Source organism: Temnothorax nylanderi, unplaced genomic scaffold (assembly GCF_030848795.1).
Source record: "Temnothorax nylanderi isolate EJ_2023f unplaced genomic scaffold, tnyl_v1.0 TNYL_tig0795_pilon, whole genome shotgun sequence".
NCBI lineage: Eukaryota > Metazoa > Arthropoda > Insecta > Hymenoptera > Formicidae > Temnothorax > Temnothorax nylanderi.
Window position 1 is genome coordinate 1 of NW_027249857.1, and position 66,690 is coordinate 66,690.

General features: G+C 43.7%; 5 protein-coding genes and 1 pseudogene across 5 annotated transcripts; 5 read left to right on the top strand and 1 right to left on the bottom strand.

The window, feature by feature from the left end:
• The first annotated feature begins 26,780 nt into the window (after positions 1-26,780).
• On the top strand, positions 26,781-28,334 carry LOC139785409 (piggyBac transposable element-derived protein 4-like). The gene has a single exon (XM_071724574.1). It carries the CDS (start codon positions 26,781-26,783, stop codon positions 28,332-28,334), a length of 1,554 nt encoding a protein of 517 aa, XP_071580675.1.
• Positions 28,335-29,175: 841 nt separating this feature from the next.
• Positions 29,176-30,883, bottom strand: LOC139785410 (ATP-binding cassette sub-family B member 10, mitochondrial pseudogene; annotated as a pseudogene).
• A 3,146-nt stretch (positions 30,884-34,029) lies between these two features.
• Positions 34,030-36,825, top strand: LOC139785413 (putative nuclease HARBI1). Its single transcript, XM_071724577.1, has 7 exons — positions 34,030-34,252; positions 34,336-34,429; positions 34,521-34,719; positions 35,072-35,207; positions 35,303-35,447; positions 35,679-35,873; positions 36,455-36,825. The coding sequence occupies exons 3-7, from the start codon at positions 34,601-34,603 to the stop codon at positions 36,631-36,633; spliced, it is 774 nt and encodes a 257-aa protein (XP_071580678.1). The 5' UTR covers positions 34,030-34,252; positions 34,336-34,429; positions 34,521-34,600; the 3' UTR covers positions 36,634-36,825.
• Positions 36,826-40,370: 3,545 nt separating this feature from the next.
• On the top strand, positions 40,371-42,776 carry LOC139785408 (uncharacterized). Its single transcript, XM_071724573.1, has 2 exons — positions 40,371-40,796; positions 41,243-42,776. The coding sequence occupies exon 2, from the start codon at positions 41,278-41,280 to the stop codon at positions 42,640-42,642; it is 1,365 nt and encodes a 454-aa protein (XP_071580674.1). The 5' UTR covers positions 40,371-40,796; positions 41,243-41,277; the 3' UTR covers positions 42,643-42,776.
• Positions 42,777-43,127: 351 nt separating this feature from the next.
• LOC139785411 (uncharacterized) lies at positions 43,128-43,661 on the top strand. The gene has a single exon (XM_071724575.1). The coding sequence runs from the start codon at positions 43,128-43,130 to the stop codon at positions 43,659-43,661; it is 534 nt and encodes a 177-aa protein (XP_071580676.1).
• Positions 43,662-43,726: 65 nt separating this feature from the next.
• LOC139785412 (uncharacterized) lies at positions 43,727-47,496 on the top strand. The gene is made up of 2 exons (XM_071724576.1): positions 43,727-46,465; positions 47,143-47,496. Exons 1-2 carry the CDS (start codon positions 43,727-43,729, stop codon positions 47,494-47,496), a joined length of 3,093 nt encoding a protein of 1,030 aa, XP_071580677.1.
• Positions 47,497-66,690: the final 19,194 nt, after the last annotated feature.

Here is a 66,690-nt window from a genome sequence, read left to right on the forward strand (position 1 = left end):
AGTAAACCAAGTAAACAAGGCAGAAGAAACAGTGCCGCGTAGCGAAAGAGTCGAAAAATTGATACGCACGCAACACTTAAATGAGAAGAAAAGAAAAGCCATTATGGAAATTTGCAGAGATTACAGCGATGTATTGCATGTGGAAGGAGAGCCACTGACATGCACTGATATCGTCGCGCATAAGATTACCACGAAGGCGGGCAGCGTACCGGTCAACGTCCGACCGTACCGCTTGCCAGAAAAGCACAAGGAAGAAGTAAATAGACAAGTGAAAGAGATGTTAAAAACGGAATAATAGACCTAGCACGAGCCCGTGGAATGCGCCGTTGCTAGTAGTACCGAAGAAAAGAGACGCATCAGGAAAATTAAAACTGAGAGTGGTAATAGATTTTCGGTTTGTAAACGATCTAACGGAGGGAGATTCCTTCCCGTTGCCAAACATAACCGATATCCTTGACCAACTGGGAAAAGCAAAATATTTTACCACGCTAGACCTCGCCTCGGGATATCATCAAATCCCGATGGAAGAAGAAGATAAAGAAAAAACAGCGTTCTCTACACAATACGGACATTACGAGCATAATCGAATGCCTTTTGGACTGAAAAATGCCCAGCGACATTTCAACGAGCAATAATAGCCGTTCTAGCAGGACTAGTAGGATTACAATGCTTAGTATATCTAGACGATATATAGTATACGGAGCAAGTTTACAAGAGCACAATAAAAGGTTAGTAGAAGTACTAAAAGACTGAGAAAGTACAATTTGAAATTACAGCCCGATAAATGCGAATTCCTTCGGAAAGAAGTGACGTATCTCGGACATGTAATAACAGAAAACGGAATCTCGCCAGATCCTTCAAAACTAGAAGCAGTAAAAAGCTTCCCGACACCAACAAAGGTAAAAGACATCCAGGCTTTCGTAGGATTAGCCGGATATTACCGAAGATTTATTAAAGATTTCTCAGCAATCGCCAAGCCACTCACAAAAATGACCAGAAAGAATATCAAATTCGAGTGGAACGCAGAACAACAAAACGCATTTAAAATACTTAAAGAAAAATTAACTACAGCACCGGTATTAAAATACCCGGACTTCTCCCAAGAATTTGTAGTGACGACCGACGCGTCAGACTACGCAATCGGAGCCATACTGTCACAGGGAAAGATAGGTCAAGATCAACCCGTGGCGTATGCGAGCAGAGTACTGTCAAAGGCCGAGCAAAATTACAACACTACTGAGAAAGAATTATTAGCGATAGTATGGGCGGTGAAACACTTCCGACCATACGTTTATGGAACAAAATTTACTATAGTGACAGACCATAAATCATTGGTTTGGCTATTTAACGTAAAAGACCCCGGATCCGATTAATCCGATGGAGGTTAAAATTAGAGGAATACGACTACACTATCGTACACAAGGCCGGTCAAGAGAATAGAAACGCCGATGCGCTGAGTCGACATGTGCCGACAGATATCAACAAGATAGAGAAGGAAGAGAACAACGAAGAGGAGAGCGAAAGAAAATACACAGAAGAAGAGAAGCAACGTATATTATACGAATACCATGACGCACCTGTAGGAGGACATCAAGGTGTGGAACGCACCATAAACCGAATAAGGTTGACGCATAATTGGAGAGGATTAACTCGAGACGTCGAAGAGTACATTAATAAATGCGAATTGTGTCAGAAGAACAAATTATCGCGGAAAAATAAAGCACCCTTAGTAATCACAGACACCGCAGACAGACCATTCGAAAATGTGCTCTAGATATAGTAGGACCACTGACGGTGACCGAAAACGGAAATAAATATATCCTCACGTTTCAGGATAATTTATCAAAATTCAGTAAAGCGATACCCGTACCTAATCAAGAAGCGAATACAATCGCGAAAGAATTTGTCACAAAGATCATCTTTGAATACGGTATCCCCGACAAAGTACTGACAGACCGAGGAACGAATTTCCTTAGCGAGATATTTAAAAGCACGTGTAATTACTGAAGATCGAAAAAATTCAAACAACGGCGTACCATCCTGAGAGCAATGGAGCATTAGAACGCTCTCATAGGACGTTAGCAGAATACTTGAGACATTATATTAACGCGGACCAGACAGACTGGGACGAATGGACGCCATACGCAATGTTCGCGTACAACACGACGCCACACACGGCGACCGGGTTTACAACCCTTTGAATTGGTATACGGGCACCGAGCGACACTACCGACGGCACTGTCGCAACCACCAAAACCAACGTACACTTATGACGATTACGCGCAAGAGCTGAAAGAAAAATTAAGAGCGACACAAGAGTTGCAAAGGAACATTTGCGGAACGAAAAATCTAAGGCCAAGGAGACGTATGATAAGAAGACAAAAGAAATCAATTTCCGAGTGGGAGACAAAGTTCTCTTGCACGACGAAACGGTGCGTAGAGGGAGATCGAAAAAATTAGAATCCCCGTGGATAGGACCGTACGAAGTAATTGAAAAACACTCAGACGTCAATTACACGATCAAAAAGGGACGGAAAACCACGCGAGTACACGTAAACCGACTAAAGCCCTTTATAGAACAGTAAAAAGCGCAAAAGAGCAAGCAATAGAAAGTAGGCGATAGAAAGTAGAAGATATTAAAAAATAAGATAAATAAGATAATAAGTACTTACCGAACATCAAGCACGGCGAACCATCCGCACCACCCGTCGACCGGTGGCCACATCCACCGAGACTTCCAAGGGCATGATGGGCACCCATGTGCCCGGAGGTGTTAATAACACTTCCGCGTAGGAGGGAGGGGGCGACGTCGGCCCCGAACCTAAATTCGCAGCCACCCGCGCACTAGGCGCACGAGGCGCGGCACTCACGCTCACGGCGCCCGCACGAGCGGCGCGTAGCCAATACGTGCGCCAACACGCATCACACGTTGATGGAGCAAAATAGAGGTCACACCGTATGCACCTCATTTTAGATGGTACCACAAATCAGCGCAACGAATAATGTGCTCAGATCTAAGCGTCAAGAGCGACTAAACGCGCAACAAAAAGAATGCAAGGAGACAGTAGAATAAAGCCAAGAGAAAATTCAGAGAAAAGTAACATGAGTCCTTATCTTACAGGACGCTGATCGTCGTCCAGCACTTCGCGAAAAAAGCGAAACCTGAGACAGCACCATCGTACGAGATACGACAATTCGAGAGAACCGGACAATTACAACAGGTAGAAGCCACCTGGAAATTAGCGATCAAAATAGACATATCAGCCCTAGGAAACAGATATCACCAACTACAAGCGTTCCTACAGCAAACCGAAGCATTGTGCGAAACGATACTCGCAATGGACACGCAGCAGAGGTGCAAAAATATTCTCCATACGATAGAGAAAGATAATGAAAAATTAACGCAATTACTAACGCGATTACAGTCAATATATAGAACAACCGATAATAAACGTGGTTTAATAGATGCGATCGGCACGATCAGCAAAACGCTGTTCGGCACTATGGATGCCGACGACGCAAAGCACATACAGGAGCAGCTTGAACTGATACAAAATCAGCAACAGACTCTACGGCACACCGCAAAAAATCAATTAAAGGTGATAAATGCCACAATAGGCCACATGGAGGCCCTAGAAAAATCGTTATATCATAACGAGCAACTGCTGACGAACGTCACGACACGGATACAGGTGGACACAGCACTGTACGCCAAAAGAGAAAAAGTAGACGAACAGTTATTAGTACTAACCACAATTACTGAAGACCTAATAGAAGACGTGAAAGACACGATAGATTACCTCACATATTCGCGAGAAGGAATCATACTCACTCGCTTGTTACCGATAGAAAAAATAATAACGGAATTAAAAGAGGCGACGTCACAATTGACGCGAGGATCTCATTTCCCATTTAAAGTTAGACTGGAGAATTGGAACGACATACAAAACTACGTAGAAATTAACGCGTATTACGATAACCCGAACATTTATACGATAATCAAATTTCCCGTGGTAGCATACCCCGTGTACGAAATAATAAAAACGACACCACTACCTATCCACAACCACGCGAATATTTTTACATTTCTAAGAATTACTCATAACATATTAGCGATAGATAGAGAGAATCATAATTATATAACGCTAGGGGAACGCGAGTTAAATGATTGTAAACGAAACGGAATGAAATATGTATGTAACCGAAACTACCCGGTATACTTCATAAAAGCCGACGCACCATGCGAGGTGCAAGTTTATGTAAAAACGCCAGGATATGTAAATACCTGCGAGAAACGTCAGATACTATCCAATGTAACCCTATGGATAACATTAAGCGAACCACAAACGTGGCTATTCTCAACGCCAAAAAAGCAAAAGCTAACGATTCAATGTAACGATCAGGCGGAACAGAAAGTAGAAATCGAACGAACAGGAAAACTAATTATAAACGAAAATTGTAAACTAACCACACCCGACATTATTATAAAAACCAAAGAGACAAACTATGAAACAAATAGAAATGCACTTAGCAGATTTTAACCTAACACTAACAAACGAAAATAAAAATACTAACGGACAAGCGAAAAAAGAAATTAGATTAGAACCTGTAATCAGAAATCCGAACGAATTAATGGAATTAAGCCTAGACATAAGCGACATAAATAAAGAGTTGGAAAAACCCCAAGACACCCTAATAAAAAATCCCTACATCATATACCCCGTAGGCTCGACACTCACGATAATAATAATACTAAGCGTAATAGGAATAAGTATCTATATAATAAAAAGAAACAAGAAACGAGCAAGAGCCCAACCGCACATACAGGGCGACCCAGCGATATTATACTAGAAAATAAGAAAAATGTAAACCATAAAGAAAATAAACCACCCTAATAGAAATAGGAGTAGGATATAAGCAACAAAACATTGTCACGAAAACTACAGACCGTAGTTTCCTTCTCTCAAAGGGGGAGGGATGTTGCGGCCCCAATTAGTATTACGAAATAGATTAAGAAATACTGTTTAAAGAAAAGAATTTAATAATAAAGAAGAAAGACCGAGAATAACAATAAGGAACGCGACCGCGAAAGTCCGACAGAATTACGCAAGCCGAATCAGAACGAGATGAGTTGCGCGATCGGCCCACATACGATCGAGCAACTCAGCGATAACGAAGGACAGGACGAGGATACAAAAGGAAGCGACAAAAGGAGACGAGAGGGCAATGTGAGTCAGGGAGCAGACCAGTAACGGGCATCAAACGCGAATAACGATTGTAACGCAGAGTGACTATTAAACGTTATCCTTTATTCAAAAAGTGCTATTTAATTCCGTCGACCCCGTACCCTCCGTGGACCAAAAGGATCCAAGTGACCCCTCGCAAAAAGGGGGCACAACAAATGAATGAAATCTATAAATTGCACCAATTACAAAATGATTATATATTTCTTCGGAAAATAACTTGTTGCACATGATTTTTACAAAATATTTTTGTATTTAAGTGTCTTCCTACACAAGTCATAGTAGCTTTATTTTTCCTTACAGAAATTATAATATAACCAAATTCCGTTACCTAACTCAACCCAAGTAATATGTATCTTTTTAAATAAATGTTTTCTTGATTGATCTTTAAATAAATCTTTAAATTGCGTTAATCAGAAAGAGAAGATACAATTATAAAATTTTTAATCCAACACAGGAATATAAGGTATTTAAATGCAAAGATTTTAATCGCAAAGATTAAAAACTGTTAAAGAAGTAACAATAAAAAATGCAAATATTTTATTGAAATAAAAAAAAATTTCGTACAAAAACTTGGCGCTGCTAGACCTCGAAATACAATAAGGTACTACAATTTCAAGTGAATAAAGAAAACAATGTATAGGTATATATATATATATATATATATATATGGGTGTTTCTACGTAAATAGCGTTTTTTACTGTCCAAGCTTGTTATATGTTCATGATTGAGAGGAGGGTAAGCAAGCGTTGTGAAAGTTCACTACTGCATCGTATTTGAAGTATCGCACAATAATCTGTTAATTGGGGAGTGGCTTATCCAATGGAAACATGCAGAAACTCCTAAAAATGTCAGTTACCTGGCCTGTCCATTGTCGAAAATTCTTTATTCCAGTTACACTTACTCCCTCCAATTGCAAACTCAATTGAAAATTCCCCATGTTCATTCAATCATAATATAGAACTAAGATTTTAACATCATTATTAAACATAAATCTCCCTTTGGAACCGAAAAAACCGGCTTCAAACTTGGTCCGGACATATGGAGTAAAATTGCACATTTTGAATTTTACCGTGGTTCCGCCATGTTGCATCGATTCAATGGGAGTCTGGTGTGGAGATTTCAAGAATTGGACATCAGGTGTGTTGTTTACATTGTTGGTGGTTGGTTGTTTTGAGCGTGATACAATCGTAATCGTGTATTTCACTTGAGAAAAGGTATGTCATAAAATTACGCGTCATTTGCCTGGCACATCTTTTTTTATTATATCGCAGTAAATTTTTCCTTCTAGTGGTAAAATTCTGATGATATTCGGTAGGCTAAACTTAATTTTTAATGGAAATTGGTTTACGTCAATTCAGGAGAAAGTGAGATTAATTCAACCATGAAATGTCAGTCTACTGGCATGTCATTCACCTGGCCATTCATGGGTTTGACGTTGAAATAAAATCAAACACGGTAAAAAACGTTGAAATAAAATCAAACACGGTAAAATACGGCGAAATAAAATCAAATACGGTAAAATACGGCGAAATAAAATCAAATACGGTAAAATACGGCGAAATAAAATCAAATACGGTAAAATACGGTGAAATAAAATCAAATACGGTAAAAAAGTAAAGTAATTTTAGGAATTTTTTTGACATTTCCTCTCAAAATCACTCATTGTTGAGGTAATTCAATATTTTACTAGACATGCAAAGTCGACTCATTACCGCACTTTACCAGATCACTGATGAATAAGCCATTACTTTCAGGTTTTTGATGTTGTAGTACGCTGGCTTTCAGGGTATGTTTCTGCTTCTATATTCACTCAAAAACAAGAAAAAAAAATTTTTTTAGGTATGTTTGAAATTGAGAGATTTGCAATCTGAAAAAACGCTATTTACGTAGAAACACCCATATATATATATGGTATAAGTAATACAGCTTACAATCAAATATAACATAAGTAACATTTCTAAGGCCTACTTTCGCAATTGTCGGTTAATTTTTAACCTTAAATTAACTTACTCTTTGTCTCTTTCGAACTATCCTCCTAGAAAGAGACAAAGAATAAGTTAATCTAAGATTAAAAGTTAAATGACGTTTATGAAAATATGTTCATGACGTGTATTTCTAAGATGTACGTTAATTTTCAAAGCGTATATAAAGGAGCTGTTGTAATCCAAAATGTAAGTGTATTTCGAGGTCTAGCAGCGCCAAGTTTTTGTACGAAATTTTTTTTTTATTTCAATAAAATATTTGCATTTTTTATTGTTACTTCTTTAACAGTTTTTAATCTTTGCGATTAAAATCTTTGCATTTAAATACCTTATATTCTTGTGTTAAATTAAAAATTTTAAAATTGTATCTTCTCTTTCTGATTAACGCAATTTAAAGATTTATTTAAGGATCAATCAAGAAAACATTTATTTAAAAAGATACATATCACTTGGGTTGAGTTAGGTAACGGAATTTGGTTATATTATAATTTCTGTAAGGAAAAATAAAGCTACTATGACTTGTGTAGGAAGACACTTAAATACAAAAATATTTTGTAAAAATAATGTGCAACAAGTTATTTTCCGAAGAAATATATAATCATTTTGTAATTGGTGCAATTTATAGATTTCATTCATTTTTGTGAAAATTATAATTTCTTTAAGGAAAAATAAAGCTACTATCGCTTGTGTAGGAAGACACTTAAATACAAAGATATTTTTTAAAAATAATGCAACAGTTATTTTCCGAAGAATATATATTCATTTTTTAATTGGCGCAATTTATAGATTTCATTCATTTTTGTGAAAATACAAACATACCACATCGGTTTTTTAGAAGTATAAAAATACCTCATCAGTTTTTTTTAGGTACAAAGATACCTCATCGGTTTTTTGAGGTACAAACATACCACATCGGTTTTTTTTAGGTTCCATTTACAGATTTATTTACAGGTACGAAAAGAAACATACGAGCGGCGAGTACGATTCTCGCGGCTGGCGGCATTAGCTATAGCTATAGCGAGAAAGAAAGAGACAGCAGATTGTATGTCTGCACTCTTCTACCGCCGAAGCTGGCCAAAGTGCCGAGCGCATACAGACACGGTCGCTCGCTTGTGTACGTCATCCCTATGCGACCATGCGACCAGAGGCCGATTACTGGCAGCACTGCCTCGGGGGCCAAGCGATGGGAGTCTTCAACGCAAGACAGATAAAACCGAACCGGAGAGCGTTATTGAAAGAAGACGAAATCCCGAATCACGGGGAGGAGGACGAAGAACCAGCCGAGGACAGGATGTCCGTGGATGACGGGGAGCCCGAGGAAAACATCGACGTAGAGGGATTCACAGAAGACGAGGAGCCCGAGGAAAACATCGACGTAGAGAGATTCATGGAAGACAAAGAGCTCGATGAAGACATCGACGTTGGAGGAGTCATGGAAGACGAGGAGCTCGAGGAGGACATCGACGTCGAGCGAGTCAAGGATGACGGGGAGCCCGCCAACCACACGCTGAAGGCACAAAAGAAGACGAGAACATGATTAGCGACGACGAAATCGACGTAGTCAATGTGATACGACGCAACGCCCGATACCGAAGCGCAATCGACTGCGAAGGAACTCGGAGCCCCGTGCAATGCGCGAGTTATAGCACGAGGCTGACGGGGAGTGTGCAGCCGCACACTTCGGAGAGACAGCCGGCGGCGGGTGAGAGGCCGCGAGGAGAGCGCCAGCGCGCTAAGACACCAACCGGGCGGGCGGAGGTAACGACCGTGCCGCCATCCGATGGCTGGAAGGGCCCAGGCTATGGCAGGGGCCTAGATATGCGCAGGTCGCAACGTATCCGGCAGCCGATAAACAGGCGGCGCGTGGGGCGCGCCCGCCTCCAATTAAAACATGCACTCGTTAGCTTTATAACAGTTTAGTCAGTAAGTTAGAATAAGGTAAAAGGCTCAGAGGGCCATCGTTGTTTTCCCAGGCCGATTCAGGTTTGATCGGTTTACGTAGATTCTGGATATATTTTACGTTAAAGAAATACACGCGAATCGGCACGTGCGAAGCGCGTGAATAATGCGTAAACCACGACAATCTCCAGGAAGAATACGCATAATGGCGCTCAGCAAGACCTAGTACACGTTCCGAGTAGGTCGGCGTTAACAAAGGATTACGCGTACGAAAACTAGTCACGTAGGGCTCATCTTCGAGACGAGTCGGCGAAAACGCCTTCGAGGAGACCTGGTACACGCTCCGAGTAGGTCGGCGTCAACAAACGATAACGCGTACGGAAATTAGTTACGTAGGGCTCATCTTCGAGACGAGTCGGCAAAAACGTCTTTGAGAAGACCTAGTACACGCTCTGAGTAGGTCGGCGTCAACGAACGATTACGTGTACAGAAACTAACGACGTAGAGCACATTTTCGAGATGAGACGACGAAAACGTCGTGGAGAGTGTGACCGCACGGAGGTGTGATGCTCTCAAGCTCTATATAACGGTCGGTGTCACCGACACGGTCGCCACTCGATTTTGCCCGACAGAAATCGAGAAAGTTCTTAATATTCGCGCTAAGATATAACGAACTTACTACCCTTTGCTGATTCCCCCTTTTCCCGCCGCCACTGGATCTCCGACTGCTGCCGCTGGACCACGAATTTCGGACCCCTTAGGACTTTCGACTGTAGCGTCGTGATTGTTTTTGGGCCGTCGCTGGACCGCTTCTCAGTCTCTCCGGACGTATTCGGACCGATCAATTGATACGAGGGCCAGGTGATTGGATATGGTAAGTGGATCTCCCGTACACGAAGTGAAATTACAAAATTTCCTTCAGGTTAATTAAATCTTTAATTATACCGTTCAATGTTCTAAAGTAGTCGTTACAGATTTCGACTCTCTATGTTACAGGATTAACGCGACTGCCGCGGGACGGTTTCCGACAAGTAATTCAGACCAAGTCTTTTCGCGATGTTATTTGCTGTTCGCTCTAAGCATCGAGAGATCTCAACTGGTTGACTCTCGGAAGACGAATCCTCGAGTCTCGCGCTGAAATTCACCTCCCAAGTTCGGTGTTGACCCCCACTTGGTTCTGGATACGCCCCTTAGTGCCAATCAGCGTGGACTCCATTGTACCTTAACGCTTCCGCATTCAGTATGCGGACATTTGTTCGCCATATGTTCGCACGCAAATAAAGTCGTAAATCAATCGTTTCCTCGGCGCAAACACTTCCCCCTCGCATTCTTCTCCGAATATTCTCTCGTTATCACGCGATATCCTGCTCATATACCATGGATATTTATACCTTATCTTAATCTACCTTTTACTTATTTAGCTTCATGGAATTGGAGTTTCGCGAATCCGTATGCCGCTTTTTCCCTTCGATGGGCACAATATAGTTGTTAATTTTACCCTTAACCCGTTGCAATTACTTTACGTTGGTTAATTTGCGCCCGCTGGGCACCGCACGATCACTCGTGGCGCCGCCTCGCCGCTCGCTTACGCTACCGGGTGTCCGCGCAATATTTATCTGATCATGGTCCCGGGTTCTCGGGGTTGGCTCGCCGGAATTTCCATTTGATCCCGGGGATGTCTCGCATGTTACCCCTCGACTCCTTTCGTATGGGTCATCGGGTGTTCGTTACGCTATTCTGCCATTAGTGCTGACCACGCACCCGTGGATCGCGATTTTCGCTATCCGCGATTTCGATTCGATTACAACTTACGCTGGTGGCTCGACTACTCTCCACTAGCCTATCTCGATTGTCATTTCGGTCATCCGCTGGTTGGTTTGTTAGATCGCCTGACCGCGCCTCCGTGGTCATTGTTCTGGGCACGCTGCCCATTTCGCCAGGGTTCTGACCTGCGCCTCGTTCATCCGACGCTTGAAAATGACCATTGGTTGTTCGCCCGCCAGTCGACCTCCTTCCATTTACCCCATGCCATGACCATCGGTCATTACCGCGCTCGCACTATGTTCCGGCCTTTACCCTCGTACGCGCGCCTTTAATTTCGCTCTGCCTAAAGGCAGTTTTCCACCGTGGCTTGTGGATCTTGATCAGTTGATGTGTTTTACACCATGTAACGAAAGAAATACTTTTAACTCAACTTTCTATGGAATTGTTCATACTGGGTTATTCCATCCTTTAATCCCTTGCAACCTTTGCACCGTGTGTGTAAAACAACGGAAATCCGACGCTTAGCTGATTGCGTTGATCCACAACCACAAAAGGAAAACCAAATTAATTTGTATACTCTGAGTATCGAAATAAATAAAAAGAACCCAAAACAATTTCCCCAGACGTGTCGTACCTATATCTGACACAGCTGGTCGCCTGAATGTATTGTGGGACTATCCCAAGTGTGACGTATGTGACCCGCGCATTTGACACTACTATATTATTCCTTAAGTTTACGGTAGACTTGTTATATACCGTTCGCGAAAACCAAACTTATTCTAAATAAACCAAAAACAAAACTTATTCTATTCTCGCCATTATACGCCTAATTATATTTCTATGTGTACATTAGTCCTTAACCTAGACGTCTTTAATTGTCGGTTGTCCCGACATCCTAATTACATCCTGGATTGCCGCCAACACGGGGCCTTGCCGCACTCGTACGTTGTCTTTGCCCTCGCCGTCGTCGATCGTATCCGGGAATTTTTGCTTTGGCTGCTTGGTCGCCTTCCTTACTGGGACCATCATTGGCTGCGTATTTTGTCTTCTACTATCGTTGCGCCCTGCTTGCGCATCGCCGGGGTGACGGCCAAAGAAGCCGTCGGCTGCAAGAGGACCTAGTAAACGAGTCGGTAAGGATCCCCGAAAGGGTGCGCAGAGGTCGACGTCAACGGCGGAGAGTGTGCAACGTCCACGAACACCTTCTCCTGGGAACTCGACCGCAAATGAGTCGTAAGCATCCCCGAAAGGGTGCGCATAGGTCGGCGTCAACGGCGGAGAGTGTGCAACGTCCACGAGCACCTTCTCCTGGGAATTCGGCCACCAATGGGTCGGGAAGCATCCCCGGAAGTGCGCGCATAGGTCGGCGTCAACGCCCGACGAAATCGGGAAAAGTGGAAACCAGGTGCAGCGGTGCCAATGGAGGAGGACCCCCACGTTGTACTACAAGTGGAAATTTCCACATGGAAGCCTCCAGAAGAAAGCCACGAGGTACGGACGTGATAATCACGCGACACAACATAGGGACGTGTGCGAAAACACGCAAAAACCGCGAGAGAAAGTTCTGACGTCACAGCGAGCGGTGAATAACAACTCGAGAGTAGGGATGGTTCGACATAGTGGGGAGCCAAAGCGAGGTACATCGTTCGAGGCAGTCTCTCAAATGTAGCGATAGCGAACGGACGTGTCTAGCGAAAGTATAATACAATCGGGAACATAGAGTTACTCGAATACGGCGATAGTGTACGGACATAGCTTTTCGGTATATAGAACAATCGGGAACTCCCGTGTAATTGCGCGTTAAATTCTTGTTCAACGATAGCGAGCGGTACATGGTTACCTTCCGAAAATCCAGTAGTTGTGAAACACTTTGTAATCGACGATCTGAAATTAAAGAATTGTTAATTCTGAAACAAAGTCTCAAGATTAATTATACAATCGTCTATACTTACCTTCTACTTACCTTGTCCATCGGCGATGATCCATCGTTGTCCAGCGGTGATCCGGGTGATCCAGTATGCGATGAAGCGAGGATCCGGTGAAGTCCAGCAGCGGCGATGGTCCATCCGGGGCAGGAACCTGAAACAGAAGAAGAGTATTAGTACATTAATAATATTAATAATCGAGACATGTGGTAATCCGGTATGCGATAAGGCGAGGATCCGGGGAACCAGAGCGGCGGTGATGATCCATCCTGGGACATCAATCTAGAACAAAAGAGATAATATTAGCGTCTGGTTATCAATCAAGGCGAACAGCAAACTTACCTTCTCGGTAGTCAGAGGTCAAACCGAGTGGCGACCGTGCGATAGGAAGCAATATCGCGTGAATCGCCGTCACAAACGGCTGCGACCGGCTACAACGGTACTGACATATATGAATATCAGAATAAGTGTCTATTCTGACCCTATTGGCTGCATGTGAAAAAGTAGTTACAATGCCAGAAGCGTCTATTTTAATCCCACATAGCAATCTCAAGAGATTTTCGGATATCCAGGGTTTATCTGCATAAAACTTGAGGATATACTTAGGATGTATTGAGGATGCCTATATGTCCGTTAATATGATATCCAACAATAAATGTCCCTAAGATGTAATTAAATAACAAAATTGGATCCCAACAATATCGACTGGATGTCTAAATATACAATAATGTTACATGGGATAATCCTACGGATGAGTCTTTAGTTTGGATCCAAATGGCATCAAATCAAATCATTCTATGGATATTTTTTTGTTATGTGGGACGGTACTGGTTTACATAAATACCAGAAGCGTCTATTTCGACGGTATTGGTTGCATGTAAAGTAGTAAATAGAAACAAATACTACACACAGAAAAATATATACTACCCGCAAGTAAATATTACTTCTTCTAAGAGTATTTGATAAGTTCATATATCCGCAAATCTACCATACAGTCATCACAAGCGTCACCTTTACTCAAAACATATTCTACATCTTAGCAAGTCTAGTACTTCAAACAAGAATATTTAATTATACAAGAATTTGGATTACTTACTATATACAGTCTACTGAAGAGAAATATATACATATACAGGGTGTCACTGAATGTTTGGTACTTTTCTCATATTTAGATAGAGCGAGCCAAACTGAGTCGAAAAGTCATGTTCCATTTTGCAATTTTCGCGATAGTTGATGAGTTATTAATGATTAAAAATCGCCGTATTGGCCCGCCCACCGCCAAATCCAAGCGCGCGGTGAGATGCGGCCGCCCCGCAATCGGCGCGCGGGCAGTTGTTTACTACAAGCGGCGATGATGACACGGCGCGACGAACGAGCGGCGCGTAACGCCGGGCCCCCGTCCTGAGCGATGATAGTTTCTCGCCTTTTTTAAACAGAAATAAAATTTTCTAACAACATAGAAAAATTTTTTGTGCGTACGTATGTACATACGTGTGTACATGCATACACACAGGAACATATCAATTGTACTGCTTAAAAAAGCGATTACTTAATTTACTTTTTTTCTTTTAGTAAGTAACGGTTGTCTTTAAGAAAGAATATTTTCTTGATGATAGTCTTAAAATGTACAAATTTTAGAAAGAGCCTTTATCATGTACTCGAAAGAAGAATTTATACTCCTTCAAAGAACATAATAAAATTTTATCAAAGAAAAGTCAAAATAATAAATAAAGTAATATGAGGACCCTCGAGATTAAAATAGGAGAAGTCAAGGCTATGAGGGTCAGACGCAGATCACAGTGCGTAATATCAGAAATAACTGATTTATTCGTCGTTTTGATACATTACATCGATCCGTACGTTTCGGCTTAGTTTTGAGCCATCTTCAGCGGTAGTTACAGAAATTAAGTTACACGTTCTCCGTACCGTATGGTGAGTATACTGATTCAAAGTATCAGAAAAATAGACCAATTGATCCATATCTGTAAATTTGTTCAATTAATGTTGAGATATTAAAAAGATCCCTTAGGAAACTCACCATTCGGTCTGAAAAACGTGGAATACAGAGCCATGTACATAATGAATACTCTCTGCGAGAAGACTTGACGATCTTATCGACACGACACATGCACAGCAATGATATGAAAGGTCTTGCAAGAAGAGGCATGTCGTAGGTCAACACACCGGCGAGGATTATAACAAAGCACGATTTGACACCGTCTCAAAATGACACGGATTTTTTGCATCATGCATATGTCACGGTTTTGAGCAAATTGTAATCCATGCTCATGAACTTTGGTCGTTGGCAAATCGGGGTTTTACTATTGATACATGTAATATTGTGACGGTGTCAAATCGTGCTTTGTTATAATCCTCGCCGGTGTTGACCTACGACATGCCTCTTCTTGCAAGACCTTTCATATCATTGTGTGTCGTGTCGACAAGATCGTCAAGTCTTCTCGCAGAGAGTATTCATTATGTAAATGGCTCTGTATTCCACGTTTTTCAGACCGAATGGTGAGTTTTCTAAGGGATCTTTTTAATATCTCAATATTAATTGAACAAATTTAAAGATATGGATCAATTGGTCAATGTTTCTGATACTTTGAATCAGTAAACTACTCACCATACGGTGCGGAGAACGTGTAACTTAACTTCTGTAACTATCGCTGAAGATGGCTCAAAGCTGAGCCGAAACGTACGGATCGATGTAATGTATCAAAACAACGAATAAATCAGTTATTTCTGATATTACGCACTGTGATCTGCGTCTGACCCTCATAGCCTTGACTTCTCCTATCAAAATAATTAGCAAATCAAATTTTTGTTTTAATTTTATATTCTTAACTGAAGAACTGAATAATTAGAATTTAGAATATTATTTATTTTAACCCTTAAATGCCACACCTCTCAAGAATCTCGTGAATGACACATGGGGTCTAAAAGACCCCAGCATGAAAAATGTCTCCTTACTTATTAATTTTTTAATATTTAGTTATGAAAATTATTTTCAATGTTGTTCAAGGCTTAGAAAAGAGAATAAAATGCTTATATTGTTAAAATTTCAATTTCAACATAGTATAAAAAATTAAGATCGCCAACAGTTAAAATATTGGCTCCAAAATCAAAAAAATAAAAAATAATGAATAAATAAATATGAGCTCCATTTTTGGCGGGAACATTTGAAAATATATCATTCTAAAGGGTCTGGGGTCCGCTGGACCCCGGGTGGCATTTAAGGGTTAAGTAGTATTATCAAGAAAACATTTTTTGTAAAGATCATCGTTACTTAAAAGAAGAGAAAACTGAGTAATTGGTTTTCTTAGCACTAGAATGATATTTTTTGCGTGTGTGTATACGGCACGACATTTTACTATTTAATACCATCATAAAAATTCTACCAAATTAAATTGATACTCAAAGAAAAGAAATTATTATTATGTCTAGACATACTTATAATTCATCGAATTATTATTAAGCTATAATTGAAAATGCAGAATTACAATTATGTCTATTAGACAAAATATTAATTCTGAATTTATTTTACGTTATGACATAAAAAATTTTCGAGAATTAAAATTATGTACATAATTGTAATTCCCAAATTTTACTTATGTACGCAATTTTAATACTTAAATTTCTATTATGTACACAATTGTAATTTTGGAATTACTTTTTTTCTTTTGGTAAGTAACGGGGTTCTTTAAGAAAGAATATTTTCTTGATAATAATTTTAAAATGTGTTCATCACAAATTTTAGAAAAAGTCTTTATCATGTACTGGAAAAAAGAATTTATACTCCTTCAAAGAACATTATAAAATTTTATCAAAGAAAAGTTAAAATAATAAGCAAATCGAATTTTTGTTTTAATTTTATATTCTTAATTGAAGAATTAAACAATTTGAATTCAGAATATTATTTGTTTTAAGTAAAGAGAGTGATGAGTGTATTTTAAGATTATTATCAAAAAAATATTCTTTGTGAAGATAACCGTTAAAAGAAGGGAAATGGAATAATTGGTTTTCTTAGCACTAGAATGATATTTTTTGCGTGTGAATTGTGCATAAATAGCAATCGCGATATAAGATCGCGAGATAAAAAAAAATTATTTTTTCTTTCTGTGGCAAGAAAATGATAGAGCGCTATCATTTCCACACACCACCTTGCGGCAGATAGCATGGCGCATTTTTTTAAGTGGTACCCCCTCCCCCCCAGTAGGTCTAATCCACTTTGCATTAAAATATTCTCATATTTTAATGCAAGAACTGTTCGAAGTGCCTTTTTCCAAATGATTAGGCCACTTCGACCCATCCATCTGTCTGGATATTGCACGTCTAAAACATTTCGCGCCTTTCGCGAAAAATCCGCAGGAGCCCCATCGTATTGGAAAATGCGCATTTTTCGCGACAGGCGCGAAATGTTTTAGACGCGCGATATCTGGACAGATGGATGGGTCGAGGTGGCACAATCATTTGGCTGGCGCGGTCGCCGGATATTAACGTGCTCGACTATTTCGTTTGGGGTTACATCAAAGATTTAGTCGAGTACACCGGCGTGGTGGTACAGAAACTGAGGTACGAGAAGAAATTCTCGCAGCTTTTATACCATCACGCCGGAAATGGCGCACAGCGCGAGGCGCAATATTAATCGAAGGGCCGAACTCTGTATACGAGAACGAGGAAGGCACTTCGAACAGTTCTTTCATTAAAATATGAGAATATTTTAATACAAAGTGGATTAGACCTACTAAGGATACCACTTAAAAAAATGCGCCATGCTATCTGCCGCAAGGTGGTGTGTGGAAATAATAGCGCTCTATCATTTTCTTGCTACAAAAAGAAAAAATAATTATTTTTTGGCTCGCGATCTTATATCGCGATTGCTATTTATGTACGCAAAATTCACACGCAAAAAATATTATTCTAGTGCTAAGAAAACCAATTTCTTTATTTTAGTTCTCTTCTTTTAAGTAACTGTTTACTCTTTTTACTTAAAACAAGTATTTTCTGAATTCAAATTGTTTAATTCTTCAACTAAGAATATAAAATTAAAACAAAAATTCGATTTGCTTATTATTTTGACTTTTCTTTGATAAAATTTTATAATGTTCTTTGAAGGAGTATAAATTCTTTTTTCCAGTACATGATAAAGACTTTTTCTAAAATTTGTGATGAACACATTTTAAAATTATTATCAAGAAAATATTCTTTCTTAAAGAACCCCGTTACTTACCAAAAGAAAAAAAGTAATTCCAGAATTACAATTGTGTAGGGGAGACCGGGGCTAAAAGGTCAACGGGGTTGAAGCGTCAAATCAAATATCTCGGAACCTGTATATTGTGTGAACTCGCTATTAACATTGTAAACGCTGCTTATGGTACCCATGTGACCAACGGAGTTTCGGCAGGTTACCTGCCGTATTATGATTTTTACGAGGACAAACGTGTTTTCGGAAGGTGAAAGTTACATTTTCTGCGCGTGGAAATTTTGTAATATCTGCAATAATATTTGCTCTCCAAATCTCGACGTACGTGATTATAAAGAGTAATGCATGCTGAACACGAATCCAGTGTAGTTTTTTCATTATCGTTGATGTCTAATATTTCGTGGGCGATCAAACCTGAAACTTGTGTTTGGGGCTAATCGGTCAGTAAGCAGTCCAGATGCATTTCCAAGGCATTTCCAGGCTCATTGCATATGGAATATGAATGAGACGGGAATTACAACCGTTCAGACACCGAATAGAGTTATCGGACGTCGAGGAGTGAAACAAGTCGGGCGAGTGACTTTTGCGGAAAGAGGAACCCTCGTAACTATTTTTTAATAATGTTTCGCATAAAAATTTTAAATAAATTTTTATATTTTTCTCTTAAAAAACAATTATTAAGATGTATCCTATCATTTTTCAGGATTAGATGAACGTATATGTATTGAAAATGCAGTGTGACGTTTAAACCCCGGCATTTTTGAGATTTCAATTTTTCCACCGTTGTCGTTTTTGCTCTATACCGGTTAAACAAAGCGACGTAGACAAAAATTTCCTATATAAATTTTGTAGCTAAAGGTTCACTCTTTACAGTGGTATACCACATTTAACTAAAATTATTTATTTTGTTGTTAAAAATCGGCACCGAAAAAAACTGACCTTTTAGCCCCGGTCTCCCCTACATAATAGAAATTCAAGTATTAAAATTGCGTACATAAGTAAAATTTGGGAATTACAATTATGTACATAATTTTAATTCTCGAAAATTTTTTATGTCATAACGTAAAATAAATTCAGAATTAATATTTTGTCTAATAGACATAATTGTAATTCTGCATTTTCAATTATAGCTTAATAATAACACAGAACCACAAAAAAATTTTTTTGAAAAGCAACTGGGATCAGAGTAGGTGTTTCTTATAGATTTTGGGTAACTGAATCCGAATTCGTAAACCGTTTTGCTTCATCACGTCTAGATTTTTAGATAATCGAGAAAAATAGCGGAAAATCTGTGAAAATGGAAATAAACATTTAAAGAAAGAGCAAAAGTATAACATCAAAGAAAGAGAAAAAGTATAACATCAAAATGCGGTCGCAGAACTGATTTAAATATATTTTGGTAAGTTAAATAAAGTGCAAAAAAGGAGGATGTTAAAAAAGGGACGAATTTCGCCCAAAAAGGTGTAAGTAAAAGAATTAGTGTTTTTTGTAGATCTTGATCTCCTAAATACGATAAAGCTAATAAAAAGTTTGTGGTGCTTGGGGAACACCTTGAAAATTGAGCATAAGCGTGGTGTATTTACAGAAATTCGGATGATATATGCTATATCATTTAATGTACTGGTGAAAGATTTGTTGGGAAGAAAAAAGGGGGAAGAAAGAGTGTTGTGTGTGTGTGTGTGTGTGTGTGTGCGGGTGTGCGCGTGTGTGCGCGTGTGTGTGCGTGTGTGCGTGCGCGGGTGCGGGTGCGTGTGCGTGTGTGTGTATGTGCGCGGGTGCGGGTGTGCGCGTGTGTGCGCGGGTGCGGGTGTATGTGTGCGCGTGTGTGTGCGCGGGTGCGTGTGTGTGTGTGTGCGTGTGTGTGCGCGTGCGTGCATGTGTGTGTGCGTGTGTGCGTGCGCGGGTGCGGGTGCGGGTGCGGGTGCGGGTGCGGGTGCGGGTGCGGGTGCGGGTGCGTGTGCGGGTACGGGTGTGTGCGCGCGTGCGCGTGTGTGCGAGTGTGCACACACCCGCACACACGCGCACACACACGCGCACACCCGCACACACCCGTACCCGCACCCGCACCCGCACTCGCGCACGCACACATTCACACACACACGCACACAAAACACTTTCTTCCCCCTTTTCCCTCTCCCCAACAAATCTTTTACCAGTACATTTTATGATATAGCATATATCTCATCCGAATTTCTGTAAATACACCACGTTTATGCTCAATTTTCAAGGTGTTCCCCAAGCACCACGAACTTTTTATTAGCTTTATCGTATTCAGGAGATCAAGATCTACAAAAAACACTATTTCTTTTACTTACACCTTTTTGGGCGAAATTCGTCCCTTTTTTAACATCCTCCTTTTTTGCACTTTATTTAACTTACTAAAATATATTTAAATCAGTTCTGCGACCGCATTTTAATGTTATACTTTTTCTCTTTCTTTGATGTTATACTTTTGCTCTTTCTTTAAATGTTTATTTCAATTTTCACAGATTTTCCGCTATTTTTCTCGATTATCTAAAAATCTAGACGTGATGGAGCAAAACGGTTTACGAATTCGGATTTAGTGACCCAAAATCTATAAGAAACACCTACTCTGATCCCAGTTGCTTTTCAAAAAAAATTTTTTGTGGTCCTGTGTAATTAGATGAATTATAAGTATGTCTAGACATAATAATAATTTCTTTTCTTTGAGTATCAATTTAATTTGGTAGAATTTTTATGATGGTATTAAATAGAAAAATGGCGTGCCGTATACGCACACGCAAAAAATATCATTCTAGTGCTAAGAAAACCAATTACTCAGTTTCTCTTTTTTTAAGTAACGATGATCTTTACAAAAAATGTTTTCTTGATAATACTACTTAAAATAAATAATATTCTAAATTCTAATTATTCAGTTCTTCAGTTAAGAATATAAAATTAAAACAAAAATTTGATTTGCTAATTATTTTGATAGGAGAAGTCAAGGCTATGAGGGTCAGACGCAGATCACAGTGCGTAATATCAGAAATAACTGATTTATTCGTTGTTTTGATACATTACATCGATCCGTACGTTTTGGCTCAGCTTTGAGCCATCTTCAGCGGTAGTTACAGAAGTTAAGTTACACATTCTCCGTACCGTATGGTGAGTTTACTGATTCAAAGTATCAGAAACATAGACCAATTGATCCATATTTGTAAATTCGTTCAATTAATGGTGAGATATTAAAAAGATACCTTAGGAAACTCACCATTCGGTCTGAAAAACGTGGAATACAGAGCCATGTACATAATGAATACTCTCTGCGAGAAGACTTGACGATCTTGTCGACACGACGCACAATGATATGAAAGGTCTTGCAAGAAGAGGCATGTCGTAGGTCAACACACCGGCGAGGATTATAACAAAGCACGATTTGACACCGTCACAATATTGCATGTATACCAATAGTAAAACCCCGATTTACCAACGACCAAAGTTCATGAGCATGGATTACAATTTGCTCAAAACCGTGACATATGCATGATGCAAAAAACCGGGTCATTTTGAGACGGTGTCAAATCGTGCTTTGTTATAATCCTTTGTTGACCTACGACATGCCTCTTCTTGCAAGACTTTCCATATCATTGCTGTGCATGTGTCGTGTCGATAAGATCGTCAAGTCTTCTCGCAGAGAGTATTCATTATGTACATGGCTCTGTATTCCACGTTATTCAGACCGAATGGTGAGTTTCCTAAAAAATCTTTTTAATATCTCAACATTAATTGAACAAATTTACAGATATGGATCAATTGGTCTATGTTTCTGATACTTTGAATCGGTAAACTCACCATACGGTACGGAGAACGTGTAACTTAATTTCTGTAACTACCGCTGAAGATGGCTCAAAACCAGGGTTGGCATGTTTTAAACAATTTGTTTAAAACTGTCTGATTAAAACTGATTTAAAACAGTGGACACTGTTTTAAACATTTTTGTTTTAAACAGTTTTAAACTACTGTTTAGAACTGTTTAAAACACTGCAATTAAAAACATGTGATTATTTAGAAAAAATTGCAAAAAAAACAAAAACTAAACTTTTATTTAGTTTTTTATCTATATTATTTATGTAGCATATAAATATAAAGATATATATACTAAAATAAAAATTAAAAATGATAAGATGGGTATTATTCTATTATTTTAGCAGAATATTTATTTTTAGATATTAAATAACAGTCATCACAATAAAGACTACTTAACTTAGTAGATATTGAATGACTTTACATTTTAGCAGTTTAAAATAATAGTACATAGCAGGTACATTTTAGCATTTTAAAGTAATAGTGTATAGCAGGTAGCAGGTCAGTAGTTCGTAGTTGTAGTTATTGATATTTAATATATTCAATTAATCTTTATTTCACTCCCCTTCCGGGGTTGGAAAGGCGTTTTTTTCAGTAAAAACGTTCCCAAAAACCTTTACAATTTCTGCTATACAAATAAAATCATATACATTATACATTCAATCATTAATCATATACATTTTATATCTATAATATAATTTTTCTTATTTCTTCTTTCCCCGACCTGGTCATTGAGCGACCTCACATCTCATTTCCCTTCCCTTCGTCTTCCATCCGGCACCCTTCTGGTCATCTCTTTCAGTTTCCTTTAATTCCGCACCCCTCTGACTTCCTCCTTTCTGTCACTGCTCTTCCCTTTTCTTTCCGGCTCTCTCCCTTCTCTTGTTCGACGCCTTCCTTCTTTCTTATTCTACGTTCACTCTGCAAATAACTGTATTAAAGATTATTCTTACATTCTTACAATCTTACCTCCTTCTCCCCTTCCTCTCCCTTAATGCTTCTCTCTTTATCTCCCTTCATCTCTCCTTTCCATCCTAAATTTCTCCTATTCTTTTTTCTTCCTATCTGCTTCGTCCTCGTCCGTATCTATAAGGAGATTCTCCTCCATCCTTTTCGCTCTTTCTTCCTCCGCGGTCCTCTTTGGCCTCCCGCTGTCCTCTCCTCTCCTCTCTTTTCTCCTTTCTTTCTCCTCTCTTTCTCTTACCCTCGTTTCCACCGACTTGTCCTCGTCCATTTTCACCCTCAATCCGCTCTCTTCCTTTCTCTTTGCATCCAATACCTTCCGCTTATCCTCTTCAACAAAAATCATCAGTATTATTCTCTAATCTTTCTGACTAACTTGCCGCTGTATTAGCCTGCCTTCTTCTTCTCTCCAGCTCTGCCATCCATTTCTCTCCCTCTCCTTTTACTATTCAGTATCTTTATGATCTTCTCGCCAATTCCTTCTGGCTTCTCCCCTCCTCTCCTCTTGTGCACCGCTCTAACACATGCTCCCATGTCTCTGGTTCTGCACCACATATTCTACAGCTTCTTTTCTCTATTGGTTCCCAATATCTTCCACCTCTCATCTCATTACCTAGCCTAAATCTCGCTATCCTGATCATGAACTTCTCTTTCCCTTTTTTCTCTAGGTATTCTGGTCTTCTGATTTCTGCTATCTCCCTGTACCACCTGTTATATCTAGACTCTCTTACTCTTTCATCTCTCTCTTGACTCTGAATGTCTTTGTCTCTTCTTGTTATCTCCTCTATACTGCTCCAGCCATTTCCTCTTTTCCTTTCTATCTCCTCAGTTGCGTATCCTCTTTTTTCATAGAAGCTCCTTCTCTCTTCTTCCCAATTTGCCTTTTCCTTCCTGACATTCCCTTTTATTTCTTTCCAGCATTCTCTTGCAATCTCATTTCCCTCTCCCCTTTCCAGTTTTTCCTCGTATTCCATCGCCCTTTTACCAGCACGTACTCTCATTCTGTCCCTCTTGGTTTCCTCCCTTATCATGTATCCGGGTGTGCTCCAATCTAGGCCCAATGTCCACCTTATATACCTTTCGTGCATTCTTTCTATTTTCTCTCTCTCTTTCCATTCCCACACTTCTGCTCCATATAAAGCTATGCTTGCTACCAGCGAATCGTATAACTTGATTCTTCTTATCCAGTCTCTTCCAAATAACCTTTTTCCTATTCCCCAAACCTGTCTCATTGCTATGGTAGCTTTCCTTACTCTTTCGTTTATATGCGCCTCCTGTCTTCCGTTCTTTTGGAATGTGTAGCCTAGATAGCAGAATTCCTTTACCTCCTCTATTTCTTCTTCCTTCCATTTCCATTCCATTTTCTTTATGTTACCTCCTCCCTTCCTGAATCTCATTACCTTTGTTTTCCCTACATTCACTCTCAGCTTTTTTCTGTCGAAATATTTCTCCAGTCTTTTCATCATCTTCTTCATCTCCTCTTCGTCCTCTGCTATAGCTACTACATCGTCTGCGTATGCTAACGTCCAAAATTTTATTCTCCCTACTACCACGCCTCCATCTTGCCCCCTCCTCATTGTTTCCTCTAAGTCTGCCAGCAGCAGTATAAAGAGCATAGCGCTCGGCGGGCATCCCTGTCTGACTCCTTTGACCGTCCAGAAGCATGATCCCTTTTCTCCTTTCACTCTTACCACGCTTCTTGTCTCTTCGTACAGATCTTCTATCCTAGTTCTCAGCTGTTCACTAATCCCTTCTCTTTTCAGTACCTCCCAAATTTTTTCTCTGTTCACAGAGTCGAATGCTGTTTTCAGATCAATAAATGCTGCCACTAGCTTCCCTCTTTTTTTTGCTAACAGCCATTCCAATTACATAATTCAGTGCGTATATATTCTCCATTGTACCCCTTCCTTTCCTGAACCCTGCCTGTGTTTATGGTAATATTCTTCTTTCTTCCGCCTCCTTCTCCAATCTTTTCGGCAAAATTGCCGCGTATATTTTATAGTTTGTGTTCATTAATGTCACCCCTCTGTAATCTTGTGCTTCTTTTCCTTCTTCTTTCTTTACTATTGGTACTATTATACCTTCTTTCCAGTCTTCTGCTATTTCTTCTGTCCTCCACGCTGTATCACATACCTCCCATATTTTTTCCTTCAATCTCTCTCCTCCATATATCCATACCTCATTTGGCAATCCATCCGTACCTGCTGCTTTCTTTTCTTTCATTTCTTTAATTACTTCTTCCACTTCCTCTCTTCTTATTCCTTCCTGCTCCTCTTTGCCACCCATTCTTTCCTCTCCTTTCCTGTCTTTTTCACGCGGTTTCACAGTTACTCCTTCCAATAGCTCCATGAAGTGTTTATTCCATTGCTCCTCCGTTATTTCTTCGCAAACCTCTTTTCTACCCTTCCTTTCTCTGTTTATAAATCTCCATACTTCCTTCTAGCTAGTTGCTTCTCTCGCCTCTTTTATAACTCTCTCCCTTTCTATCTCTTTCTTCTCTTTTATTTTCTCCTCATATTCTTTTTTCTTTAGAATGTACCTCTTTTTATCTACTTCTCCCTTCCTCCATTTAACTAGTTTCTCTCGTGCTTCTCTCCTTAGTCTTACACATTCACTATCCCACCATCTGCTTTTTTTCTTCGATCTCTGGTCTTCTCTTATTTCTTTCCAAACAGCAGCTTGTTTTATCTCTCTATACACAGAGAGGTTAGATTGACATGTAGACTGTGCGTGTGTCTTGCGTTTTGCGAACTGCGGCCTATGTAGACCGGGCTTAACGGCGCGCCTTATTTCTCACAGCCTCCGCCGTTAGCGTTTTCAATTTTTTAAATTTTGGCAACGTTATTTATATATTTACAGTTTAATGTTACGCTAGCGAAAAATTTAAATGCCTGATAGCGTTTTTCTTTGGCAGAACTGGTGCGCACTCAGTGCACATTAAAGCCGTCGTACACAAAACAATGTAAAGTGTATGTTTAATATAAACGGGTTAAGTCACGAAAGCCTCTATACTTTATTGTACTATTTGGTAAAATATGTATTGGGTATTTTATCAATCAAAATATTTGCATTTTACTTTAAATATTAAAGATTAAATCAGTGTACAACGGCTTTAATGTGCACTGAGTGCGCACTAGTTCCGCCAATAAAAAACGCTATGACATTATTATTACTTATGGATGCTCCGCACATATTTTAAATCTTCTTGCATAGATCAAAGCTATCAAGTGTTTTTTTTGCTTGTTTAAAACATATTTTTTTTGTTTAAAAGATGTTTTTTTATACCTTAGTTTAAAACACAAATAAAACAAAACATTGTTTTAAACAAAAAAAAACAATGTTTTTTGTTTAAAATAAAAAAAACATGTTTTTTGCCAACCCTGGTAAAAAAAATCCTGGAGACTGTTTGACTTTGAAAATCGTCATTTCCAGGTCAAATTCTTTTTTTCGCTATTTTAGCCTCAAAGTTGGTATATCCACATTATTTATGCGCTGAGTGCGAAAAAATAGTACTGCGTATCGCAAAACTAATCTCATTTTCAATGTGGATTCATGGTGTAAAATTGAAATCATCGAAAGTATTTACCAGCGAGTTAGCACTCGGTACTTTCTTTCTTCTAGAGGCCTAACATTTTTCACTATTGGATTGCATAAGGTAAATTTGCTGCAGATCGCTACTATTGATTCATAATCTATTACGATTAGAATTCTTGCAGTACATATTTATTTGTTACTATTATCTTTTTTTTCTGACACTATTATCTAATAGTATATTGTGCATCAAGGGGTGAAAGTAGCGTTTTTCAGACGAGTGTGAAGTTTGCCGCCCGAGCCGAAGGCGAGGTTACTTTCCGCCCGCTATGCCGCCCTGGCGTGAAATTGGTCACTCTCGCCTCTCTCTAGGCACGGAAGTCGAACTTTCCGTGGAGGTGTTGTGAAAACATTTTATCAGATTCTTATCTTTGATAAAATGACTGAAAATGAAGCTTGGAGTAGTGGCGAGTCCGAACCAGAGGTACAAGACTCAGACAATGAAGAAATTGATGACATTGATTTGGGAGATAAATATGACGGAAGTCAAATTTTTGAGGACACGTATTTTTACCCATCAATCAAAGACTTCGAAGGTAGTTCCGAAATAAATTCTAATATCTCTATATCAGGGAATAATCCAATCGATTATTTCAATTATTTTTGTGATTCTTCTCTACTTCAAAATATTATAGACGAGACGAATCGTTATGAAACTCAAAATGATGAAATAAAATCTTCACATATGCAATCTTGGAGACCTCTTACAAAACATGAGCTTGAAAATTTTCTTGGTCTTTCGATTCTAATGGGTCATGTTCGGAAAGGCAAAGTAAAAAGTTATTGGTCTACAGATCTCTTACTACACACTCCAATTTTTTTTCAAACAATGTGTCGCGATAGATATCTTCTCATTCTGCGTAATTTACATTTCCACGATAACAAAGAAATTATAAATCACCCTTTAGTGAAAATAAAGCCAATAATAGACCACCTACAAAACAAATTTTCGGCAGCTCTTATTCCAGGCAAAAATCTGTGCATAGATGAAAGTTTGTTATTATGGAAAGGTAGGCTTCGATTCAAGCAATATATTCCCTTGAAGAGAAATCGTTTTGGCATCAAGGTTTTTCTGATAGTAGACTGCAAAACTGGATTTATATTGGGCTTTATTGTTTACACTGGTGGGGACACCGATTATCAAAAGTTTGGTATGGGTATTACTGGCGATATTGTCGCTCACTTCTTACAACCTTATTTTTATAAGGGTCATGTTATGTATGTAGACAATTGGTATACATCTCCTACTTTAGCAGAATTTTTACACGATCGTGATACAGGAATATGTGGCACGGTGAAAGCAAATAGAAAGGGAATGCCAAATCTAGACAAGAAATTAGCTCGAGGTGAAGTACAAGTCGCTCATAATGATACATGGATGGCAATGAAGTGGGAAGATAAACGTAGTGTTCGCATGCTTACAAGTGTGCACGAACTTGAATTCTGCGCAACTGGAAAAAAAAATTACAAAACAGGAGAAGACATTATAAAGCCAACATGTGTTCATGAATACAATCAAAATATGGGCGGTGTAGATAATATCGATAGACAATTATCTATAACAGAATCAGTGCGAAAAACAATAAAGTGGTATCGCAAGCTCTTTTTTCACCTTCTTGATCTATGTTTATGTAATGCTCATGCTTTATATAAAATGAGAAATGAAGAGCATATATCATTTCCTTCATTTCGATTAGAGATTGTTAAATTATTATTGAAACTTGATCCTACTAAAAACTACGCTTGCAACAATGTTTCTCCCACTCGATTAGTTGGCCGACATTTTCCGAAACGTGCTACAAGTCGAAGGTGCCACTTGTGCTCTTTGCGTAAGAATAAAAGTCGAACGATGTACATGTGTCCTACTTGTGATGTTCCTCTATGCGCAGCACCATGCTTCGAAGAGTACCACACACAAGTGCAATTACCATAAAGTCAAGCACCCCGACGTGAGTGGCAAGGGGACTCACGAAAATCAAGCACCCCGACGTGAGAGGCAAGGGGACTCACGAAAATCAAGCACCCCGACGTGAGAGGCAAGGGGACTCACGAAAATCAAGCACCCCGACATGAGAGGCAAGTGGACTCACGAAAATCAAGCACCCCGACGTGAGAGGCAAGGGGACTCACGAAAATCAAGCACCCCGACGTGAGAGGCAAAGGGACTCACGAAAATCAAGCACCCCGACGTGAGAGGCAAGGGGACTCACGAAAATCAAGCACCCCGACGTGAGAGACAAGGGGACTCACGAAAATCAAGCACCCCGACGTGAGAGGCAAGGGGACTCACGAAAATCAAGCACCCCGAAGGGATCGTTTTTTCGCCACGTCCACGTCGTCGATCCTGGGTCACGCTAAGAGCGAAAGCCGAAGAATTTCTTCTATAAAATTTAATAGAGCTACTAGTTTTTTGAAAAACTCTATTTTAGGAAGGCATCGTCCACCTTCATTTTAGATAAGAGGGACTGAAGAAGCCATTGTGCATCTTCACGGATGTAGTTGGAGTTCACTGCGCTTTTGGTATAAAATAGATCGTCATTTTGAGGTCAAGGATGCTTTCAAGATTTTTTTCAATATGTTTTTCGTACTCAGAACATCAAAAAACATGAATATACCAACTTTGAGGCTGAAATAGCAAAAAAAAATTTTTTTTATATTGGCCTTTACGTTGCGGCCGGGGGTGGTCGAAATATCGACCACCTGTCAGGTTGGGAATTTAGAATGAGTAATCCGTTGAAATTATATATAAATTTTGGGTCAAATGAAAAGTCGATTTGAACCAAAATTTTCCCGGCCTCTAAAGGTTAATAACCACGATTTAAGCAACGATTTACCTTTATTAGTGCCCTGGCAATGGCGACTCTTTGACGTTGTCCGCCACTAAGGGCAAAGCCTTTTTCTCCGACCATTGTATCCAATCCGTCAGTCATTTTTTCCGCAAACTGCAACACATGCGCTTGTCTCGCGGCCTCTTCTCTTCCACATCGACGTCCGTCGCAGATTCCATTCCGTATAATATGTTGTCCCTTATCGAGCCGCTAAAGAGAATTGGCTCTTGGGATACAATACTAATTTGGGACTTAACCCACATGGGATCGAGTAGACGGAGATCGTGATTGTCAAAGAGTATTGACCCTTCGGTAGGGTCGTACAATCTCAATAAAAGTGACGCCACGGTAGATTTACCGGAACCTGAGGAACCAACGATTGCCGTCACAGAACCTTTCTCTACGTTTAAATTAAAACTTTTCAACACAAGCATCTTCTCTCGCGTTGGATACGCGAAGGAAACATCTCGGAACGTCACGTTGTCTGATAATTCTTTCCCTAAAATTTGCCCGCCCTCAATGGGAATAAGCGGCTGTCGATCGATTAACTCGAACAGACGAACATTTGCGCCTAGAGCCTTATTTAACTCACTAAACGTCCTGGACAATCCGTTCAGAGATATGCCCACGTAACCGGCGTACAACAAAAAGGCGCTTAAGCTTCCAACTGTTATGTCGGAGTTTGATACCATGATTCTTTTCAAGATACGTCCCCAAAAGACAGCAACGACCGCGACAGGCGGTACTATAGCTAAGCCGAGTAAAGCTAGCGACGGCGATACATAAAACATCATGGATACTCCTGTAATGGCTATAATAGCGGAGCGCAAACCATCTGATACATTGGACGTGACAGCGGAGCTAATAAGTTGTGTATCTCCTGGAAAAAAAGGATAATGAAATCAAAATGATAGATTTCGATGCCTTAATGATACGTTATATCTGATTAAAAGCGTGAAACGTACCGCTCAATCTCCCGACTAGTTCTCCCGTACTTTCTCTGTCAAACATTGCTGTTTCCTGTTGAAGGATAGCGGCGTACGCCTGTTTCCTAAGGGACTGCGTGATTCTGTGCCCCGCCGTCGACATTAGATAAACTCTGCCAAAGTTGCTCACACCGCCTATGAGAAATACCACAAAGAGAGCAAGCGTTAGCCGATTAAGGTTTTCTTTCATGTTCGTTTTTTACACGGTATTGACAACGTCTATCACTTTGCCAAAGCAGAACGGGACTGCCATTGTTACGCTGGACGACACGAGCAACAAGGCGACGGCCTTCAACAGGGTCCACTTCTCGGGGGCGGCCAGCAAAAGTAAAGTCTTCAATTCCGAGCGTCTCTTCGCCTTAACCGCGTGTACTACGGGCATAGATGCGTCGGACCGGATAGGGTTGGTCGTATAGTGTCCGATGAACACGCGGCCCTTCCTCGAGAATCTGACAATCCTGCTTGTGTCGGCCTTCGATTCGGGTTAACCTAAACACAAAACAGTGTCACTCAGGATTTTATTGGAACATCGTGACTACGCGTATGTACGATCGAATACGTACGATCAGCTTTGCGGGAAACTGTCCAAATTCTCCTGAGTATTCTGTTGTTTGATTAAATCGCAATAATTCGTAATTGCACGCACCTCGTATGTGCTGATTGTACATACTCCGTTTCTTCTCTTTACTCTACTGCACTACTAGTGCACTTTCTACACTCAATATGGCAAGAAGGAGGGGTCGACCCACACGTACGTTACGATGTACATGTGTGAGTGTGCGATCCGCTAAAAACAATGTTCAAAAGATTGTTGAGCGTATCGAAAACGGCGGATCGTCTGTGATTGGTCGCAGAGTTCGATACGCCCGGTACGCGCGTATCGCGATACGCGCCATGGGACGGCACCCTAATTATGAATGGGTGAAATTACGAAAGCGCACGGTATTATGTTTCCGCGGCTTGTGATTGGTCCTCCAGGACCATGTTCTCGTCGACCTCGCCGGTACCTTGTTGTTGGCTGGCAGCTATGATGTCTGCCTCGCCGTCTCCAGCGGGCTGTTCTCCCTCGGTCAGGATTATCGCTTCCGCTATTGCCTCGGGAATCTGCTCCAGAATCTGGCTTGTCGATATGCTCTCGAAACTTATGTCTTCCACCGGTTCCGCTTCCAGATTGGCCACCTCGACGGCTCCCTCGGACGGCTCCGCCATGCCCGGATCCCGAGCTGTCACCTGAGATCCTACGATTGGCTGGCAGGCTCCGCCGCTGCGCCTAGAGCTCGACGATGGAACGGAGGCTTTAACCTTCGATTACAACGTCCGTTCGCTACCGCTATATCCGAAAGACTGCCTCGAGAAACGATGTTCGCTTCGCCTCTCCACCATGCCGCGTCGCTCCCACTTTCGTACTTGTTATTCACGTCTATTGTATTCGGATCGTATTTACCCGCGCTATCTCGTGTCCGCCGCATGACTCTCACGCGTTCGCCTAGTGGATCCTTTCCAGAATATTCTACCCGCGGAAGCTTCTCGTCGTTCTTCGGTGGATTTCCATACACTGGCGCCGATTCTCCAGGTCGATAGCGTCTGGTCGAGTTGCTCGGACGTTGACGAGGACCCCTGCACACGTATTCCGGGATGCTCCCCGTTATGTTCCCGGTGTCGCTTCCTGGCGAAGTTGCTTAGTTTTACTTTGCCGCGTTCGCCGACGACGCCGACCCCTTTGTGGTGTTTTCTAGGTCGCTCCTGTGTTAATTCTATCGACTGTTCCAGGAGAAGATGTTGGTGCCGCTACTTCCCGGCACTATGATTTTTCTCGACGCCGACTTCATGGGCGTGTCCCCTGGGTCTCCCTGGTCACGTCTTCAGCGCCTGTTCCAGGAGAAGACGCTGGTGCCGCCAACTCGTAGCACCGTTGACTTCCGTCGACGCCGACCTCATAGGTGCATCTCTAGGCTCGCCCTGATCACCTCTCCGTGGTCTGTTCCAGGAGAAGACGTTGATGCCACCAACTCCTGGCACCGTCGCTTTTGGATGACGCCGACCCTATAGGCGTGTTCTTGGGATGGTCCTGAGCCTCTCCATATGCTTTGTTCCAGGAGAAGACGTTGATGCCGCCAATTCCTGGCACCGTCGCTTTTGGATAACGCCGACCCTATAGACGTGTTCCTGGGATGGTCCCGAGCCTCTCCATATGCTTTGTTCCAGGAGAAGACGTTGGTGCCGCCAACTCCTGGCTTCGTCACTTTTGGATGACGCCGACCCTATAGTCGTGTTCCTCGGATTCCTCCGAAGGTGTCTACATGTGTTATTCCAGGCGATGGTGCTGGTGCCGCAAACTCCTGGCCCCCTGGTTCGAGGATGACGCCGCCCTCGTAGGCGTGTTCCTCGGCCTCCTCTGATGACGTTTGGCACCCTTGCTCCCGAAGAAGATGTCGGTGCTGCCAACTTCTGGCACCGTTGAATTAGGATGACGCCAATCGCATAGGCGTGTATATTGGGTGTCGCGCAATGTCTTTTTAATGTTTATTCCAGGCGAGGACGTCGGTGCCTCGAACTCCTGGTACCGCAACACTACGTCGGAGCCGCTTTTACGGGCATGTGTCTCGGGTACGCCATTCAGTATTACATGATTGATTCCTGGAGATTTTCACGGTTCTTGTTTATTACGCACGCCGTTAGGGATTCGCGCGCGCGTGGGAATCGGTGCCGTCGTGCTGTTGTCCTGGTGCGGAGGGCGACCGCTGTACTCGTGTCCGTGTCTTAAGATACGATGTGTGAACCGGGTTTATGACACGCGCTGTCCGCGAATATTACGAGCATTACATCTCCTCGCGATGCATCGTGCTCGGTGCACGAATTCGCTGCGTGTGTTCAGAGACCGGTACCGTTGGGTTAAACCCCTGGCGTGCATAGTGTTCATCGCGCAAGAAATTCTAAACAACATCCGGATACTCCATGTGCGTGCTCTTCGCTTGGAGCAATATTTCCTGCGTGCGATATTGGGCAGACCTTCGTGTTCGGCGACCTGTCGTTTCTAACCTATGTTTCTGCGAAACGTGCGTGAACCGCTGTTGTAAATCTTATAAATTGATATAATATCCGCGTTCTTAGATCGAGAGCACTCCTGTTGCGCTTCGAGTATATGTGTGTTTTTTGCGCCTTGCGTTTTGTTTTATGCGATTATCTTTTACGATTACTTTCGCTTAATGTCATTTATTCTTAACTATAATGCGTGTATCTAGTTTATTATATTCAATATATATTAAATAATCTTGCGTAGATTTCTCGCGTGCGATTTCACAGCCTTATGATTATTAATTTTATGTTCTGTGAGTCTTAAGTATTGCTCCTTGGCATCGATTCTGTAACTTTTTGGTAGTGAAAATGCGACTTCGCGCGATTCAGTAATTTTCATCATGGTGGAAATGCGAGCCATCTCACGGGAGTTTATTCGGCAAGAAATTTCTTGTCGAATGGTGAGATCTGACAGAGAGAGACTGAGAATAGAGTGAGAGAGAAACTATAGGAGTGTCATGACGCACTTTTGTGATGGTTTAAGGTTAAGCGTTAGGTTTCGTCGTTTCGTGCAAATTTGCGAAAGTAAAAAGTGAAAAATGGCAATATACGTGGCTGCTATTTTACTACTTGGTGACGAAGAAGATGATGATTTGGAACCACGCAATCATGTAATGAGAATCCAACGAAAGATTCTTATAGCGTTTTTCATTGGCAGAACTAGTGCGCGCTCAGTGCACATTAAAGTCGTTGTACACTGATTTAATCTTTAATATTTAAAGTAATATGCAAATATTTTGATTGATAAAATACCCAATACATATTTTACCAAATAGTACAATAAAGAATAGAGGCTTTCGTGACTTAACCTGTTTATATTAAACATACACTTTACGCGTTGATTTGTGTACGACGGCTTTAATGTGCACTGAGTGCGCACCAGTTCTGCCAAAGAAAAACGCTATTAGAGACGTATCCGATCCATTCTCCGTCCCTGATAATGAATTTCGTAGACTGTACAGGTAAATATTTTTATATTTAAAATCCTTATTAGTGGCAAAGGGTTTACGTTGCAGTGTGATTTCATGCTTTTTATATGTTTTAGACTAACAAAGGAAACAAGTCGTATGCTAGTCGAAGAATGTGCACCATTTATGCCTCAGAAGTCACGACAAACTGCGATACCTGATGAATTGCAGGTACAATATATTTTAAATTTCTCATTTATGTAGCGTCATTAAATTATTAATGATTTCTCTAACCTTACATTCCATGTGTTATTTCATTTAGATTCTGGCATCGTTAAGCTTCTTTGCATCGGAGATTCAATTTCTCATCAAAGAAGAGTGGGCCAAGATTTTTTAACGTGCATGTCTCAAACTTCAATAAGCCGTTCTCTTCACGCAGTTGTAAATGCACTAAATGCTATGATGGACAATTGCATTCGTTTTCCAGTAACCGCTAACAAGATTCAAGAAATCAAACAAGGGTAATAATAATTTGTATGTGCGTGCGTGCGTGCGTGTGGCTTTTAGGACCATTCCAGAATAGGTTGCAAATGCCCCGTTGCCAGTTGCGAAGGATGTAATAACAATTTTCCAGTGGTAGTTGCTATCCTTCACAATTGGCAATGGGGCATTTGCAAGCTATTTTTGAATGGTCCTAAAGGATAAAAATATTCTATTAAAATAGGCCTGTTTGTTTTAGCTGAAATGTTTGTAAGTTTATCTTTTCTTTTTTTCTCTCTAACTTGAAAAAAATAAGAGGAAAGATGAACCGTGCAAGAACCGTTCAGCTAAAATAAACAGGCCTATACATATATATAATAACTTTTTTTCTAGATTTTTCGAAAAAAGTGGTTTTCCGGGGGTAATTGGAGCAATAGATGGGACACATATTGCCATTTTTCCACCCGAAGCTGAGAGGGAATATTTATTTATTAATAGAAAGTTATACCATTCATTAAATGTGTTAGCTGTAAGAAGTATATAAGTATTCTGTAATGCTAAAATATATATAGAAAATATAATATAATACATAATAAATTACTAAATAATGTGATGTGATTTCAGATTTGTGATTCCAACTGCGAAATTCTTGCTGTAAATAGTGCCCATGGTGGCCGAACACATGATGCTCGAGTGTTACGATCATCGAGAATATTTGCTCATTTAGAACGGAAACACAGAGAGGGTGAAATAGATTCATGGCTTTTAGGTAAGAAATTATATTGTCCAGTAATAATATTGATATACAAAAATAATCGTATGCATGCTTTACTGAATTTTTTAAATAGTATTTTTTATTTTCTTTATTTCCTTTTTCTTTTTCTTTTCTACATCTGTTAAAAAAGGCTGTGTTGGTTTTAAACTTACATTGTAGATTTATTATGATTATTTTAGTTTTAATAATTGTAAGAGAAAAATATTCTTTAATTGTACGTTTTAGGTGATTCTGCTTACCCTCTTTTACCATTTTTGCTGACGCCGAAGCTAAATGAAGTGAAAGGAACTCCAGGCGCTAGGTACACAGAACATCATGTCCGGACTCGTGTGTCTATAGAGCGATGTTTTGGGATTGTAAAGGGTCGTTGGTGTTGTTTACGAAAGGAAAGAGCTTTACATTATCGTCCACAATTCGCTGGTATTTTTACTTTTTAATGTCTTTTATTATTTCATAGTTTTCTTTAGTTTAACATTCGGTGTACAACAAGGATAAATGATGCATCATGCGCATCATGCGTGAATCGGAAAGTACCCTCGGTCTACAATAAATGTTTTAAGCCCTAAGCCTTAAGAAATTGATCAATCACAGTCGATTTTGAGGAGAATAATTGACTGTGATTGGTCAATTTCTTAAGGCTTGTAAGACTTAAGACATAAGACAGTATTGTGTGTTACTAAAAACAAAGATTTAAAGCATAAAATATTGTCTTGAAATTATAAAGTCAACCATTTTGCCCAGTCCCTTATTCCGAATGTAGGTTACAAGTTGCTATTTTATAATTTTACTATTTATTGCTATGTATAGAGGACAGTTCCCTATTATGAGATAGGATTCTAATATGAGATATTATGTGATATAATTTTATAATGTGTCCCATATGGGGACATATATGAGGGCCTATTAGTTTAGCAGAAACTCCGCTATCTTATAGGATCTTATCTCATAATAGGGGACTTTTCTTTATTAATTAATGAAATATTTTTTTCTCATACTTACAGCTCTCATCGTCAATGCTTGTTGCGTTCTGCATAATATGGCAATCAGATGGGGGATTCCATACGATGAAATACATCTAGATGAATTGGACATTATACCACCGATACCATATAATGGTGTTAACGAAGAAAATAGAGAACAAACACGAAATCGAGTGATCCAGTGGTATTTTTCTAATTAATCTTTCTCGATGTTGTCATCTGATTGTATCTTTTCAAATACAAATGTATTATATTGCGATATTTTCTGAGCGATTGAAACGTTTCTAATAGTTTTTAACGTTTTTGTCATTAACTTTTATATTTACTAAGAGTAATTTTAAGGTGCTTGTTAAACATTTTTTGAACAATGCTAATTTCTTGTATTTAATCAGGTTAATTGTAAGATCGATGAAATATGAAGCAGTCATAATTGTTCTTGAATTTAAATTGTAAAAGAAATAATATTTGTAAACACATTACTGTGTGATAAAATATATGTTTATATTTTCGTAACAAATAATATTTGTGAACACATAATATTACAATATTATTTGTAAACACATAAATAATATTTGCAAACACATTATTGTGTGATAAAATATATGTTTATATTTTTATAACAAATACACGTGTACTTTATTTTTTTATTCTAAATATTGTGGAGCGTAGGACTGAATAACATTCGTTAAATCATCCATCTTTTTATTTAACGATATCAGAAGTTCAATATGTTCCTGGTGAGCTTTTTTTTTTAATTTTAAATCTTCTTTGGTTATGACCATTTTTTCCTCTTTTAGTTGCAATAATCGTTCCTGAATATGAGAATAATCCGAGGTATGCTGTTCCAACAAATGTTTTACATCTTGCTTCTTAAATTTCTTGTTACCGGTATCTGAAGAAATTAATTCAATAACATTATGATTAATCTATTGTTGAAGACCGCAACAATATTTTATTTTATTTTTTTGACCTTCCGAAATTCTATTATTGAAGGGAATAATTTATTATTTCCTTCAATAATAGAATTTCGGAAGGTTGAAAAAATAAAATAAAATATTGTTGCTATTACACGAGTCGTTATTAGTAATTAATTTTAGTTACCTCTGTCATCAGAATATCTCCCCTTGCTTTTTGGAGTCTCCATATTCTCTATGGAAGCGAGTACATTGAAGGATTTCTGAAACATAGCAAAATATCTTTATTGTAAATACAAGGAATAACACATCGTGCAGAGAAGAAAACATCATACATCATTATTTATTGGAAGATTCTCTGCGTCGTCTATCACGTTACTATGGGGGTGTTTCTGAAATTTATTAAGATAACAAAAATTAATATTATCATTTTAAAATTCTAAAATAGTAAAATAACATTACCTCAACATTACTCTGCTAGGAGGATCTTGCTGCATCTTGCAGTCCACAGGAGCCCGAAGTCTCCCCCCAGGGGGTGGGGGAGGCCACCGTGGACTCTTAGGAGTCCCTAGGAGCCTTCCCCACTACGGGTACTTGCGCACCCGGGGTCCCGAGCACACCAGTACCGTAATCTCCGTTAGTCTTCGGACTGGCGGAGACCGGGGAGTCCTCCGGGACTCGCGAGGTAGGCGACCTCTATAATCAGTTCGCCCGGCTCGGACGGGGCCGTGAGGGAGTAGCCGTGGCTCCCAACCGTCCTCCCAGGGGTCGGGGGCGGCCGCCGGGGGTCCTTCGGGGTCTCTGGTGGGCGTCCCCGATGCGGGTTTGGCGAACCCGGGGTACCCGAGCTCGGGCAGGCTGGGCTCAAAAGGTGTGGAAGCCAACCAGCCTAGGAGAAGGTCACTCCGAAATTAAACCAAAATTTCCTAAAAATAATGATGAGCATGGAAAAGAGAACAAACTCCCTGGGTTCGGATACCAGGGGCCGGCTTGGGGGGGGGGGTAGCGTCCCAGCTCCCCCCTTGTCGTCAACGAGCGATGGGCGACCCGGCGGGTCTGGAGCGAGCCCGCCGGGCGAATTGGCAATCGCTGCCAGTAGGAGTAGTGAGAGCGAAGAGAGCGAGAGTCCGTGGGTGGTCTCGCCAATTAGGGGAGTTAGGGACAGGGAGAATCCCGTCGTGGCGGAGTGGAGGGATTCCCACCTGAAATATTGGAAGGGAGTGATTCGAAAGGCGGGTGATTACCGGGGTAAGAAGTTATTCGAGATTGTGTTGGAAAGAATGGAGATCGACCTGAATGTGGAGGAAATCCACATACAGGTCGTTACAGAGGTGGCAGCCTTGATAATAGGGGAGATGGAAAGGAAGGGCTGGGAAGAGAGAAGAGCAGAGGGAAAAGATTGACAGTCAGCAGGAAAGGATTGACAATCTGGAGGAAGAATTAGGGGGATTAAAGGAGAAGTTGAGGATGGCTAGTGAGCGCCCTCCGGTGAGGAAGGTGAGTGGGCGAGATGCGTTCACTCAATCGGAGGACGTTCTCATAGAGGTAGAGGGCGAAGGCCTCCCAGGCTGCGCCCCGTACTACAAGCAGGGGAAACGACCCCCCAGGACGGGGGGCGTTCGGGGATCGGGGGCTTGACGCGAGAGTGAGCTCTCGCGTCGATGCCCTCGATCAAAAGATGGATGCCTTGGTGAGGGAGGTACGCTCCCCCTCCCCAGGAGTGGCTTCCCCTCCCCATCCCTAGACATTCGCGCGGAGCCGGCTCGCGGGGGGAGAATGGCGGGGGGAACTGGGTCCCTTTTCCGAGCCCTGTCCCCCTGGGGGGGGGGGTCCTGCGCGATTGAGGGAGGTGGGGCGCACTGGGACCTGTCCCATTGTCCCTTGGTTTCTCGGCCCGCGGGGGGGATGGTCGGGGGGTAATGAACCTTTCCCATGCCCTGTCCTCCCGTGGGAGCTGGGGCCGGGGGTCCGGGGGGCTCGGTCATTGGCGTGCAGCCCGCCGACGTCACGGATGTGTGACGGGGCGGTCTGGGGGGGCTTGGTCGGATCCTCCACGGAGTTTCCGACACGGGTGCTCCTCTGGGTCGCGGAGGGCTGGGGTCGGGCCCTGTGCGGCGGCAGGAAACGCCTTGGGCCCCGGCCCTGCCTGCCCTCAAAAAGGGCGCGAGGGGGGGAGGAGCCCACTCCCTCGGGAGTGGTAGCTTCTCCCCTCTCTCGCCCGGGGGGCGGGTGAGCGGTCGGGGCTTGCCGCTCGCCCGCTGCATGAGCCACCCCGGAGCACAGTGGGATGAGTACGCCATTTTTTTCAATATTCAATATCTAGAAAATAAGCAACTATAATAAAAAATATGTAAGAAGCAAAGTTGTAGGGCTTCTAAAAATGTATCTAAAAAACACCTTTTTAAACCATTTGTTACAAGTTCATATAATAACGTAATAATAACATGTTATTAATGCTGCTCGTTATTAACGAAACTTTCGGTTTCCTCTCTTCTTTAATGAATTTTATTATTTAAAATTATGTAAACCTAGAAAAAAAGAACTTATGACATATATAATATTAGTGTATTATGAAGATGGATCTTACTTTTAATCCAATAAAAGATTTAATGCGTCCGGATGCAATTCTAGTTTGTTCTTTGGAAGAATTTTTCTTTTTTCTGACATTACCGGATCTGAAGTAATGAGAAGCATATGTATAACATCTTCATTTGTTGTAATTCTGGATCGTTTCCGTGAATAATGTAGACGTATACTTCTATAATTTTTATGTCGTGCTTCCTGAGCTTCTTCTGATAATTCGCCAATTGGGAAAAACAACGAATTAATTATTGCTGAGCCATGAATCAGAATTTTATGCACTGATGCAGGCATATAGAACCATCCGTATAACTCAACATATAACTTTGCTGTGTCAAATGCATATATATCAAATTTCTCTCCATCGATCTCTTTTCCACTACTTGATAACACTTGAAGAATTACCGAAAATCGTTCAATTAGTTGTTTGTCAACTTTTGTTCGAGATTACGCTCGCGTTGCGCCATCTCATCAGATGGCAGCATCGATCGGGTATCGACAGGCCGGATCGACGCGGCAGCTTGCGCAAGCACGGGCGCGCTCATCGCGAGCTTCTCCCTCGCCTCAGAGAGAAACATGTCCGCGTTGTGATCGTACGTACGACGTGTGCTCTGTGAGTTCTGTTCGTAGAACTGCATACCGTGCCGCTCGCAGTGATTGAAGCTGCCAAGAGGCTGTAAAGTGTAAAGAGACCGCTCACCCCAGCCAGCTCTGGTACATCAACACGACGACTCAGGCTCACACGTGCGCGAGTGCCGACCGCCACGTGTCTCAACGGCTCACGGGCGAATCACCACGAGCGAGGCAATTTATACAATTGCCTCGCGCATCAAAAGACTTCTCATTATACACCGCTCATCGTTTCTCAGGTCAGACTGTACATATTTCATTAAAGACGGCTCAGACTGTGGTCTGAGTTACACAACAAATAAAGGCATAATTTGTTAACACCCTCCACGCGCGTCCTTCTCATCCCGCTACCATCGCCGGGATTAATCAGCGATTTCGCGAACATTTGGTCCTTCGAGCCGGATGCGTGGAACTTATGGTGTAACTCAGACACAGATCACGTGAAAAGGGCATGCCCTCCGCGATGTGCCACGTAGACATTATAGCGCTGTCGCGAGTGAAAGACAGACATTCTCACGCGCGCTCGCGAGTGTTACACGAGTGTTCACGCGCCCTCGCGAGTGTCACATAAACAGTATCACGTGCTCAATACATGACTCTCGCTTCGCATAGCGCTTTCTCTCGCGTTCCTCGAACGTTCTCGATTCGTGCAGCATTTTCTTACACGTGTCTCGACGTTTCTCAGGTTTCTCATCGTGAACAGCTCAGGGGCGGCTCATCATGACGGATCCCGCCAAAACCGGGACGGGAGGGAAGACCTCTCCATTACTCGAGCTGCCGACCGACAAGCGCACTTCAGAGCGTCAGGCCTCACCGGTGCGGCTGTCCGCGGAGCTCACGCTGAAGGTGCAGACGCAGATGAATCGCATCGCAACGGTGCGGGCCATCAACCAGACGTTGCCATCTACCGCAGATGACACGTCGGTGGATGAAATTCTCCAGATCTCGATCCAGCTCGAGGAAGTGCACAAGGCGTTCCTTAAGGAACACACCTATTTCGAAGCCTCATGGCCGGCGGCGCTCATCACTCATGAGTACTTCTCGAAGAACGCCTTCGCGGTGGAGGCGCAGGAGTGCATGGCGGCTCGTCGCTCTCTGGCGAAGCTCAAGGGCGCATTAGCGGAGAGGCTTGCTCCGAAGGCGGCGCTTGAAACGGTGCAGCCCTCACAGTCTCAACAGAGACTGCCGGACATAAACATCCCGTCCTTCAAGGGCGATTACGCTACTTGGCCCACGTACCGCGACCTATTCAGGGCCGTCATCCTTGATAGCCGACAAATCACTGACGTGGAAAAACTTCACTATCTGCGACTCTCGCTTGAAGGCACACCTTCTCAGCTCATCTCCGGACTGCCTCTCACCGGAGATTCTCTCAACCCGTCATTGGAGATGCTCGTCGAGCGATACGAAAACAAACGCCTGCTCATTCAGTCGTATCTGGACCAACTCTTTGCCAGCTCAACACCAGTGCAGAGAAACGCCGCATCACTGGACAAGTTGCTCAACACCTTCAAGGAAGGAATAAAGGGCCTGCAAGCCTTGGGCGTCTCACAGGATCTGGGAGACAGCATCCTGGTGTACCAGCTGTCCAGGCAGCTGGATCGCCAGACGAAGGAGCAGTGGGAGACGTCCCTAGGAGCAAAACGCGAGTATCCGCGATTCGAGCAGCTCGAGCAGTTTCTCACCTCTCGAGCTCGAGCACTCGAGAGGATAGAGTCCACGGTCAGCTCAGGGAGCACGGTCGCCTCAACATCCAGGCGTTCGACAGCTCACCATGCGGCAGTTCAACCGGCCCGCACGGAATCATCAGACGGCTCCACGGTGTACCCGTGTGACTGCTGCAACGGCACGCATTTCGTTGTGACGTGCACAAAATTTAGGGATCTCTCACCGGTCGAACGACAGAAACTTGTCATCTCACGGAGGCTCTGCTTCAATTGCCTCGGCCGCCACAACGTCCGCTCATGTAAGAGCTCACGGGGGTGCAAGAAGTGCACCAACCGACACCACACGATGCTGCATGAAGCTCATCAGGCGAACTTATCAGCGAAGCCGAGCACCAGCTCAGCTGCGGCAGCTCAATAGGAAGATGGTGCAATCGTCGCTCACTCCTCTTTGGCCCGCTCATCACACTCAACCTTATTAGCTACGGCCCTGGCTCAGATAAATTCATTTGTGACTACTCAGCGCGTACGGCTTCTCATCGATTCAGGTTCAGAACTCACCTTCGTCTCTGAATCACTCATTTGTCAGCTCAACATTCCTCGTCATCATTCTGTCATCATCATTACTGGAATTGGGGGCGAAAAGTCAACTCAAACTCGAGGAGTTGCCTCACTCCAGCTCCGCTCACTTTACTCAAGATCAGACGTCATCATTCAAGCTCACATTCTGCAGACGTTAACCAACATCTTGCCATCATTCAACGCTGCACCACAGAATGGCCGCATCTCACCAAGTTAACCTTGGCCGATCCAGATTTCCTCACACCACGGCCAGTGGATATCATCATTGGAGCTGACTCATATGGGCAGATCATCAAGCCCAACATCATCAAACAAGATCCATTGATGCCAATTGCGCAGCTCTCAATTTTTGGATGGCTCGTTCTCGGACCTGTCGACACATCATCATCGGCATCTGCTGCAGTGCACCATGCCTCGATTCAGGAGAGAGAAGATGCTCTCGACGAGTTGCTGGCGAAATTCTGGACACAAGAAGAAGTGCCTGCAAGTAATACTCATGATCTTACGCCTGACGAGCAAAGATGTGAAGAATATCCGTTAAAATCATCACCTGATACTCTTGGGGATTCGTATCACACTGCGCATCGATGCCTGCAGGGCTTACTAAGAAGGTTCGCACGAGATGACAACTATCGACGTCTGTATCATCAGTTCATGACAGAATATCGAGAGCTCAATCACATGACGGAGGCTTCACCCGTTTCCAGCCAGCACGCGCAATATTACTTGCCACATCACGGCGTGCTCAAACCAGACAGTGCAACCACAAAATTACGTGTGGTGTTTAATGGCTCGAGTGCATCTACATCCGGCCGCTCACTCAATGATATCATGTATACGGAGCCAAGTTGCATTTAGACGTCACAGACGTTTTGCTCTGGATTCGACAGTTTCGGCATTTAGTGGCAACTGACATCACCAAAATGTACAGGCAAATCAACGTACATAAGGATGACTGGAATTTACAACGGGTTCTCTGGATCGACAAACAACTCAAGGAAGTGGAAAATTATCTAACAACGGTCACGTATGGTACCAAGGGTGCCCCGTTCTTAGCAGTGCGAACACTGCTGCAACTGGTGAAGGATGAAGGCCATAAGTTTCCCCTTGCAGTGCCGCCACTCACTGAGGGTCGATATGTTGACGACACCTTTGGAGGCGCCGACACAGTTCAGCAGGTAAAGGAAATTGCAGTGCAACTGAAGAATTTGTGCATGGCGGGCGGTTTTCCATTATCAAAGTGGCACGCGACTCATCAAGATGTGCTCACTGCGGTTCAAGCAGAAAAGGAACAGGGTTCGCAAATTGCATTTGACGATTGCACAACCAAAATCCTCGGATTAAACTGGCTTCCTCACGAAGATTCATTCACATTCTCAACAAGGATCTCATCGCACACCACTCAGTTCACCAAACGCCTCGTTTTGTCTGAAGTGGCTCAGATATTCGATCCACTAGGCTTTGCATCACCAGTAGTGATCAAGGCGAAGATGCTCTTGCAGGAGCTATGGCTTCATAAGCTCCGATGGGATGAACCACTGCCATCCCAGCTCTCATCACGGTGGCTCACTATCAGAAAAGAACTCACCAGCTTAAGCAGAATCTCAATACCTCGATGGTATAACACATGGAGTACCTCGTCAGTGGAATTTCACGGCTTTTCTGATGCTTCTCAACTAGCAATGGCTGCAGTCGTATATATCACCGTCCGCAGCTCAAACGGCGCCACGATTTCATTGGTGTGCTCCAAAACTAAGGTAGCACCGCTCAAACGGCTCACCATCCCGAGACTTGAACTCTCCGCAGCACTGCTGCTCTCAAGGCTCATGCAATACGTTCAAGCCACCTTGAAGTTGAACGTTACAGCAATTCACCTGTGGACGGACTCTGTTGTGACACTCACGTGGATCAAATCTCATGCATCGCGCTGGAAGGATTTTGTGAGAAACCGAGTTTCTCAGATTCAAGATCTCACTGCAAAGGCACACTGGAGATACGTACCTGGTACATCCAATCCAGCCGATTGCGCATCACGAGGATTGACTACTTCTCAACTTCAAAGCCACTCATTATGGTGGACGGGACCACCGTGGATACTCACACCTGAAGCATGGCCATCACAACCCGCGCTGTCGGACGAGTTGAGCTGCAGTGAGGCCCGTCCTGGCATTGCGCTACATGCAGCGGCATCTCAGTCGGAATACCACTGGGACCTCATATATAGGTACTCAACCCTCAATAAATTATTGAAAGTAACAGCTCTCTGTTTCAGGTTTATCTCTCTCTTGAGAAAGCGCCGAGCCAAGTCACTGGACTTGCACTCAGCTTTGGAGAAGGCCAGACTATTCTGGATCAAGGCTACTCAAGCGGCATACTTCACGCATGAGATCAAGATGCTCACGGCCAATTCGAGACTACCACCTACTCACGCATTCAGTCGATTGACTGCGTACATAGACGCTCAAGGGGTTATCCGAGTTGGCGGCCGCCTCAACCAATCAGCACTAGCTCAAGACAACAAACATCAGGCGATTTTACCTCGCCACTCACGGTTCTCAACTTTAATCATCGCCCACGCCCATTTGCGTACTTTACATGGAGGAACACAGCTGACATTGGCTCATGTCAGGCAACAATATTGGATCATCGGCGGACGGGCTCCGGTGAAGTCTCATATCTTACGGTGTGTCGTGTGTGCTCGGCAGAGGGGGATCCGTGCTCATCAACTGATGGGCCAACTACCTCTCTCTCGGGTTACGCCGTCACGTCCGTTTGCTCATACAGGAGTCGACTATGCCGGACCGCTCACCATCAAGACATGGAAGGGACGAGGTGCGAAAACATACAAGGGATGGATCTGTGTGTTCGTCTGCTTTTCCACCTCCGCAATTCACCTCGAAGTAGTCAGTGACTACTCATCAGAAGGATTCATAGCAGCCTTCCGAAGATTTGCAGCGAGAAGAGGAATTGCTCAGACCATGTACTCGGACTGCGGGACAACTTTCATTGGAGCAGACGCCGCGCTCAAGAAAATGTTCGTCCAAGACGCTCAAGAACATCAACGGATTGCTCAAGTGTTGCAACTTGACGGCATAAGATGGGAGTTCAACCCACCAGGTGCTCCACACATGGGGGGCAAGTGGGAGGCGGTTGTAAAGTCCGTGAAGTTTCATTTGAGACGGACCATCGGGGAGACTCTACTCACGACGGAAGAACTAACAACGTTGCTTACGCAAATAGAGGCCATTCTCAACTCAAGGCCGTTGGAACCGTTGAGCGACGACCCTGAAGACGTCTCAGCGCTCACCCCAGGTCATTTTCTCATTGGAGGTCCACTCACTACCATACCCGAGCCATCTCTGATCGACCTGGCAACCTCGCGACTATCTCGGTGGCAGCTCATCCAGCAGCATGTTCAACAATTTTGGGCGCAATGGTCGGCGCATTATCTGCAACGCCAGCAGGCGATATCCAAGTGGCATCATCCTAACAACAACATCAAGGTGGGTTCTATCGTGCTGCTCACCGACGAACGCTCTCCACCGTGCAAATGGCCACTCGCAAGAGTAACGGCTTTGCACCCCGGAAAGGATGGACTTACTAGGGTGGTTACCCTCAAGACGGCCACCACGATGCTCACCCGGCCAATTGCCAAGCTTGCCGTATTACCCATTTCATCAGGATAAAGGATCACGAGTAAGGAATCATCAACAAGGTTGCTGATGGCGGGCGGAATGTTCGAGATTACGCTCGCGTTGCGCCATCTCATCAGATGGCAGCATCGATCGGGTATCGACAGGCCGGATCGACGCGGCAGCTTGCGCAAGCACGGGCGCGCTCATCGCGAGCTTCTCCCTCGCCTCAGAGAGAAACATGTCCGCGTTGTGATCGTACGTACGACGTGTGCTCTGTGAGTTCTGTTCGTAGAACTGCATACCGTGCCGCTCGCAGTGATTGAAGCTGCCAAGAAGCTGTAAAGTGTAAAGAGACCGCTCACCCCAGCCAGCTCTGGTACATCAACACGACGACTCAGGCTCACACGTGCGCGAGTGCCGACCGCCACGTGTCTCAACGGCTCACGGGCGAATCACCACGAGCGAGGCAATTTATACAATTGCCTCGCGCATCAAAAGACTTCTCATTATACACCGCTCATCGTTTCTCAGGTCAGACTGTACATATTTCATTAAAGACGGCTCAGACTGTGGTCTGAGTTACACAACAAATAAAGGCATAATTTTTTAACACCCTCCACGCGCGTCCTTCTCATCCCGCTACCATCGCCGGGATTAATCAGCGATTTCGCGAACATTAGTTGTTTGTCAACTTTTGTTATTAGAGAGGTGATTTCTGGATCAGAAAAAAATCGTCTCGCAGTATTACCGTCATTGGAAGTTCCAGAACCTTGTCTGAGAACATCTATTATCAAACCTTGCAGCCGACAGCTGCAATTGTGCCGACTGCCGAGGCAACGAAGCAGCGACCTGCGATCATAGACGACCGCATATTACCAGAACCCCTGATAACGATGCAAAAGGGGAAAAGGACCGTCGCGAAGCCAACGGAGACCCGGGATGAGCGGACCATACCGGAGAGTTACAAGGCGCAGAAGCGCCTAGTGCAGGCGGCCATAAGAGACGCGGCAACCGTGGGTGAAAGGCTAGACGCGATGAAGCGTGGAGCGAGTGTATAGAGGGAGGAAAATGTAAATAAAGTGCGTGCGATGTACATACCGTAGATACTAAGTTAGAATAAGCTACAAAAAAGTTCTCCCTTCATGAACTGTTTAATTTCATTAGGTTATACGCGTGGGCCGGGTGCCAGTAAGTTTTGTTTGTTCTGCGATTTTGATTTTCATTTTGACAATAATAAAAGACTAGGCAAAGTCGACGATTGAGATAGCGATTTAGTTGGCCGTTGTTTCATTTACGACCGTTTGAAATCACGAAATGTGACAAATTTGATTTAGTTCTCCGTTTACGTTTTCGTTCCTGGTAACTTTGCACGGAGTATAGCAAACAGAGTTAAAATGGCCGAACCATCGGCACACTATTAGCTTAACGGGGAGAAACCCGATTCTATATGAATAATCAATTTGTTTTGTTTTAAACCCTTAAAAGGGGTCCGAGATTCAAAATTGGAACGAAAGTTAAAGGCACGTCCACAACGCCACCATGGTAAGCGAATTAAGCGAACCAGCGGAGCAATCGGCAAATTACCAACGCGGACGGAGTAAAGGCATCCTAATTAACGCAACGCCACCAGCGGTGAATATGGCGGACGCGCGAAACTCGAGATCCGGTTACCATGAGCCGTGGTAAGGGGATTAGGGTAACCAGCGGTGCGATCGACGAACGGTCGGAACGAAATCGTCGCGGGCGTCGAAAATAAGTCTGCCATACCAGCGAATATCGGGTCCAATGAGTAAAACCCGAAATACGGTTACCATGACCGATGGTAAGGGGTCTAGGCGAATGACCCACCGGGTATGTGAACGACTAACGCAAATACCTTGCGGGGGCCGGAAAATGTACGAAACCATCGACAACTTACGCGCCGGACGTGTCGGTACCGAGATATAGGTACCACGTCACGTGGTCAAGGAATTCGACCAACCAGTGGTCCGAGCGGGAAACCAAGGCTATGTACAAGTTGACAGCGTCAAGGTCAACGAAAATTGACCACAGGCCAGCGGGCCGGAAACGTAAACGCCGAAATCGCGATCCACGGGTGGAGCGAGAAAACCCGAACACGGAGTAGATAAGTAGGCGTACCGGCAACCATATACCGGGGGGTTAGCGAAATCAGCGGACCACCGAAACTAGAATAGCGTGATAAGACTTATAAAATGTACACGCGAAGTCCCATCTCCCGTGAGCACCTCCTGCGATAGAGTTATGCGGCGTAAAGTTAAAAATGAGGTCAGCGGGATGTGGAAGACCGCGTATATAAATGCGAGAATGTTCGAGAAAAGAGAAAGTTGTTGATCCGCGAAAATATGCGGGAAAAACTTGAGTAATGAGGCTTTGTACGGGGGAACAAAGGGACAATGGTACAAGAATGCGGAAGCGGCTACCACATGGCCCGGATCAGCACATCTGGACGACAGGTGAACAACGGGGCGGAGCCACGGATGAGTGGGGTAGCAGCCAAGCGTATAAAAGGGAGCAACAAGGAACGCTCGAGGAATTCTCTCGTCGTAGCTCGTAACAATAAAGTCGATCCTTTCCTGTAAAGTCAGCGAGACGTAGAATATCCCGCGTCAAACGCGTTAAAACTTAGAAACTTGCGAGTGGGAATCCTGTACAATCTGAAACCGAGTAAAATAAAAGAGAATACAGTTATTATCTTAACTCGTGAGCGGTCTACTTACCTTAACGATATACCTACCTGATCCTGATACTTACCTGTCGGCGATCCTACGTCTGTTCGGGGAGATCCAGAGGCGGTTCAGCGGCGATCCAGAGACGTGAGTCGGCGGTGCACGGCTGCAGTCCAGAGGTCCAAAGTCCGTGGTCCAGCGGTGATCCTAGATCCGGCGGCAAACACAGGCGCCCTGAAACAGAAAAAAGAAAGGGGAATCAGCGAGGCGTCGGAAGGTTGGAAAATTCAGATACTTACTTATCAAATCCTTTCTCGGTTTTCGGGGTAAAAAATCGAGTGGCGACCGTGTCGGGAGACATTAAAATCGGATAGGGGGGAATATCACACCTACGTACGGTCACAGTGTAAGGACTGGGTTTGACGGTGGAATTCGAGCGAGGCGGCGCGTACGTGACGATAGGGCGTGACCCTGCAATTTCGAAAAAGAAGCGGAGTAAAACCCGCACCGATAGCTTGCCTGGCGCACGGCAGGGCAAAAACCCGTAAAACCTGGCGACCGTGACAGGACACGCGTAATCGAATTGCGTGCGAATCGCAGCGTGCGAAGAAAAACCGTTCGAATATAATAGTCTGCAAAGAAACCGAGGTTTCTTGCGAAAATTTGGAAAGCGTAATCCGTTTAATAAAATACGAAGACCGAATTAAGGCGTGCGAATTAAGAGTTTGGTGAGAGCGTATAACAACGTGCGATAAAGGACGCGAAGTCGCGAATAACATTATTTGGTTCGTGGCATCAAAAAATCGCGTGGAGAACGTACGACGTTGTCCATCGGGCCTTAGGCACAGAGCCGCATAAAGGTCGTATTACAAAAGCGTAACGCGGAATCCATAGGTACTGTGGGAAAAGAAAGGTGAGTCGTAGCGCGGAAAAAGGTGCATTCGATAGCACGCGTGTACGGAATATCGCAACAACGTGCGCCACACAAGACGCGAAGTCGCGAGAACCGAAAATTTATCGTGACAATTAACCAATCGCGTTAACGAGGGTACGGATATTCCACGCGAATCGGCACATAGCGCGGAGAAAAGTTAATTCCGTAAGGGAAATTAGAATACGGGAGAATATAAAACAACTCCCAAGCATAAGCGACACCCGTTACATAGAGTATACGGCGGTCGGGCGTAAGCTAAAATATACCGGGTGGGGCGATGGGTCGCGACGAACGAAAGCGAAGCTTCACATACCGGGTGGGCGAAAAACGTCAAAAACGATAAAGAACAGTGAATCGTTCCAGAGACTACGCGACAGCGACACGAAAAGCGAGACGCGCGAACGTTGTAAGAACGTGCGTAAAAGGTTACGCGTGATCGTAGCGCCGGAATAGCAAAAGGGTGCACTCGATCGAAAACCAACGCGGACGAAACACGTACGGACGTTACGGGCGCCGGAAAGAGGTGATCGCGAAGAGCGAAAGTCGAGAACGTAAGTGAAAAACGGCAAAACGGGGCCGAAAAGGCCAAACCGTGGCAAGCGAACGAGATCGAAATCCGCGTCGGGGATGCCAAATCTGCAGCATTCCCCGATAGGAGCGCATACCAGATCTCACGGACCGGCGATACCGGAAGATCAAATCTTACGTAACGCGAGGGAAAGCGTAAATCGAAATACCAGACCCATCATTGTCTATCAGGATAACGTGGTCAATATGGAAAACCAGGAGCAGCAGCAACAAGGTGAGCAAAACGTAGAAGGGGAAAACAATCGCGCATTAAATTTGAGTAACCAACGCGCGGAGGTAGCGAATCAAGAGTTGCTCCAACAAAACGCGGAACTCATAATGCAAATGCGACAAATGGCCGAGGAACTCGAACAAATGCGGCAAGGTCAACGCGAAGCGAGGCGGTATATCGATGACAATCGGAGCGGACGCGAGTCAGTGCCGGGCGAAAAGCACGACCATAGAAATGACTCCCGTGTTTTCGACGATATGCGAGCGCGAGCGGAAACGTCGTTAGACCTGGTACCGTTGAGAGTGAGATTACCTCGCGGAGGGTGGATAAAAAATCCATTCGACGAATTAATATATCGCGGTAAGAGCGATAAACAGAATCCGATACGATTCTTGCAAAAATTTGAAAAACTCGCACTATACGAGAACGTTCCGGAGGACGAACAAATGCACTATTTCGGACGTTGCATGCGTGGCGCGGCAAGCCAATGGTTCGAGTTACAACAGCCGGAGGACATAGACGAACTAAAAAGAATGTTCACGCAGACGTATTGGGGCTGTCAGGCGCAAATGCGATTCAGGCAAAAAGTATATTTCGGGAAATACCGACCGAACAAAGAACAATTGTCGATGGCCGAATACGCGTTGAGCGTTGCCCGACAAGCCAAGACACTCCTACCACCGATGAGCGACGAAGAAATTGTTCAGACGGTGCGCGAGCATTATGATGCGGACGTTGCGCGTGAACTAAGACCATCCGTGGTCAAGACGGTCAATGATATGGTGGCGATGCTCGATACAATAGAAAATGAGCGCGAGACCCGTAGATTGCGCGGGGAGGCGAGACGAGCCAACGCTGGCGACGCGAAATCGTCCTTTAACCGGAGAGACGCTGGAAGGGTACCGAATACGACGAGACCGACTAACCAGAGCGCGAACGTGAATAACCAAAGGGCCGGAGGTCGTTATAACAATTCCAACAGACGCGACGCGGCTGCCCAACCGGGACAACAGTCGCAAAACAAGTCGTACGGCTGGAGGAAAGCGGCATCGCCCGAGGTAAAGGGCAAAGGGGACGTCGACATCGTAGAGTTACCAGACAGCGACGATAATGAAGGGAAACCAAGAGTCACGCGATACACGCGTGAGAGAGAAAACGAACGCAATCGCGAACGCGGTGCGTATGGTAAATCGAATTATTCGGGAAAACCGAATACGGCAAATACAAGCGGGCGTAAATTGGCCGCGATAACGGCGGAGGGACACGTGGATGACGATGAGCGCGATCGAGACGACGATGACGATCCGACGAGCGATGACGGGGAGAGCACCAACAACGACGAATACGCGATCGACCGAAAGTGTTGCGCGATCACACGCGACGAGGTTGAGAACCGTCATGAGACAGCAGGGGCGGACGAAGAATTGACGACCGAGCGAGAAATCGGGCCAGTCAACATAATGAGGACGCGCGAAATCATTCGCGAGCTCGACGACGAGATCGCGAGAGGACAAGCGGCGAAGGTCGAACAACCGGACGTACCGATGATTGAGATGAGGTTCGGCAGATGTAGCACGAAGGCGCTTATCGACACCGGAGCGCAGGTCACGGCAATGACACGTGCCTTTTACGATCAATTGCGAGAATCGGATGAAGAAATGGAATTGTTACCGATCAAGAAATTTACGTTGAGAGGTGCATTTTCGGAGAAGGGATCCACGATCACCAGCAAAGTAAGTATCGCGTTTGGATATAAAAACGAACGCTATACGCACGAGTTTTTCATTGTCGAAAACCTGGCATATGAAATTGTATTGGGGATCGATTTTCTGGTAAAGTATCGTATGATGCTAGCCTGTGACGACGAGATTGACGTCAGATTTCGAAAAGCAATTAACCCAATCATGCGCGTGAGTATTATCGAACGTGACGAAGCAACCAGACAATTGCAGGAAATTTTGGATAACCACGCCGAATTGTTCAACGGGGAAATCGGTCGAGTGAACCATTATGAACACCGGATAGAAATGAATATAACACGTCCATATAAGAAGAAAACGTATCCAATACCGGAAGTTCATATGAATCGTGTAAGGAAATATATCCAAGAGCTCGAACGAAAAGCCATTGTGCGAAAACAGGCAACGCAATTTGTAAATCCACTGGTGGTGGTGATGAAGAAAAACGGCGACATTCGATTGTGCTTGGACGCACGGGAAATAAATAAGCAAATGGCGAACGATCATGCCCAACCACCAACCATAGAAGAGATATTTCGACGGATAAGAAAGAAAAAGTATTTTTCCACGCTGGATGTTAGCCATGCCTTTTGGCAAATACCACTCACGGCAGAATCCATGAAGTACGCCGGATTCTTCTTCGACGGACAAACGTACGTATTTAAGCGTATGCCATTCGGGCTAAAAACATCCGGAGCATCGTTTACCCGAGCCATGCACGGGGCGTTGGGAGACCAGGATTTCTTGCTGGTGTACCTCGACGATGTGCTGATTGCCTCAGACTCATTGGAGGAGCACTTGATCCACTTGGAATGGGTACTGGAAAAAATGGAGAAAGCCGGATTTCGATTGAACCGGGACAAGTGTGAGTTTCTCAGGGAAGAGATCAAATTCTTGGGTCATACCTTTAACGAAATATAGGCGGAATTAAACCAAGTGACGCGCGAAGCGATTGCCAATTTCGAGTGACCCCTTAATAAGAAACAAATACAATCCTTTTTGGGGCTCGTGAATTGGGACCGTAGATTCATCAAAAACCTGGCGAGATTAACCAAGCCGTTGGAGGAGCTATTAAAAAAGGGCCAGAGATATGAATGGACCACCGACAGACAAAACGCGTTTAATGAAATCAAACAGGCGTTCCGCGAGGCGCCAGACCTATATCTGTTCAGGCAGGACGCGAAATACGGAATTTACGTGGACGCGGCACGGACGGGCTTGGGCGCGAGATTGTATCAGTATCAACCGAACGCGGAGGCGGAAACGCGACAAACGGTGGGTTACGCCAGTAGAAGCCTAAAGGGGGCAGAGGTGAATTATACGATTACGGAACTTGAGTGCTTGGCTCTGGTATGGGCACTTAGGAAGTGGCACACGTTGTTGCTTGGGCGACACGTGCGCGTACATACCGACCACCAAGCATTGAAATTTCTCAGTACCTGCGTGCAAAATAACAGCAGAATCGCACGTTGGTTTACGTTCCTACAGGAGTTTGACCTAGAGATAATACATTTGCCAGGGCGCGAGAACGAAATCGCGGACGTACTATCGCGAAAGGCGACAAACGCGGATGCGGCAAATGAGATCAGGCGAATCGCGTTGATACGTAACGTAAATCAGGGAACTGACACGCAAACATGGATCGGCGTGATCCGAGAAGCGCAAGAAGAGGAGGAAATGTTACGCGAGGCGATGCTAAACCATCCGAATATGGTATACGAACGCGACGGACTAGTGCGAATTAAGCGCGAGGGCGGAGAAAAGGTCGCGTTACCGCGAAGAGCAACATGGCGAATCACGCGAGAGATTCACCGGTTGTTGATACATTTCGGCACGGATAAGATATGCGATTTCTTGAGACGGTACTTTGACGGATCAAATTTCGAGAGAATTTCACGCGACGTGGTAGCGTCGTGCGAAGTTTGTCAAACGACTAAATACTATACGAGACCAACGGTGGGAACCGAATACTATCAATTACCGGAAGCCCCGGGAGAAACACTGTCGTTAGATATATTCGGTCCCCTACCGGCTACGCACCACGGATATAAATATGTACTAGTCGTTATGGATCAATTTTCCAAATTCGTACGGTTATTCCCTATGAAGGACCAACGACTCGATACGATTACCCAGAATTTGGAGGATCGATTTTTTCGGGAGATAGGTATACCACAAACAATCTTAACCGACAACGGGGGCCAATTCTTGACCGAACGATGGCGGGAATTCGCCACCGAAAAAGGTTTCGCGGTTAGGCGAACGTCACCATACAACCCACAGTCGAATCCAGTCGAACGCGTAATGCGCGAATTAGGTCGTATAATACGCGCGTACTCAAGCCAGCGACAGCATGCGTGGCATAAAATCACCGACCGAGCGGAGGAAGTGATAAATCATACCCGACACGCGTCTCACGGTTTCACCCCGGTGGAATTAAATAACGGGGAAAACGGGCACTTGAGCGCGATACATCCCACGCTGATTCCCCAAAACGACCCGGAAGACCAACCTTGGGCCGACAAGGTGGAGCGAGCGAGAGAACGGCTCGCGGAAGCGGCACGGAAGAGGAAGATCCAGGCCGATAAGCACGGAACAGCTATATACCACGAGGGACAACAGATCTGGGTAAAACTCCACCGCAGATCTGACGCCAGCCGAAAATTGACGAGAAAGATACATCTGGTGTACGAAGGACCGTACAGGATCCAGCGGATAATAAGGCCGAACGCCTACCTCGTAGAGGACCTCGATGGCCAAGCCATTGGCGTATTTAACGCCAGACAAATCAAACCGCATCGAGAAGCAAAATTGCGAGAGGCAGAGATTGACGAGGAGTACGGCGAGAGACGAGACGGACCGGACCAACCCGAGAATGACGGGGAGTCCGGCGACCCGACTGATTCCGAAGGTGACGACGAAGGGAAAGAACCCGAAGAGACATACGGCACTGACCAACTCAGCGACGAGGAAGAGGGACGCGACGAGGAGGTCTGGAGCAGCGATGGTGGGAACTCCGAAGAGCGGAGCGCAGACGAAGCGGAACGACGAGCCAGTGCGGTTTCGGAGCGCGAGAGCGAAGCATTATACGCACCATCCGAAACCGAAAGCGAGGCGGACGGTGACCAAATTCGAGAAATCGAACGAGGTACAGACCGACTAAGTATATCGGAGGACACGATTGACATACGATCATCCGACGAACAAGACCTAGAAAGATACCAAGAACGACAGGAGATCGTGGAAATTAGCGGAACAACGAATCCCGAGTCGACCGACGAGGAAGACGACGGGATACGAGCCACGGTACAACGAGTGCTCGCCGAGGAACGAGGACGGGCGAGTGAACGTAGAACACGAGGACCAAACGACGACGTCGTCGAAATAGACGATTCGGACGAGCCTATAGAAGTAACGATAAACGCCATGTGGATGGACGAATGTGACAGTGATGCATCCACGGTGCACTATGAGGACTTCTACCAAGGTCTAAAGTTCCATAGCAGCTTACAACAAGGGGGACAGGTTAGCATAACAGCCAGAAGGAAGCATGGTGTACTCACCCCGGTGAGCGAAATAGAGGATGAACCCAACGACGAAGACGACGGCGAAGAACCCATCCAGCCGGAAGGACCCGTATCCCACGACGACGAGAACCCGGAAATACGAGAAAGGTCAGTGAAAATCACCGTCAGACAAGAGATAACGATCGAGCGCGTCGAAAACGAAAACGCGAGGGCGCGAGGAACTCGAAAACCGCGAAGGCCGCGTAACCCAAAGACACTAAAGTGGCGTGCGAAAGTACGAGCGAGACAGAAAAGGCGCGACAACAACGGACGGTTCGCGAAGATAAAGGGGGCATCGACCGAAACCAAAATTACGGTAAACGGTACGAGACGCACGGAACGCGAAAAAGCTCGAGAAACGAACCGTAAAGGACACCCGGTACGCGCGAAAGCTCGGAGCGCGACACGTGTGCGACACGGAGTACGCGAAAAATTCCGGAGCGCGCGACGTAAACACGGAGTGGGAAGCGCGAAGACCAGAGACACGGCGCGCAAACGTAAGCACGGGGCAATCGTTCGCAAGCTCCCGAAGCGCGTAGACGCGTTGCAAATCAGACGTAAAATCGCGCGCGAAAGTGAAAAGCGAGTGCGGAAGATGGATCCCATCGCGCTGACCGAAAAGGAGAGACGGAAAGCGGTGTTGCGGAAACTCCGGGCCAACACGGTGGCGGAGGAGCAGCGACAACGGGCACGGCGAATATTAGAGTTGGCCGAGGAATATGCGGCGAATCTGCCAACGAACCCCGACGCAGCGACGGACGATACTGAAGCGCTGGAATGCGACCAAATCATGACGGCGATCCAGCAGCTCGAGCGGTTGAAAGGCAGGCACGACAGCACGTCGAGAAACTTGGAAGTCATCCGTCAACCAGAAAACGTGACCGTGGCCAATATTATGGTGGCAGTATCGGCCAAATACGCGCGCCACGAAGACCAACCACCGTACCGGGTCACCGTTACGGTGAACGGGCGCGCAATAACGATGGCAACCAGCCTCTTGGAGGACGATCCGGGCGAAGCCGGCGATCGCGACGGCAACAATAACGCGCGAAAACCGGACACGCCGGAATATATATTGGACGACATCCCGGAACCAACACAACCGGGAACACCGGCAAGGCAACCGACCCCGCAACCAAGCACGAGCGGGCAAGGGGAGGGCCGGATCATCGTACCGGAGTCTGAGGAGGAGGAAGACGAAGAGGACCACGACACAGACGACCCGGACAGCGGCTCAATCCGGCTGACGGACACGGACTCGGCGAATAGCTCGCAATTAAGCGAACCCGAGAGCGACCAAAGGAGCGACCGGGGGAAGTCCGAAGGAAGACATATAAAACGAAAACGGGTGACATACAGTCACGAAGAAAGCGTGAAGATCACCACAAAAAAAACGGGCCGACGCCAAGCGGCGGAAAAGGCGAGCTGCAAACTGCGCGCGATGCTGAACATTGAACATGCCGAGAAGCTAGCCGTCAGGCGGGAAAAGTGGCAAGCAAAGAAGCAGAAGCAGTCGTCTACAATAGAGGTGACGAGCGAGGAGTCTGCGGCGAACCTCGACTCCCCGCTGACGGGGAGATTGCAGCCGACAGCTGCAATTGTGCCGACTGCCGAGGCAACGAAGCAGCGACCTGCGATCATAGACGACCGCATATTACCAGAACCCCTGATAACGATGCAAAAGGGGAAAAGGACCGTCGCGAAGCCAACGGAGACCCGGGATGAGCGGACCATACCGGAGAGTTACAAGGCGCAGAAGCGCCTAGTGCAGGCGGCCATAAGAGACGCGGGTACCGTGGGTGAAAGGCTAGACGCGATGAAGCGTGGAGCGAGTGTATAGAGGGAGGAAAATGTAAATAAAGTGCGTGCGATGTACATACCGTAGATACTAAGTTAGAATAAGCTACAAAAAAGTTCTCCCTTCATGAACTGTTTAATTTCATTAGGTTATACGCGTGGGCCGGGTGCCAGTAAGTTTTGTTTGTTCTGCGATTTTGATTTTCATTTTGACAATAATAAAAGACTAGGCAAAGTCGACGATTGAGATAGCGATTTAGTTGGCCGTTGTTTCATTTACGACCGTTTGAAATCACGAAATGTGACAAATTTGATTTAGTTCTCCGTTTACGTTTTCGTTCCTGGTAACTTTGCACGGAGTATAGCAAACAGAGTTAAAATGGCCGAACCATCGGCACACTATTAGCTTAACGGGGAGAAACCCGATTCTATATGAATAATCAATTTGTTTTGTTTTAAACCCTTAAAAGGGGTCCGAGATTCAAAATTGGAACGAAAGTTAAAGGCACGTCCACAACGCCACCATGGTAAGCGAATTAAGCGAACCAGCGGAGCAATCGGCAAATTACCAACGCGGACGGAGTAAAGGCATCCTAATTAACGCAACGCCACCAGCGGTGAATATGGCGGACGCGCGAAACTCGAGATCCGGTTACCATGAGCCGTGGTAAGGGGATTAGGGTAACCAGCGGTGCGATCGACGAACGGTCGGAACGAAATCGTCGCGGGCGTCGAAAATAAGTCTGCCATACCAGCGAATATCGGGTCCAATGAGTAAAACCCGAAATACGGTTACCATGACCGATGGTAAGGGATCTAGGCGAATGACCCACCGGGTATGTGAACGACTAACGCAAATACCTTGCGGGGGCAGGAAAATGTACGAAACCGTCGACAACTTACGCGCCGGACGTGTCGGTACCGAGATATAGGTACCACGTCACGTGGTCAAGGAATTCGACCAACCAGTGGTCCGAGCGGGAAACCAAGGCTATGTACAAGTTGACAGCGTCAAGGTCAACGAAAATTGACCACAGGCCAGCGGGCCGGAAACGTAAACGCCGAAATCGCGATCCACGGGTGGAGCGAGAAAACCCGAACACGGAGTAGATAAGTAGGCGTACCGGCAACCATATACCGGGGGGTTAGCGAAATCAGCGGACCACCGAAACTAGAATAGCGTGATAAGACTTATAAAATGTACACGCGAAGTCCCATCTCCCGTGAGCACCTCCTGCGATAGAGTTATGCGGCGTAAAGTTAAAAATGAGGTCAGCGGGATGTGGAACACCGCGTATATGAATGCGAGAATGTTCGAGAAAAGAGAAAGTTGTTGATCCGCGAAAATATGCGGGAAAAACTTGAGTAATGAGGCTTTGTACGGGGGAACAAAGGGACAATGGTACAAGAATGCGGAAGCGGCTACCACATGGCCCGGATCAGCACATCTGGACGACAGGTGAACAACGGGGCGGAGCCACGGATGAGTGGGGTAGCAGCCAAGCGTATAAAAGGGAGCAACAAGGAACGCTCGAGGAATTCTCTCGTCGTAGCTCGTAACAATAAAGTCGATCCTTTCCTGTAAAGTCAGCGAGACGTAGAATATCCCGCGTCGAACGCGTTAAAACTTAGAAACTTGCGAGTGGGAATCCTGTACAATCTGAAACCGAGTAAAATAAAAGAGAATACAGTTATTATCTTAACTCGTGAGCGGTCTACTTACCTTAACGATATACCTACCTGATCCTGATACTTACCTGTCGGCGATCCTACGTCCGTTCGGGGAGATCCAGAGGCGGTTCAGCGGCGATCCAGAGACGTGAGTCGGCGGTGCACGGCTGCAGTCCAGAGGTCCAAAGTCCGTGGTCCATCGGTGATCCTAAATCCGGCGGCAAACACAGGCGCCCTGAAACAGAAAAAAGAAAGGGGAATCAGCGAGGCGTCGGAAGGTTGGAAAATTCAGATACTTACTTATCAAATCCTTTCTCGGTTTTCGGGGTAAAAAATCGAGTGGCAACCGTGTCGGGAGACATTAAAATCGGATAGGGGGGAATATCACACCTACGTACGGTCACAACCTAACTTTCGAAATTCATTTTGAATACGTTGTTTTTCTGTTATTTTTTGTTTCTTTTCTTTGTCTCCTTTTGCCATCCATTTTCGAAAAGATAAATTATACGCAATATGAAGTACACATTCCATAGTTCTTATCCACGCATGCAGTGTTGATAATCCAAACTCGTAATTTTTATCATTAACAAGTTTTTCTCTCACTCGTATCAAGTCGTTCATTTCCGTAGGTTTCGCTCGACAGATAACGCAAGTCGCGACAGACGGAGTAGATGTAATTGCTTGAACTACTTTCTCATCAACCATTGTCAAAAAGAATTCATGTTTGACTGTAAAATTTTGACCAGCAATAGTCTTATACATAGTTTCTGCAAGTTGCGCGATCTTCAATTTCATGTTCTGTACTTCAGCGACTGTTTTCTCCTGCGATTCTTTGGCAAATTCAAAGGACCTCGCACAAAAAGGCTGCGAAATGGCTCCCAGTCGATTTGGCTGAAATTTGAATATGATGTAGTTAATGTTGTCCTGATCAAATGTCTCATAGGGCTGGAAGACCAATAATGGCTAGTTTTTTAGATATTCGACTCCAAACATTGAGAAAATAGATGTTTTAGCGTATGTATATAGCTTTAATATATACGAATTGCATGTGTATTTGTGTGCGCTCGCGCGCATGCAGGTGTGTGCGTATGTGTGTGGGTCGGTGGTTGTGTGTGTGTGTGTGTGTGTGTGTGTGTGTGTGTGTGTGTGTGTGGTTGTGTGGTTGTGTGGTTGTGTGGTTGTGTGGTTGTGTGGTTGTGTGGTTGTGTGGTTGTGTGGTTGTGTGGTTGTGTGGTTGTGTGGTTGTGTGGTTGTGTGGTTGTGTGGTGTGTGTGGTGTGTGTGTGTGTGTGTGTGTGTGTGTGTGTGTGTGTGTGTGTGTGTGTGTGTGTGTGTGTGTGCCCTGCTCTCGGCGTAACCCAGGATCAACGACGTGGACGTAGCAGGAAGCTGATCCCTTCGGGGTGTTGGTTTAAAGTGAGTAATCCCCTAGCCTCTCACGTGTGTGTGTGTGTGTGTGTGTATGGGTGCGTGTGTGCGTATGCGCGCCCGCGCGGGCGCGCGTGTGGAACTTCTAATTAAGGCACGTGTCTATTCCTTGGAAGTGGTCGGTTGCCTGCATCAGCGACGGTTTGAATTAGTGTAGTTGACGGATATTTTATGTGCTCTTCGTTTCTAGCATAACCCAAATACCACAAAACGCTACATATGTGAGCACAAGTACCCAGTGTACAAGTACCAGACTTGCAGGTACAATAATATCCTAATATTGGTGACAGCTCCTCGTCTATGATTTTGTCCATACCATCGTCTATTTCATTATTATCGATGGATTTATATGAAATCCAAAGTTGATATTTCGTCGCATTACGAAACCTAGAATAAACTCTCACTCTCAGTAATCCTGGCTGTGGAAGACGGTTTGCATCACGTAACATGTCGATTTGGAATTGCTCATTGTTGTTTCGTTGTACGTTGTCCTGAATGTATGAGGGTGCTAGTTTTATTTGATAAACACCAACCGTTAAATTCTTAAGGTATTCAATGTCTAGCATTGGAAAGTCTATTAACTGCCCCTCATTTATTGGTACCCATCGTTGAGCGTTTTTGGTTCTCAGATTTTGAACCTCAACAAGAGCTTGTACAACGTTCGGTTTTCTCGCTTTTTCGAGCATACGATTAGCTCTTTCTACGTCAGCTCCTTCCATATGGATAGTGGGATGATATCTATTTATGATAGCACCTGCTATTTTACAAAAATCACCAATATTAGGAACATGATGCATCGGTACTGTTTGCTGTAGGAATTTGAATATTAGCTTTAAGTGTCCGTTTCTGGCTTCTACAATCCACCTTTGTTTTGTGACAAGACGGGAGTCATTTGCATCTTCTGTCGTGAGTTGGGCTTCATTTCGTGGAAGAAGTGCTGGCATCTTCCATGTGATGCCCAAACGCCTCAGAAGTTCAATTGCATCCCTATAACCTCTATCAAGTATGACAATATCATCTTCTTGGAACCATCTTAACATCCTTTCGGCGTCCCTATCAAATTCGAGAAGTCAGAGAAGTACGGCCCCTGTATATCTAAAATATAACCATCAGGAGCAACTATCAATACTGGTTTGATTAAGTGTCGACCTTTGTGAACGCAATATGACTGTCGAAGAGCTCTGAAATAACTACTTTTCTGTATATATATGTACGTACCATCAATGCATGTAATTACTCTAGGAGTTTGTGGTTCCGAATTATACAACTGATTGGCAAAATCGGTTACATGTCTATCGATATAATCTTGTCTCGTTATAGCGTCAAATCCTATATTCTGTGGTACAAAACGAATCATTAAAGATTTTCGCACTGTCTCAACAGCCATACTTGTTGCCTGCCTACTCGAGTAATGAAACATAACTTTGAGAAACTCATCTGACAAACCATGACGAATTTTACATAAGAACATAAGAAGGTCCTTTTTATATACATATCTATTACCACCAGGACAAGGAACTGCATCACAAAACGTGAACAATTCTTGGAATTGTTGTTTGTTTATAGGATACAGACATTGACATTCATTATTCGAAAGATTATCTTCATCCAATATTTTTGTTTGATTTGCCACGCCACGAAGTTCTTGCAAAAAAGCTTGAAGATAATAACCTCTGATTACATAGGGCCTGTTGATGAAATGTAAACCTTGTACAAGCGGCCCGAGAAGCACACCATCGTCGTTCAAATGATGTTGACAAGATCTTACGTTTTCTGGGATAAAAATATTGTGTGAAATGAAAACATCTACTTTACATTTAACTGATAATCTATTCAAATTATCAGTTCTATCACATATAATACAAGTGCTACTTCGTGTCTGTGTTAACACATTTAATCTTAAACAGGCAGGATCTTCCTCCATAGCAACAATCTCGTCACAAATCGATTGATTGCAGTTGGTACATATTTTTGTCATACAAGTTACTTCTAACGCTGGTCTTTGGAAACCATCTCGTCGAATGATAGCAATTTCTCTTTTGGCAGCATTATTATCTCCATCAATTCGAGTCATCATACGGGGCACGAATCTTCCATCGCAAACGTAACAACGTAGAAGATTTCTAAATGCCATTATTGTAAAAGATGTACAATATTACAGTAGGATACGAGTTTTACGAAGCTGTTATGTGTTTCACAATGTACACACTGAAGACTGACAAGAAAATATGCAGAATAAAAGTTTTAAAGACTTAATGTTACATACGTATTAATGTACTTACCAAAATAAACTATATAATAAGACAGAAAGCCAATATCGATTCCAGTCTGAATTTTGCCGTCGTTTAGTATCTTTTATAGTGCTATTCCGCTTCGGGAAACTGTAAAACACGAGACCTGAAAGAAAATCTGGGAGAGCGAATTCGCATCCTTCAAAATGACATACGCGATATAAAAAACATACAGCTGAGCCGCGTTCATCATCATTGGTTTATAAGCTCCGGATTTGAAAATAATTAAGCAGCATGAAAGTCGAACCGAAACACTCGAAGTGTGAAGAAGTTCCACTTACTTCAAGTACTACTTACTTCAAGTACTAGCGCTCTCTGGGCTACTTGAAGTAAGTGGAACTTCTTCACACTTCGAGTGTTTCGGTTCGACTTTCATGCTGCTTAATTATTTTCAAATCCGGAGCTTATAAACCAATGATGATGAACGCGGCTCAGCTGTATGTTTTTTATATCGCGTATGTCATTTTGAAGGATGCGAATTCGCTCTCCCAGATTTTCTTTCAGGTCTCGTGTTTTACAGTTTCCCGAAGCGGAATAGCACTATAAAAGATACTAAACGACGGCAAAATTCAGACTGGAATCGATATTGGCTTTCTGTCTTATTATATAGTTTATTTTGGTAAGTACATTAATACGTATGTAACATTAAGTCTTTAAAACTTTTATTCTGCATATTTTCTTGTCAGTCTTCAGTGTGTACATTGTGAAACACATAACAGCTTCGTAAAACTCGTATCCTACTGTAATATTGTACATCTTTTACAATAATGGCATTTAGAAATCTTCTACGTTGTTACGTTTGCGATGGAAGATTCGTGCCCCGTATGATGACTCGAATTGATGGAGATAATAATGCTGCCAAAAGAGAAATTGCTATCATTCGACGAGATGGTTTCCAAAGACCAGCGTTAGAAGTAACTTGTATGACAAAAATATGTACCAACTGCAATCAATCGATTTGTGACGAGATTGTTGCTATGGAGGAAGATCCTGCCTGTTTAAGATTAAATGTGTTAACACAGACACGAAGTAGCACTTGTATTATATGTGATAGAACTGATAATTTGAATAGATTATCAGTTAAATGTAAAGTAGATGTTTTCATTTCACACAATATTTTTATCCCAGAAAACGTAAGATCTTGTCAACATCATTTGAACGACGATGGTGTGCTTCTCGGGCCGCTTGTACAAGGTTTACATTTCATCAACAGGCCCTATGTAATCAGAGGTTATTATCTTCAAGCTTTTTTGCAAGAACTTCGTGGCGTGGCAAATCAAACAAAAATATTGGATGAAGATAATCTTTCGAATAATGAATGTCAATGTCTGTATCCTATAAACAAACAACAATTCCAAGAATTGTTCACGTTTTGTGATGCAGTTCCTTGTCCTGGTGGTAATAGATATGTATATAAAAAGGACCTTCTTATGTTCTTATGTAAAATTCGTCATGGTTTGTCAGATGAGTTTCTCAAAGTTATGTTTCATTACTCGAGTAGGCAGGCAACAAGTATGGCTGTTGAGACAGTGCAAAAATCTTTAATGATTCGTTTTGTACCACAGAATATAGGATTTGACGCTATAACGAGACAAGATTATATCGATAGACATGTAACCGATTTTGCAAATCAGTTGTATAATTCGGAACCACAAACTCCTAGAGTAATTACATGCATTGATGGTACGTACATATATATACAGAAAAGTAGTTATTTCAGAGCTCTTCGACAGTCATATTGCGTTCACAAAGGTCGACACTTAATCAAACCAGTATTGATAGTTGCTCCTGATGGTTATATTTTAGATATACAGGGGCCGTACTTCTCTGACTTCTCGAATTTGATAGAGACGCCGAAAGGATGTTAAGATGGTTCCAAGAAGATGATATTGTCATACTTGATAGAGGTTATAGGGATGCAATTGAACTTCTGAGGCGTTTGGGCATCACATGGAAGATGCCAGCACTTCTTCCACGAAATGAAGCCCAACTCACGACAGAAGATGCAAATGACTCCCGTCTTGTCACAAAACAAAGGTGGATTGTAGAAGCCAGAAACGGACACTTAAAGCTAATATTCAAATTCCTACAGCAAACAGTACCGATGCATCATGTTCCTAATATTGGTGATTTTTGTAAAATAGCAGGTGCTATCATAAATAGATATCATCCTACTATCCATATGGAAGGAGCTGACGTAGAAAGAGCTAATCGTATGCTCGAAAAAGCGAGAGAACCGAACGTTGTACAAGCTCTTGTTGAGGTTCAAAATCTGAGAACCAAAAACGCTCAACGATGGGTACCAATAAATGAGGGGCAGTTAATAGACTTTCCAATGCTAGACATTGAATACCTTAAGAATTTAACGGTTGGTGTTTATCAAATAAAACTAGCACCCTCATACATTCAGGACAACGTACAACGAAACAACGATGAGCAATTCCAAATCGACATGTTACGTGATGCAAACCGTCTTCCACAGCCAGGATTACTGAGAGTGAGAGTTTATTCTAGGTTTCGTAATGCGACGAAATATCAACTTTGGATTTCATATAAATCCATCGATAATAATGAGATAGACGATGGTATGAACGAAATCATAGACGAGGAGCTGTCACCAATATTAGGATATTATTGTACCTGCAAGTCTGGTACTCGTACACTGGGTACTTGTGCTCACATATGTAGCGTTTTGTGGTATTTGGGTTATGCTAGAAACGAAGAGCACATAAAATATCCGTCAACTACACTAATTCAAACCGTCGCTGATGCAGGCAACCTACCACTTTCAAGGAATAGACACGTGCCTTAATTAGAAGTTCCACACGCGCGCCCGCGCGGGCGCGCATACGCACACACGCACCCATACACACACACACACACACACACACACACGTGAGAGGCTAGGGGATTACTCACTTTAAACCAACACCCCGAAGGGATCAGCTTTTTGCTACGTCCACGTCGTTGATCCTGGGTTACGCCGAGAGCAGGGCACACACACACACACACACACACACACACACACACACACACACACACCACCGACCCACACACATACGCACACACCTGCATGCGCGCGAGCGCACACGAATACACATGCAATTCGTATATATTAAAGCTATATACATACGCTAAAACATCTATTTTCTCAATGTTTGGAGTCGAATATCTCAAAAACTAGCCATTATTGGTCTTCCAGCCCTATGAGACATTTGATCAGGACAACATTAACTACATCATATTCAAATTTCAGCCAAATCGACTGGGAGCCATTTCGCAGCCTTTTTGTGCGAGGTCCTTTATTGGTCTACAGTATCTCACTGATGAAGGTTGTAAAT

Coding starts and splice junctions, on each gene's coding strand:
- LOC139785409 (XM_071724574.1), top strand. CDS start 26,781: ATGACTGAAAATGAAGCTTGGAGTAGTGGCGAGTCCGAACCAGAGGTA.
- LOC139785413 (XM_071724577.1), top strand. CDS start 34,601: ATGTCTCAAACTTCAATAAGCCGTTCTCTTCACGCAGTTGTAAATGCA. Junction 35,448..35,678: donor AATAGATTCATGGCTTTTAG/GTAAGAAATTAT, acceptor TGTACGTTTTAG/GTGATTCTGCTTACCCTCTT. Junction 35,874..36,454: donor TTATCGTCCACAATTCGCTG/GTATTTTTACTT, acceptor TCATACTTACAG/CTCTCATCGTCAATGCTTGT.
- LOC139785408 (XM_071724573.1), top strand. CDS start 41,278: ATGACGGATCCCGCCAAAACCGGGACGGGAGGGAAGACCTCTCCATTA.
- LOC139785411 (XM_071724575.1), top strand. CDS start 43,128: ATGCCAATTGCGCAGCTCTCAATTTTTGGATGGCTCGTTCTCGGACCT.
- LOC139785412 (XM_071724576.1), top strand. CDS start 43,727: ATGTACAGGCAAATCAACGTACATAAGGATGACTGGAATTTACAACGG. Junction 46,466..47,142: donor GGCCAATTGCCAAGCTTGCC/GTATTACCCATT, acceptor TTTTGTTATTAG/AGAGGTGATTTCTGGATCAG.